Genomic DNA, 72,089 nt, shown 5'->3' with positions numbered 1-72,089 from the left:
TAATAATAATCCATCATATTATAACTTGTAGTCTTTCAACTCACAGTTCAAACAACGAATAACAGTCGTTCCTTGTTTACATATAGAACTTTTAACTGTCTTTTTGTGTTTGAAAAATATTTAGATTCATTACCTTATATACTGTTATGTCGTGATTGAGATTATCTTCCCAACAGTTTGAAATTGGACGTTATGATGCCGATAGAATAGACGCAATTTACGTATTTGTAATTTTTGCCAAACTGTTGATATTGAAGATTAATATCATTTTATAATATTTTGTGCTTTTTACAGAGATATTAGAAAGATGTATATTAAACCTTTTTGTTTTGTCATACCAAGTGTTTTGAAATTACTGAACTTATGAGCACTTCACAATATTCAGCGCTCTTGAAACTTAAGTTTAAGTTTGAATGTCACGCCTTCATGTTACGTCATTCGAATGTAATCGCTGTAACATAGTTTCCTTATATTTAGTACGCAGTTGTCTGTAGATAATATTTACAATATTCAGAAAATGGTCCATACAATGATGATTTCATAACGTAAAAGATTGTCCACATATTTTATATAGTATCAAAATATGTTCCACGTTATGTTGGTTCAAATTGAAGAAGTGCTTACTTCAATGAAATATATAATATTTCTTTACGAAGTATTTTCTAATGTATAATAATTATATATATGATCTTTGTGTTGTGTAAACTTGTCACTCTACTTATGTTAATGTATTTATGTGTGACAAGAAACTGTATATGTTTATGTTATGATATAATAAAATAATATGATTGGAATTGAACTGAATTTATTTATAAAAAAAAACATCCATTAAAAAGTAAATTTTCTAAATTGGCCAGTCTTGAAGGAAATCAATTTATATGTAATATACAAACGGCCTTTATAATTAATAATGAGCGATTGCGTATCAGTTCTTCTACTTTCACGTCTATTATTAAGGAATACTCAAAATTTATTTTTGTAGCTGTTTACGTTAAAATGTTGAATATTGTTACTTTTTAAATGTTAGCGTATGTTAGATATATTCGATTAGGTAAAGTAGATTCTGACATAAATATTTAATAACAATAGCTTGAACAACCAGAGATTGTGAAAATAGTAGCAGAGAATGATAAACTCAGTCTTTTATCCATTTTTGTGTGTCGCTGTTTTTTTTTATGAATAACTTTTACTTAAGTAAATATCTTATAAATCAACAAAAAAAGTTATAGAATATTTAAAATTGATTTCCAATATTTCACAAACAATTACTACATAATTATTGTATATCATCAACTTGCAAATTTCAAACGATGGTTTGACACTCATTAAATAAATTCTTTTAAAATACTATGAAAATCATTGCATTTTAATTACTTGTTTCCCTTTCAATAATTAATTGCAGCAAAAATAATTAAAAATTCTAAGTGTATAAAGTATACTTACCAAATACAAGCTACTCGCGCAGGATATAACTTTGAACTACGGGTACGAGCGGCGATAAGGTATACGACGAGTGTATTTTTTGCATCCTTGTTACGTATGTACGGAAATGTATATTTGGAAGTCACGCATAAGATACGATTATTTTCAGCAAACGAATGTCTTTATTTGTACTATAATGAACAGAAATGTTAAAAAAAAACTTCTCAAGTCATAATGAATGGGACTTTAACTGTTTGTAATACCATTTGACGCTCAGATTCTGTAAACATTTCCAATGAATAGACAAAAATGGATAATCAAATTTGCAAAATTTAGACCGTTATAAAACAATTCATGTGTTTTATACGAGCATATTTCTCCAAATACAAATGGCTGTTGTCCATTGTCATCACTCAGTTTAAAATGCTAACAAGTAGTACATTATTTTTTACCAATTTTTGGCAATGTCCTTCAGTTTGTCTGTTTCACAGGCCTTCGTCTCAGTTTTTTCTTGTCAATAACTTTGCCATGTATGTGTAAATGGATTTTTGAATACCTTGGCAAAAAATTAACTATGTTAAGATGACGCGTATCATATCATGCCATGTTCAAACTAACAGGTAAAAATTTTAAATAATTATTCTTGTCTAGCCAATGCATGGATGGTTGTTCATTATCTCGACACAATTATTCACCGTTCAACAGAACAATGTGTAGCATGCCCAATGTCAATTTTAGAGACTAAAAATTCACGGTAGATTTTCATGTCTGCTTTATTCCATTTGCATGCATGGACTGACATTCAAATAACAAACATTTTACAATACGGCTTATTATACTACTTTCTCAGCACCGTGAGAACACAAATATTTACCGTGCCCTTTCTCTTTTTATACATGGTTAAGTATTCGTAAGGAGTGTGCGTAAGAAGATCAAAATAAGTTTTGTTTTTTCTTTTCGTTTTGTTTCCCCTTTAGCATTAAGTGACTTTTTAATGATTGAAACCCTTGGGCTTATAGTCTTAAATGAAGAGAAATATTTAAACATAGCCTTGCAAAATTTTTAATATGATTCAACTGATGATGCATTTCTTTTTGCAGGTATATGTTTTTCTCAAGGCGCTCGGGTTAAAAATTAAACTTTTTAAACAGTTTGTAATTAAACCGTTTGCACTGTTTGAACAGATATTTTCTCTCAGTCTATAATTTCATTTTTGTGTTTTCTTGTATTCTTCTGAGATCCAGTGTGTTTGAAAGTCATTCCGGTAATTTTTTTCCTTTATCTTATGATATTGTTAAAACTATCCAGCAAAATGTTATATGAATTCAGTATAACAATACGTCACCCTTCAATAGTTGCAAGCAATGCTATACATTACCATTACCATGCAGATGATATTGTGATATATTTGCATAAATGTCATGTACATAAATTGTAAATATTTTATAAAAAAAAAGAATTTCCCTATCATAAACATTTGAATTATTGCATTTATTATTTTCATTGTTGGCTAATTTTCTGGGTAATTTTCTGTAACTCACTTCGTACAGATTTAATGCCTATACTTATATTTGCAAGGTTTTTCATCTAGCATCATGTTGTTGAAATGAAAAAGACTTATGTTACATTATAATGATATAAACATTTATATAGACTAAATTTTACACAGGAAATTTCCTTACAAAAATGAAAATAAAATATATATGATTTAAGTTATCTAAATTTCGAATATGAGGCTGTTTGGGGGACGAAACTGTTAAGCAACTCAATTACAACTCATTTTGTTTCGGCATTATTAGAGTTGTACGAAATAGATGGATCAGATAATTTCAATCGCGATATTGAAAATATCACTACCATAAACTGTATAATATATTATGTACTCTCTCTCTCTCTCTCTCTCTCTCTCTCTCTCTCTCTCTCTCTCCTCCATCTCTAAGTAACATGAATCAAAACAGGAAAACGGTTTTTACGTCGATACATAAAAACGGTAATTCTAAGTGTGGGATATTACGGCTCGTTGTCATTACAAAAGCTTTACTTTGTCAGACAAGTTTTTGAATAACTTTGACGGTGTCAACGGTTAAAGAAAATTTTGATCAGGAAACATTCATAAACTTAGATGAATCGAAACTTTTTATTTTTCATCAAACTCTTACAAAACACTTGGTAGAAACATCGTGTGGAGTTAAAGAAAAAGTGTACACAGGTGTGTTCTTGAGAGGTTAGTGATAACTTCTTTATTATAAAACGCAGATGACATAATATCACTTAGTGTGGAAAAACGCTTCAAACTAATAAATCGTAGATTGTTCATTATATGACGCACTTTAATTCGTCCTTCGTGATTTAAAATGCAATAAAACCTCATATGCATATGCATATATATTGTCACGTAAGCAAAGAACATTTTTTTATCAAAAACACATGACAACTATCCAACTCTGAAATGGTTGAGTGAGACACTTGATGTCCATTGGCACGGGTTTTCACCATAGTGGAATCTAAGTCCTACGCAAGGCAGCCGTGGAGTACCCCCTTATAAAATAAATCTACACCTCGAGCGGGATTCAAACTAAGAACGTTGGCAAGTGATTCGGCTGCGAAAGCCTGTCATCTAAACCTGTTCCATTCAAACTAATAAAACAATATTCTGAATATGAACAGCTACATCTGATTAAACAATACATCTTTGAAAAACATTGTCTTATAGCTTAAATATACTTAAGTTAATTGGCGAGAGTAGACCCTGGAGACTTCTACAAGTTCAGACAAAAATCCAAATCACATGTAAAGGCGGGATATACAATCTGGGTTGATATCAAATCTCAAGTTCCTTAATTTCCAGCTTTTAGTCTGTAACAGAATTGCAATTAAATTACTTATTTCAGAAGGAAATATAACATCGCGTATATCTATTGTGATAGGAGGACATTTTTCAAACGAATAGCTCTGATACCATCGATTTGAAATTGATGATACATTGATTGGATATTCTTTAACTAGTTCTATTCAAGTTTCAAAGTTGTTCCATTTTATTTGAATGCATACAGGGACCTCCAGAGTTAAAAACGAAGTGTTCAAACTATATCTCCTCTTAAACCGACTTTAAAATAATTTCATTAAATCCTTTTAAAATCACTGCCAATAAAGGACATCCTCATTTTTTCCTTATATTTATTTCTTGATCTCATCACGATGATCAAACAACATGTGAATAGCTATCTTTTATCAACGTTTCGGCACTCATGTTCTTTTTTTTTATCTCATCTAAAACTGCTGGTCCAGTTTCAAAAGAAATTAACCGCCAATGATTCTTGGGTGACACTCTACCTAAATCATTGAAATTGACAGTGTTATGATTTGTCACAACAAATTGCCATCATAGGACGCGGTCTCTTTTTCAGATATGAACATAGTAGAAACTTTAAAAAGTCAGAAATTGGTTACCCGTGTGATCTTTTTAATTGTTAATAAACTTGTTTATATTCCCCACCGGAAACCCACCTTGGTGACTCCCTCGGAGGACTGTGAGTAATTTTCAGTTGGAGGATAATGCAAGATACTGAATACGCTCCAGTTCAAGACGCTTCCCTGGTCCTTTAACATACTCATAAACGGGACTCCTACCTCAATGCTTGTAAGTCTATTTGAAGGAACAGGGGTTCTAACTCACGACCCCTGGTTTTGTAGTCAAAAATGTTATTACTGGACCACTTGGGAGATTTTCTATCAAAAGTGTTTACATTATTCTTATATGTCAAAAACATGGTTACCAGAGTTAAACTCCAACGATACTAATCTTAAACAATCGTGATGGTTTTGGCTGTTTAGATTGCTTTTTTGCGAGGGTGGGGTTTAGATAGAGTTTCTTACGTTTCCAACTTTATATTTTTCAACTTTTAGTAATAATCTAAGCAGCTTTACTAAGACCTTGCTTGTGTAGGATATTTAATTCAAATTTAAAGTCTGTATTTTTGAAAGGTAATTTACAATGTCTAATGCTCAAAATAAAGATTTGTTCAACTGTCATGTTTGAAATCTAATTTTGATTTCAATGTGAGGTTTTGTTAATTTGAAGGTTATTCGATAAACGTGCATTTCTCTGCATGTTTAGCAACTGAATATAGTTTAAACATGTTGGAAGGAATTAACAAGTATCAAGTGAGTTATGGCTTAAAACTGATAGTTCCCGAACACCGTCGATGATAAAATTCTATTACGGCATTGTGTTATCTCTGTCTAAGATCTTATTTATGGCATCGCTTGATTTAATATCCCAAATTTCACCACGGATAAACACTTGACAATCTTCTTTAGGAATGTGAAGTATCTGCCATGCTTTCAATGTCACTTTAGATTGAAATTTACAATTGTAATTAAACATTTCAAAAGGAAATATTTCATACAATGCATGAAAATTGCGTGTTCATGTAAAACTACTACATAACGGTGAAAGTAGAGATTTCTAAAGCAATTTAATTCCATAGTAATTTTATATGGTTTTCTTATGTCTTTTAAATGTAAATACAAAATTTGCATTAGAATATTTCACTACTTGACATTTATAACTTGATGACGTTCGTTTTCATGTAAACATCAACCAATTTTCAACAAAAATGCACCCACTATGAAAATAATGGAATAAAGATATTCTTATTAGCTAAAGAATGTAAGAACATTACTTTTGTCAGCTAAAATTATATTTTCGTTACCGTATAATATACACTCTCTATTTTTAAAAGTAAAAATTGCTTCCAAAATTGCGTGAGGTTTAAATTTGTTCCCCCAAAAGGCATCCCTGTGCAGAGTTATTTGTCAAAATATAGCACAATAACATTTTCTTTTATCTTTTTTCTAGCCGCCAAAAATCGGCCATTACTATGGATAATATAAAACTGATGCATGACTCTACCAGGAGTACGTGTGACGATGAATGAAACTAAAGTAATATTAAATTGAATTCTTGTCTGCATGCGAAAAACTAACTATGAAGAGACTTTTATTGCCATGTAGTGTAGTTGTTTCGGATAAAAGAAAATCAAAATAAAATAGAGAAAAGTGGAAACTTCACAGGTCGATCAACACGACAAAAACAAAAATGTTGCAGGCTCGGTTTGATTGAGCTTGTTCATGGGCGATAGTGGAAATGCATGCTACCGTCCACACCCTCTAGCCCCAGGTTGAGCAGAACTCAACATTTAAACATGCTAAAAGTACAAAAAGCAATTTAGAGACATCCGCAGATGTATTCAAACGGCGATGAACATGGAACCTACAATGATACACGTGTTGGGGCGTGTAATTCCATGAAAAGCGGCGTTTGGTCCCCACATAAAGTAAAGGGTTTGTCCCAAACGAGAAAACAATGGGTAGAACTTTACAAACTAGAATTTAGGAAGGGAATCTAAGGTTATGGAGCCTGTGTATCACAGAAACTGTCAAAAGACAAAATTAAAAAGGGGTGATTATACAATACCCAAGGCTATGAAAGCGGGAGTATTGGAACCGCCCAGGCCCAAATGGTCATGTTGAGAAACTAAACAGTACCAATAAATTTAGTTTTAAAAATATAATAATTCCTTCTATCTTTATTTTCTGCTAAGTTTGGTCAATAACATCAATAGTATTTTGGAGATATTTTGGTGGCAAGCAAACGCTTTGCGTGGTTTAATTGTATTTCTAGACTATTATGTTTGGTAAACCAGTATCGTACACGACCCGCCATCCCACTTCTCTCACCTTTTTCATTCATTTATTTCCCTTTTTCATTCATTTATTTTATTTTTCATTCATTTATTTTGCATTTTATGGGAGCCGACTTCGACCAAATTCACACAAACTGCTTTCTAAACTTTTCTAAAGTTTACTTCCTTTTCATTAGCTTAAAGTAAATTTACATCCGCTTCACTGATAAGCGCCTTGTTTTATATGCATATATCATTGAATGTCCTTGTAAACAAATAACGGTTACCGTTTATTTCATCATTCGCTTTGGACCGAAGGATGTCTTCAGGTAATTTTTATATTATGTTTTGCTTATTTAATTTTCTCTTTAAAAATATTTCTCATTACACTTTTTTGTACTCAAAAGATTTCAAATTTGATTTTAGCAGACTTGTTACGTCGTACCTTAATATATTTACAATTTATCATATTCATAATAATTTGTTTTCATGTATTAGTGAAAGGGGCCCAAAATGACCTTTCCGTCAGATTACTAAAGTAATTTTATTCCACCCTCTTATTTTGATAATAGAAGCATACTGATGGACGCACAGACTGAAAAAAATATTTAGACATAATTCTAATACAATTTACTTCAGATTTAAACAGAAAATTTGGGTTAGGTAAAAGTGTAGGGGAATTGTTAACGTTGGTCGAATAATAACAACCTCAGAATAATAGTTTTAGAACAATGGTGTGCAGTTTTACTATGTATTCATTATCTATTATATGAATTATTTATTTCCATCGATCTAATTTTGTGTACCATAAAATCAAATATATTTGAGATATCATTTGTTGATATCATTAAATATATTTTCAGATAACCTAAAATGAATTAATCATATCATTTAAGGGTATTAAAATATTCGTATTTAAGACCAACCTTTTATTTTGTGATGTCCTAAAATGATTTTGTGACATCGTTACATGATTTTACAATTATATATGTATTTTGTGACTTTTTAAAAATAGTGTATTTAATGATATCTCTTATTACAAATAGTTGATATATAAGTGCCTTTTCATATGGAATTTAAAACAATAAATCTACAAACTTATTAAGTATAAAACCCGGAAAAATGTAATATAATATAAATACAAATTGTTTCAGCAATCTGTGTAAAATATTATATTGTAATGTTATGAAATATTACTGTAGAAATTTACACATCGGAGAGCGTTGGCTCAGACGAGACCGGTGAAGGAAGTGCAGCCAGGCCTTTTAAAACGGTGCTTCAGGTAAATAATTATAAAGGTACGCTGTAATCTATAGGCAGACTAATTTCATTTAAATAATACATTAGATAATCGTACAAATATACTGAACAGCAAAAGAAACTATCCAGAAGTATAACTGGGGTATTTCAATAAAAACCATAAATTAATAAATTTGACGTGTTTTTACACCACATTACACTTGAAGAACTTCACGTATTGAATTAAAAAGTCAGTAAAGTCAGTACAGTCAGTTTGCACGAAGTTCTGGCTATATCTTCTGCGCGGCAATTGTATTGAAACATCCCAACTGCGCGCTCGCGCTGAATTTTATTCAGTCGTGCCATACAACCAACAATATATAGGCATAGGAAATAGAGATCAATATAATTGCACCTTTACTAATCCTACCAGGTGTTCTGTATTACAAAAGTGCTTCTATTGCGACATTTTGATACAAGCAAAACTGTATTATCTGCACTATTAGTTACTTACTGGTACTTCATTTTATTATTGGCTTGTTAAAAGTTAACTTTTTACCATGTGCAAGTTGACAGAATCATAGGAACCATGTTTTGAGGTGTAAACCAAACACAAATGAATAAATCCTTAATGTTTTTGTTGTGCAAAAAAGTATGATATTGTGTCTAAAACAGTTTTCATTTTCCATTCAATTGTTTAATTGCAAGGGAAGTAAACTAATAGATATCTAAGTACTAGCCCTAGGCAAGAGTTGTCATTCTTTGTGGATCACAACTTTAACTTAGAAATTAAAACTTCTGTTATTGATATTTACAAAACTATCATAAACTTCACATTTGTGAAATCATTTTTGGTTATTTCAAGGACATGGAAATCAATTTCTAGATTTTATTTAATGTATTTCTATCATTGAACATTTAAGGGTCTATCTCTACAATATATTTTTAGTTTTATTCTGTTTTTCCAGACAGTCAATCATCAGTGTTTCAAATGACAATAAAATTACACAATGAATATCGTTAATTACACGAGCACGTGAATTTTGTGCAAAACGGCTATTGTGGTACTACTGACTTCATGGTTGATTGATTTTTTAAATTTACCATGTGAAGTTCTTCAAGTGTAATGTAATACGAAGAAAGCAAGTCAAATTTATGAAGTTTTTGATTAAACAAAATCCCAGTTATAGATCTGGATAGTTTCTTTTGCTGTTCAGTATATAATTTAAAATAGACTGTATTCAAAGACATATTTCTTCATATGAGTGTGTATAATGTAGACTTGACTTAAATACAAATACGTAAATAGTTCATCGGAGTCTATATTTTCCAAATAGGTTGTACTTTGGGCTAGCCTTTTCCCTACAGTTACAAAATTCATCTGGGATACTTGGATACAGTATTTTTTCAGCGGAGTACAATAAAAATTTATTTTCCACATTTTTCTCTGGATGAGATGAAATCTTTACTTATTTTTATACAACTGTTTTTGAAATGTGGACTTCTTCATTAGCTCGCCAGAACCACAGGTTCAGGCTGAGCTGTTAATATAAAGTGGATGGTGGGGCGTCGATCGTACTTTTTTTCATTTTATTCTCCTAATCAAGTACTTGTTATAATTACACCAAACTTGATCTGCAGTATTTCAACTTGAAATTCCCTCAACTTTGTACAAGTGGTCTTGGTTGACTTCATATAGAGGCCCATCAGAGCTAAATATAGAAAAAAAAAGGTTAAATTTAAATGACTTCTTATAAACCGCTTGATTATATTCACTAAATTAGGTCTGTAGCATTCTCGGAATTTGTTCAAATGGTTCCGTTTGACTGTATTCAAGGACCACAGAAGCTAACATGGGAAAACCTTTCTGTTGCTACTTTCTATGAGCTGTTTGATAGCTCTTTATCAAACTCCAACTAAATTGGTATTTAATATCCTTTGAGATTTCTCAAGATTATTCAATGGTTTCCAATGACTACATTTAGGGGTCGCTCGAGCTAAAAATAGAAAACAGGGGCCTCCGTGGCCGAGTGGTTAGAGTCGTTGACTTCAAACCATTTGCCCCTCATCGATGTGGGTTCGAAACCTCATTTGGGGCGTAGAATTCTTCACGTGAGGAAGCCATCCAGCTGGCTTACGGAAGGTCGGTGGTTCTACCCAGGTGCCCGCTCGTGATGAAATATGCACGGAGGGGCACCTGGGGTCTTCCTCCACCATTAAAGCTGGAAAGTCGCCATATGACCTAAAATTGTGTCGGTGCGACAATAAACCCAACAAAATAAAAATAAATAAATAAAAATAGAAAACAAATAAAAAGTGTCTTCTTCTCTTTCATAGCTGAAAAGATGTTTATCAGCTGGAAAGAACATCATTGTATATATCTTTCTCAAGTTTGTTCAAACATTTCTGTTTGACTTCACTATGAGGCAGCTATACCAAAAACTGAAAACAACTTCAAGCGATTTTGTCTCATGAACCACATATGTTCAACAGACTAGGTTAGAATAGTCTTTGCATGGAACCTTTACAGATTTATTCTGATGATTCAGTTTGATTGCACTAAGTCGCCTGCAGGATTAAAGAAGCAGAAAAAACTTTCTGCGGTTTGTTAAAATTGTTGCACTTGACTGAAAAACTCTTAAAGAAATAAAATAAAAGCGATTTAAGTTCATTAAACTTGATCTGTACCATCCATGGTTGATCAAATTTGCTACGCCCTACTGCACACATGTGCCGTGAGAGCCATAATTAAATAAGACCATAAAATAGCTTTTTACTTTTCATATTTTGTGAATAATAAAAATGTAGTTACTAAGTATAAATCCCTTCTTATATACATTGCACATCATAACATTTGGACAATGGTATCTTGCACGTTACAATTTTTTTCTTAAACCCTGAATATGATGTTATGTAGCTGCACATTTGCACTGAAAACTTACATCTCACGTATTACTTTATGTTATGATAATTGAAGGCTATGAGATATGCTGCTAAAGAACCATTTCCAACAATTTATGTAGATGGAAAAGAAGAAGGAACTGTAAGTAGTATTAACAATTCAATATCACATGTACTTGTTATTTCCATACATCACGTTTTTATTTCGATGTAAATGACATGTGAAACCACGACTTGTAGTCTTGTTTGGCGCCATATAACCTATACTGTGTTGGTGCGCCGTAAAACCCAAATAAATAAATAAATAAATAAATAAATGTAATTGTTATGCCTTGGGCTTTTATAACAATTATATTAAAATTATTGTACAAATTTAACTAAATTATCGAGAAGATCAGACGCATCATGGCAAACGTTAACAACATAGATCAGTAGATGAGAACCATGTTATGAACACATTGCAACCTTGATTGTAGTCCTGACCATTCATTATTGCCTAGTTGTTAATGATGATCATGTTTACGATTTCATAAAAAATACCTTAATTTTCATGTTCATTTGCTAATTTTGTTGAAAAGAATGATTGCATAGTTTATGTGAATACTTTTATTTATCTTAAACTTTCACTACTATCTTACGGAGAAATTATTTCTATCATAAACAGAAGTATGAAGTAGCTGCAAAGGCGCAGATCAAGAAGTGGCAGAAAATCTGGCAGAGGGAGCTGAGTAAACCTACTGACAGTGAAGAAAAAGATGTAAAAATAATACATTAATTAACTAAATGATTTAATATAAGGTTTTAGTAATAATCACTGTCAGGTCCAAACATGCATCTAGTAGACTCTTCATTCACATGTTTTAAAGTAAAATAACAATCACGTGACAATGTTTCTTTACTTTATCAAACAGTGTTCAATTGTAAACCCATTCTAAAACGGAAATTTTAATGTTAACTATTCATGCAAATGTATTACAAATCTACAATAAGTTCCTTTCGAAACATAGACCACAACCAAGCACAATGTATCAGACTCGGTTTGGTTGAGACATGACAGGTAACTATCTCTAGCATCGGCTTTAACAATAGTCTATTGAAATAATATGAATGGACTCAATGATCTTAAAAGATCAGAAAAAATAATCAACATTGAGTTCAAGTGAATGGGCGATCTTTTACGGGTGTTTTGTTATATCTGTAAGAAGATCCTCTTGAAGCATAAAAAATAAACAAGCAAGATAATAACAGACTCGGTTTGACTGATTCTGTTCATGACAGGTAATGAAATGTGCAACACGTGACACTTTGTCACATAATAACATTGGATGGACACTTTATCCTTGATTGTTTTTATGATTCCAACGTCAAAAATACAGAAAATGTATGTCCAATACAGGCTGATGCCCAGCGCAGAGAAAAGAATCTCGAGGAGGCAAAGAAAATTATCATCTCTGAAGATGCTAGTCTTCCAGTTCCTAAGCAAGTAAGTGTCACTAAGAACCACTCCAGTACACCCTGTCAGCTTTCCCGTTGAAGCAAATTAACTACTGTCTACTATTACCCAATCATTTGTTCTTTGTTCCCCTTGAACACATCATGCATTTTTTCTGCAAAACATTTGGAATACTACGAGAATGTAGACGAAACTATGGTACTAAGAAATTAGTTTATTAATATTTTAATTTGTATTACTTGCTAGAAATATGGATGTCATAAATACAGTTAAACATTGGTAATATCTAAGCTTACTGCTGCTATTAAACTATGCATTTGGTCTGGCAGATTAAACTACGAGAATCTGTTAGCTACAGGGATGTTCGCGTAAAGATCTACGGTTGGGTTCACCGTCTCAGAAGACAAGGAAAGAACCTTATGTTTCTCGTGCTTAGGGATGGTACAGGTGTTTTACAATGTGTTCTCACTGATTTACTGGTATGTATCTGATAGACAGGATTGTTCTTTTTTTTTAGCTTACATGTCGGGCTACTTAGATGCTGGCTTTTAAAAGGTAAAATATCAGAAAAATATTAATTCAGTAATATTCAAAGCAAAGCCAGAGAACCATCTTCAAATAAACACGTATTTTTGCGTAAATGATATAACACCTGACATATCCCCAATCCATGACTAAGTTCTATAAAGCTGCATGTGATATGCAGTCAGTACCGGTGACCAACCTTAAAGAACACTTGCTTCAGGAAAGTTGTGTCATTTCCGTTTAAATATATTTATGTTTGCAGTATTCATATATTTTAAAACTGTGTACTAGTTTCTATAGACGACATATTTTCTCTAATTTGAAACACAAAGAAAAACATTTTTAAATCACAAAGGAAAAAAACAGAAAACATCGATATTGATGGGGGAGCATCATGTTTAAAAGTACTAACTGGCATTTATTTCAGTGTCAGACATACGATGCATTGACTCTAGCCACAGAAGCTGCTGTTTGTGTTTATGGTGTCATCAAGACACTACCAGAAGGAAAATCAGTAGGCTCTTTAGACATTCAACTGTTGTTTGATTTTGGTGCTTTCTGCAAGCGCTCTAATTATGTCTCCTTTTTCGAAATACAGATTATGTTATATTGATTTTGAAGAAGGTTTAGCATAAAAAATCAGTATTATGTTGAATGGCTCGTTGGTATAAGATAAAAGTTGTAAAATGATCCTTCGGAAACATAGAATGCAATCTAGCAAAATAATAGCAGACTCAAGTTTGATTTGATTTATTCATGAGAAGTAATTAAATGTTGTTTGAAATGACTCCAGAGCAAAATACTTATTCAAATGCTTGCTTTTGGGGTACAAGAAACCATAACCGTAAAATGTATTTCAGGCACCAGGGGACCATGAAATGACGGTTGATTACTGGGAGCTGATTGGAGCATCGCCTGCAGGAGGGGCTGACAACTTACTAAATGAAGAGGCACATGTAGATGTTCAACTAGACAACAGGCATATGATGATCAGAGGAGAAAACGTATAAAGCTTCGTATAATAAATGTTTTGATCTAACTGCTCATTTCAAACCTTCCTAATGAAAAGACGCATGGGGATGTTCTCTTGAACAGTATTGATAATTTTTAGGTCTTCAAATATTCGATATTTTTCACCCGAATGCTCATTTTATCCCATGAAGAGTTGCGTATTCTTTCTTTGACAATATACATATTATCCTCGAAGGTCTTCATTCCGTTTTGATAATGATTAGAACAGAAATTTAGATCCTTTTTAATGAGGTGGCTCATATCTATAGATTGTTTTGACAAAAAACATAATTTTTAAAGGAAAGCCTTTTATTCTATTGGATAATAGACACAGATATGATTAGAACAAAACAATAAATGCTTAGATGCTCTTTTGAATCTATACAAATATTGAGGTAGTGCATGTACATGTTTATTGGACATTAGACATAATCATGATTAGAACACGTAAAGCTTCATGTATACTGTATTTACATCAAATGTTAATTTGAACTAGAGGTAGAATCCCTACATTCAGTACATTAACTCCCTGAGGCCGACATCGTAACATACCTGCTGCGGCGGGATAAGAATTACCACCTGACGTCGAAGAACATTATCTAACCTTATCATAATCACACTCAGTTGAAATCATGCAGGGAAACATTATTAACTTGGGTGTAAATTAAAATATACTTACAAAATATTCGAAGTTTGAACAAATATTTTTTATATCCAATTTCGTTCGTAGCTTATATCCAAATAGAACAAAATTTTCACTTCGAAATATTCACAGTTTTAACACACCTACTGCGTTTAATAGATATTTGAACATTAAATTCCAATAAGTAGAAATGCATCATTAACAATGAATATTTACATCAGCATTACTCGAAATTTACACCCGTTTTTGTGTGAATATCAATGGTTTATTTTGATGTATAATCTATTTCTAAACATGTACACAAATGTTGTGTATCACGCGCTGAGACAGTTAAGTTGTAATATTTACATCCATCTTTGAATAATTATTAAATTTACAAACATGCGTTTATTTACATATATTTTGTTTGTATTTTATGAAACATGCTTTGTTGTGTTATTTTTTATCCATTTGTATCGTATGTGATGTAAGTGTACCAATATTTCAGCCTTCTAAAACTTAACATTTTCCGACCATTCATTTGTCTGATAATGGAATCGCATCGTCGGAATCATCATCCGACGGAACTGATATTTCAGAATCAGCATGATAATAAATAAATATTTTCTTCATTTTAAGAAAGATCTCTGGTCGACGACATTATTTTACTTTTTTGAAATACAGTATGAACGGAACACAGCGGAGATCGTCTTTTTATTTCATTTACATTACCGCATAGTTACAGACATTTATTTTAACAAGGGTACTAATTATTAGCACAACTAGTAATTATTACATCAAAGAAATAATAGCCAGTATGCAAAGTAATTTTGCTTTTGTCAAGATTATCAAAAATTAACAAGTACTTATCGCAATCATCATGATCTCGGTGCCGCGACTATTCCCGTCAATTGCCGTCCTGGGGAGTCCTGATAACGCGCGTATAGTCGCATATCGACGCTACAGGGGTAGAAAATATAACGCCTATAGTCTAGTGAGTTAAATGTTGAAACATTTCACAGAAGCTTGATGTATACTGATATTAATACTGAAATGAATTTTGCAATTATATCTAACAAAACAAAAATTAAATGTACTAAAAACATGCCGGATAATTAAATGCATTCAGTGAATTGTTTGTTCCTTTATGTTCTGAAAGCTTTTAAGTTGTCAAAAGCAGCATAAGTAGGAACAATTAGTACAATAATGATATTCACAAGTATAAAATCAATATTTGCGAACAAGAGGTAAACATTTCTCATGTTTATTTACCATTTCCGATATAAACTATTTTCACAATTACTTTTAGACATCAAAAGTACTGAAGATGAGGTCTGCTGCTATGCATTGCTTCCGTGAGCATTATTTCAGTCGCGGATACTACGAGGTGACGGCTCCTACACTTGTACAGACACAGGTGGAAGGTGGTTCCACTCTCTTTAAACTCAACTTTTTCAACGAGGAGGTGAGAGGTGGTTTTTGTTTTTGTTTTCCTTTTTGTTGGATTTGCACTCACATCGACACAATTAAGGGTGAAATTGTAGCTTTCCAGATTTAACGGTGGAGGAAGACCCCAAGTACTCTTAACATTATCTCAGGCACGGGTGAGCTACCTGTTTAAAAACGACGATCTTCCGCAAGCCAGCTATAGCTTCCTCATATGAATGATTTTACATCCATAGCCGGGTTTAGAACCACAAGCGGAAAGATATAAAAGAGTCCAGTTTGATGTCTTAACAATTCTTGTCACAGATATGCTATTAAAATAGTGATCCGTTAGCTTGTGTATTTTAACAACTGAATGTCATTATCTTGAAATTTAGTTTTAAATACAGTTCAGCTTGACGTCACAATGTTCAGCATTGACCTAGTCTGACTAAAGTACTTGATCTTCTAAACAAAGATCTGAGGATAACCCATTCCCATTCATCTTTCTGTATATTTGGATTTCCGAAATTGCTATTTTTATTTTCGCAAATCTATTTTTATTTGAACCAGTCAGACGACTCGTTTCAACAAGCATTTGGCGGAACCATCAAAATAGCGTCGAATGTCAAAGTAGAGAAAAATGTGCAGCCAGTCCGGGGCTCGAACCAAGGACCCATCGCTTACAGGGCGAGTGCTCTACCGACTGAGCTAACCGGCTGTCTGACACCTTACGTGACCAAGCCCGTACCGTGACATATGATTTCTCTCAAAACACGAGGGCGTAGTCGCAATGTGGTCGTCATAAGAATTGTAAATATGAAAAACCCAGGCTAAATATAGATGTTTTAAACTTCTACATTCAGTTTCAAAATATTGACAGCAAGGCTCTGTTTGGCTAGCGGAAGGGTAGTCAGAACGAGGCTATCAATACCACGTCTTCAGATCCTAAGCGTAGCGTAATTGGAGATGTACTTTAGTCAGGTTGGAATTGACATGACATGTATTTTAACTACAACCGGTTTTTGAAACGTGATATTTATATATTCGCTCACGAGCGTACCTTTTAAAATCGACACTTAACCTTTCAGGCTTATTTGACTCAGTCTTCACAGCTATATTTGGAGACAGCGCTACCCGCAATGGGCGATGTTTTCTGCATAGCAAGTTCATTTAGAGCGGAACAGTCGAGGACTAGGCGACATTTGGCCGAGTATGTTTGAAATTCATCCTATATCTCTTTTAATGTTTTATATCTATTTGTGCGTTTTGTTTGGTTTTGTAATTGTGTATTTCTATTTATGTTTAGCTGCAAACGTTTTGCTAAGTTATTTGAAAAGCCTTCAAGGAGGGAAAAAGATATTGAGCGAGCAAGAAATAGTAACTTATGAAAATTGATACCACCGTACGACCTTGACACTGAACCGTAATGGCGTTTAGTAAACATCCATGCAAAGTTATTTAAAACATAGAATATATCAAACTGCCAGTAATTATCTTTTTATGTTTGATCCATACAACATTGACTTTGAATCAACACGGCTGGAAGTTTCGTTTTATACTTCGTCCCAAAATGGTTTACATCTGTCCTTGATTTTTAAAAAATCCTTTCAGGGGTTGAAAAGATATGGAGTGGACATGGAACGCTGCATCCTGACATTGAACCAGCATTACTGAAAGTTGCGTTCTGCATTATAGTCTCAATATTGCAAACATGTTGCCAAGTTATTTGAAAATCTTTCAAGAGGTAAAAAGATACATAGCGGACAAGAAAGTCTACCTACATGCGACATTGACCTTGAACCGACCTGACTGAGAGTTATATTCTGTATGTAGTTTCTTCATGACATCTGGTCTCATCGTATGACTTTGAAATTGAAAGGACCTAGCTAAAAGTGGCAAATCTTTGTGTCAAGTAATCTTAAAATCTTTTCAAGGAGTATACAAAGATGACACGATTTTGTGACGGACATACGAACGGATGGGTGGACGACCAAGCCAAACTAAATTTGGCTCTCTCAAATTTGGAGAGGCGTTAATCAATATAAAGTTTATAATTAATGATGACATAGAGAAATTTAACAAATCAGATTAGAGCCACACATCTACATGATATATTACAGATACACCCATATTGAAGCAGAATGTCCGTTCATATCGTTTAATGACCTGCTGGACAGACTTGAAGATCTGGTGTGTGATGTTGTCGACAGAATATTGAAATGCCCGCTGGGCTACATTGTTAATGAACTCAACCCAGTAAGTGTTATTTTATACTGTCTTAAATAATACTACATAAATGTTGATACGTCCTTCAAAGAGTATATACCTATATTTGAATACAATATGTCTCCTTCTGCACTTAAACTTTCGAAGAGGGTGTTTTCTTTAAAATAAGTAAATAACTTAACAAGTTTCATATTGGCTTTTAGGACTTCGATGATTCTTCGGAGAGGTTTTAGGAATACCCGTTTCTTTCTTATTTCTAGGATTTTAAGCCTCCAAAGAGACCTTTTAGAAGAATGGAGTATACAGCCGCTTTGAAATATCTAAAAGAAAATGACATAAAGAAAGATGATGGCTCATTTTACGAATTTGGCGATGTAAATAAGGACATGTTAATAGAGAGGTTAAGATATCAAGATGTGAGCGTGAATAAATAAGTATCTGTTGAAAATTACCCGGAGTTGTCCATTCCATTAGAATCTCGTGGGATGAGGGGTGGGGTAGAAAAAGTAAATATACAATCTGGTCCCAGAATTAAAATAAATACATGTAAATAGTTTTAAACCTCATATATGTCATTTTGTCACATACATATGAAACATGTACAACTAAGTTGTGTGTTGTGAATGTTGACCTATCAGACGCTTATTCAAATAAATGAATTCCTGCACGTATATATAGCAATACAAGTATGAAATCTTCACCTCTCTAATTAACATTAATATAAATATTTGAATTGCGATTTGCACTGATAAAAGTTGTTTTTTTTTAATGTATTTTTTTATTCTTGACTGAACAATGTCTTCTATGTCAGAATCTAAAAATGCCAAATATTAAGTTAACCTTTATTCGTCTTATAATCTATGTACAAATATACTCATATGCCCATGACATTTTGCAGTTTTTGGTAATTGAAGGATCTTTGTTCATACGAAGCTTTGTTTAATCAATGCTAATTTTACAAAAAATTCAAACATAAAACTTTGTATGTTGATATCTTGGCAATGATACAGGTCCAGAAATTGTTTGATAATTTTTAGAAATCAGTATTGATATTATTTTCAGGATATTCCGGAAGCTCCTGAAAGAAAGATGACGGATGCCATCGGTGAGCCAATATTTCTGTGCAAGTTCCCAGCAGAAATAAAATCATTCTATATGCCTAGATGCAAGGATGACAAGAGACTAACAGAATCGGTAATCACGTAATATATAAAAAAAACAGTGATAACACAGCGTTGCTTCCTTGCTATAACATGTACCTCGGAAGTGATTTTGTTTCATCAGCTCAGAAACTCAAGTGGGAATTTTATATTCATAGATTTTAGTTTCAATCACCTCTTTTATAAACATTGACTCAAAAAGCTTCTTCCTTCAAAATATTAGTGAAAACGGGGTCAGGACTTGTTAGCGTTGTCTCTTTTTTATTTTTGTTGTTGGGTTTAACGTCGCACCGGCACAATTATAGGTCATATGGCTACTTACAGCTTTGGTAGTTGAGGAAAACCCCACCTGCCCCCCCCCCCCCCCCCCCAACCCCCGAGCATTATGTCATCACGGGCGGGCATCTTGGTAGAACCACCGACCTCCCGTAAGCCAGCTGGATGGCTTCCTCACCTGAAGATTTCAACGCCCTTTCAACGTTGTATTCTGAGATATGTCTTCAGTTTTATAATCTTATAGTCAGGTTTTCAAATGTTTGAGATAAAAGGTTTTGTAACTTTAAATCTCCTGTATTCTGTTTGTCTTGATGAATGATCACGGCACTTGACGATTTCCCCTAAACTATAGTACGACAGAGATCATGTGCCCAAAAGGCATTCAGTAACTTCATACTGCAAGAAGTATCAGATAGAGTCATAAACACATAAAGATTTAATTTGTACCTGCAACTTTAGAGTATTGGAAAATATTTGAGCAAATGAGAAGTGTTCATTAAACATGTACAATGGAAAAAAGTTTTAGATCCTTCATTCAGTTAGTCTAGTGTATAATCAGATTTTTTTTTGTTCGAATCAACTAGGTGTAACAGTTACGCTACCCCGTTTTCATATTTGATTTAAAATAAGTAAGTATAAAATAACACAGAAAACATCATATAGATGTTTTGTAGGTGGACCTCTTGCTTCCAAATGTTGGTGAGATAGTTGGTGGGTCAATGAGGGTATGGCAGTATGACGAGCTGATGGAGGGTTTCAGTCGGGAGGGCATTGACCCTACAAACTACTACTGGTACACTGATCAGGTGAGATTTGGTTCAAAACTTACTTCAAAGATCAGTCTAAAAAATGTAGCCTTGTCATTGGTCAGTATCAAGAAGGAGTTTTGAGACTGGTAACTATTAAGATTCCAAGTTTGAAGACTAGTCTCCGGATGACACACATTTTCATTGATATATTACTATATCCGGCTCAGAAACCGACCAGATGCTTTTGGGCAGGGAGCCAGACTGGAATATAGGTAATATTTTAGCTGTATGGGTCATTTTACAATCCGAAATACCAAAATATGAAAATTAAAAGTATGAATAGTTTTAATATCTTTTGGGCCCAAGATGCTTTCTACATATGCTACATTAATAATAATGCCCTCGATCATATCACAGATTTCAGTAAGAGCACCTAATTCTGAATAGCCTATAAGGTGTACATATCTATTTTAGACCCCAAATAAAAGCAATGTAAAGGTGTGTACATTTTTGTAGTTTTAAGAAATTGCATACATGTATTTAGGTTATCGTTTACAAAATATACAAAATTGCTGTAGCTTAAAGACCTTAGTAAGAGCACTTCTTTCTATATTGTTTATAACTTTAACATCTGGTTCTTTATTGTTTATAGTGTATAGAGTTCTGTAGTTAAGAGCACTTCATTCTACACAGTTTATAAGGCATATAAAAGCTTTTCGTTTATATCATTTATAACTTATATGTTTCTGTAGTATTTTAAAGTCGTCTCAATAAAAACATTCGTTTCATTGTCGATCATCAGGTTCATATTTATGTTCATAGCCCTTGTTTCTGTATCATATTCAGCTGTTCCATATTCCAAATAAAGAAGGTATCCATAATTTTCGGAGCACTCGTTAATTTTAATATCACTTGTACATTTTAATGGCTTCTGAGAGGTAAATACGATTTCTGTATTATATATTTACAGAGAAAATTTGGAACATGTCCGCATGGTGGGTATGGTCTTGGCCTTGAGAGATTTCTGTGCTGGATCCTCAACAGATACCACATTCGTGAAGTGTGTCTCTACCCGAGATTTGTTGAAAGGTGTAAACCATAAAATGACAGAAACATATAAACAGTTTAACAAAGTGTTCTGTTTTTATTGTCGTGGGACAATTTGAGTTTCCCAGTTCTTTTTTTTTTTCATTAACCGGTAATCTGTCTATAGGCTATGTGCGTCTTTCGATAAGAGGGTCGTAAGGCTGAAAATTTTGCCCATTTTTCTAAATTAAAATGTTTTGCATAGCTTTAACGTTTGTTGAACAAACTATAAAACTGTTATATTTTTCGTTTGATTTGAAATGTTAGCTAATAGATATATTTTTGTTATATTCAAATGAAATTTAGGCCTCAAACTAAAGCAAATTATGGGACGACCATTACAAAGTCGGGACTGGGGCTGAAGGAAAAGTAGATAAATAATTTTGACTGAATATCAAAGTAAATAAATAATCTGCCCCTTTTTTCAGTGTGAACAAATAGATAATCTGGTCCAAATGCCAGTTAGGATAGCCCAAGTTAAAAAATGCTTGCTGCGCCGAAAAGTTATTGTTCCGTAATTATAAAAATAACACTTACAAACAAAATACAATCTGATTTTATAGCAACCAAAGATATCTTATATTCTCCTTATTTGTACCCAGCTTTCTAAAATGTATTAGATTCTTGGCGATTTTCAGACTGTTTATGGTAGGTGATTTGTATACGCAACTGTTGCACATGTGCATATATGTATATTTTTTATTTTTAAATGAATATTCGTTTGCATAAGTATTGAAACACTCTTTAAGACTAGAAAATTAATTCGAATTCTTTAATTTTCCTTAGTTATGAAATATTTAGGCCCAGGTTTCTAAGTAAATGTACTTTTTATGTAAATGGATAATCGAACCTGACCAAAAACTGCTTACAACCCTGATTTTCTGAAGGTTTACTTAATTGCAGAGATATATAATTATATCATTTTTATACATCAGCAGAAAGGCCAGAGAATATAGATTTGAACTTGAAAAAACTTCTGTCACAGATAATCATTTACTGTTAAAACTTAAAGAAAGAAAATCTGCATATTTGTCGTGGATTTAAATATTCCTCATGTTCTTGCTCTGTTCAAAATATTGTTAAACTTATAAAAGCCGTAATATTTGACATTTCATCTAATTTTCCTGTGTCCAAAAAGATAGCAATATAACAGAAATGATTACAATGTACTTTTCTCAGCATTCTTAACTGGTTCAAAAGTAAAAAAAATCAATGGATATACAAAAATCATTTTAGAACTATTTACTGATGTGACTTGGCCAAAGAAATATCACATATAGCTTTTTTGCGAAGCGGAATAAAATTATAAGACATATATGTATGTGTGTTGTTTTCAATTTTCCAACAATAACAACAGGATCAGAAAGATAAAAAAGGAAATTTATTGAAAAATAATTCTTATTGAGATATGTTATGTCTCAGTTTTATGATATAATCTGGAAGAAGATCCTTTGGAAGAATAGAGCGCAAACGAATAAAATAATTGCAGGCTCGGTTTGACTGAGTCTGTCAATGGGTGTAATTGGATGTGCAACACTCCTCACGCCCCCTAGCACTGACTTAAGTGGAACCCTATTATAGCAAAATTTATTGCACTCTATGATCCCAAAGGACTAAATAATATAACAATACTGAGACCAAGTCCGGGGTGACTTTTTACAGCCGACATACGGCACTTAAAGTCTGCTGTTGTGACAGTTCATAAAAGTTGTAGGAAAATCCTTTGGAAGCATAGAACTTAACCAAACACAATTATAGCAGACTCGGTTTAACTGGGTCTGTTCATGAGGGTTAATCGAATGTGCATCACTCCTCATGCCCGATACCGGCTTAAGCGGAACTTCAACAGAGTAAAACTGACGTACCTCACTCCGTGATGCTAAAGGACCAGATAATATAACAAGACCGAGTCGAAGTACGGGGAGACTTTGTACAGCCGCCATACGGCCACTCGCAAGACCATCTAGACACACTCACTCCCAAGCATTCCAGCCAATTCCAACCTCAACTGATTACCACAAGTACTCCTTCTATCCCCGTACCATTATACACTGGAATGCTCTTCCGCCAGATATTGTAAACTTATCCGGTCGCAGTTCAGTCAGGCTGTTAGCCAGATTGAACATGTCTCCCCATAAACCACCTGCTCTACTTTTTTAAACCTGTTTTTAACCAACCTTATTTCTTTGTTTTTAAACCTCTTTATGTTCACATTCTTACGAATATTCTTTTGTCGGCTGACGCGTGCAAGGTCTACGTCCTCGCGAGGGGTTTGACCTAAAAGGAAGATAGATAAAGACTGCTGTTGTGATAGTTAATAAAGATCCTTTGGAAACTAAAAACGCAACCAGACAAAATAATAGCAGACTCGGGTTGACTGAGTCTGTTTTTAGAAAATATATTAAATACAATATTCTTTTATACCGCATTCTCGTATATAAGATGTCTACTACAGCTCACATTCTCGCACTTTGTATACGTAATATTTTCAAACAGCTATTTGTTTAAAAAAATCAAAAGAAATTCAAACTGTCTAGTTATTCATTTATTAAGCGTGTGTCTTTTCCGACCTAATACACAATAATGCCTATATGCACGAACATGTGTATTTCGTGTTTTCATAGATGCAGTGATTTTTTAAATATGAAATTTTGGCATCAGATACCTTTAATCACTATATCTCTACATTTACATATATCCCTGCGTACATATTCCATATTTACTGACAACCCTTTATTAAGAGTGTTTTATCTCCTTTAAGAAATGATTGTTGCCTTTCAAACGTATTTTGATGTATATGATGTTGTGCTACATCGCTGTAGACTTTGATAAAATACATTATTAAAAGCCTTTTTATTTATAATTACTGAGGACAAATGCACGCGGAATATATGTTATTACAAAAGTTGTAAATCCTAATGCGTTTTAAACAAATATCGATGAGTGTGTTTCTGTAAAACCATTCAATCTGATCCAGCCGTTTCAATATTTTTTTTCAGAATACAAACTTGTTTAGTATTAAAACTTGATATAGAACAAAGACAATGAATTATTATATACTTTCGTGCATTCTAATTATAAAAGAACAAAACAAACGGCAAAATGATTTTCTTTTCACATTTGAAAACAAACAAAGTTAGCTTATAAGTCTGAAATGACCACATATAACAGTTACATCTGTTTAGCTATTTATTATATGCCTATATAAATTCTGTCAAAAATACGGCTTGTATTTTACAAGTAAATACGAACAGGCAGAAAAGTCCGCATTGTACCTTTTGTATTGCATGTTGCCTGACCTGACACAGTTCTATAAATATTGCACACAAAAACTACACTCAGATCTATCTTAACAACGCTAAACAATTAAAACAATGAAGATTTCGTTCGATAACAAAACGCAACCTGCAAAACGACAAACAAAAAGATTGAGGTATATAATAAAAAGGTCATTATAACAGCAGTTAGATTTAGGATTTTGTATTCGGCTCTCGTAGATTTGCTTGGTAGGATCACATTCGACGCTTGCGTCTCGTGTGATATGACCTGGCAAAATCCACTCGAGCCGAATACAGCATCCCAGATCAGGCTATTATTATAATAACCCTATTATAGGATACAGCTTTACTACTCTACAATTAAAATTAACTGCATTATATAAAAGGGGTATGTAATTATGAGTAACAGTAATTCTACCTGTGCTGCAGAAAACCTTGCTCACGCTGATGCTGTTTCTAACCCTTATTCGCGAGAGTTATGATTTTGTTTGTTCTCACATTTTCGATGAAATTTGAATCCTTTCAAAATTTGGGAAAAAAGTTTTTGAAGGAACTGGCATGTGTATTTTGTAAAGAAAAGGAATAATGAAGGAGTAAAACGCCTGAGACTCTTTAGATGATTAACAAAATCAACATTCTAGGCCGACGTTTAGATATATTCACTATCTGTTTTCACTTCTTTTTGTTCAATGTCACATATCATATCAAATTCTGTATTCATACAGACTTGAAAAAAATCATCATAGCTTTGAATGTGTAGTTGTTTAGGTAACTGTGTGCTATATTGTCGAAAACTGGATATGGTTTTCTGGGAGAATCTGGTCTTACAATATAAATGTTTTGCAACTAGACTCTCCCACAGTCTAAAAATGAATTTCGTGACTGATACGAGTCACCATTTTGAAAATAAAAGGCGCTTCTGATTAGATGTTTGCAGCTAGCGTACCAAGTTAACTACGTCATTGTTTTACATAAAAATACATCTAGAGCTATGTATTGACGTTAATGCAGTTCTTTAAATACACGTATAAAATAGTTCTGAATATTAATTATGACGTTTATAAACATAAAATCATAACTACTGAAATAATGCATTTTCCCGCACAATTTCGAACTTAATGTTTTTGCTGGGCGAAATAGCACGGAAAAAAACACACACAAATATATCCATAAACCCTGACTGACCTTTTTAAAAAAAAAAATAACAGATTGTTACCAGTTCCACGGCCGCGAGAAAAAATATTCATACATAGATCTAGATCTAGCAAACCAAATAGCACCATATCTCTACCAAAAACGATTAAATTTTATCACAACTAATGGCAGATTAATAAAAACTTCATAAGCCTGTTGTTATCTATAGCAAATTATGACGAGGGCAATATAGGTATATGCAGAGTTGTGCACTTTGGTCTGTTTGCCACCAGAAGATATTGGTGCGTAACTATCGCTGTTTGTTTGAATAACAGGCATGCGCAGTGTAACAGTCTATGCAACTATTTTGAGTAAAAGATAAAAGTTCACAGAATAAAATCCTTCTTTATTTAATATAACGGCCATTGCAGAAATGATTTACTTATCTTATTTAGAGAAAATCTTTTTTTTTTTTTCATAGACATACTTTTCATGGAAGTTCTATCCCAGTTACAAGAGATATAAGAAAGAAAATAGGAGATTGAATAGTTTCTAGTTAAATGTCGGTCATTGCATGGTGGTCTGTGAACCAAAAAGAGACGCATACCGCATTATTTCCACATGTTAAACTTCTACTTTCGATTTTTTGTACAAATGTACACAGCTTGCGATCGTTGAAAGGAACTATGCGCATGAAACCTTTCGCATTTCATATATAATGCATCCTAGCACTTAAAAGGCATGCTTTAAGTAACCGTTCTACACCAAAATGCACAAAAAGTGGAAAAATTTTGGATCTATTTACTAGGGGCTTATTTCGATTATATCTTTAGGACATATTTTTGACCGAAGTACTTACCTTTTTGTAACTGGTTTTATTTCCTTAGTCAAAAAGGAAGTTGTTTTAGGCTGGTGCGCCAGCCTGTATTAACGAAACAAGAATAAATATCAAACAGGGAAAAGGCAGCCTCTCTAAACCGCAACGCATAGCACGCAAGCGTGCACGCGATCAACACACACACTCACACATAGACAAAGCAAACACACGATGACGAAACGAGCAAAGAAAGTAATGCAGTGGGGAACCGCCTTGGAATGGTCAGTGGCAAAAACACCACAGGGACACTTAAACCCGTTTAACCCGCACCTAACCTCATTCTTATCCCACCATGTTCTAAATATTATGCCGGACAAAATTACGAAAATGCTGCAAAATCTACAGTCTCAAGGTATAAGACACTTACATTTCAAATAGTTCACCGATTTTTTCACAATATTTTGTTAAACATATACATTTTTTTGTATTTTTAAACTTTACTGTTTTAATGAATTTCTTCCAACAAAAGTGTAATATTCAATTTTAATTTATTCAAAATTATTTGAAAGTTTAAAAAGACATGTCAAATATCACTACGCATTTGGGACGTCAGTCAAACCATGAACCTGCATCTTTCATAAACATTCATAGACCTTCTTTCCACTTCCAGTCGTCGGTGAAAGCGTAGTTAAAGCAAAATGAAAACAATACCACAGTCAACCCCTGCGCATGAATATTGTCAAACAATTTCTTTAATGTAAAGGGAAACCATTCCACAGGAGATTTACACTTTCTATGGCCCATTTGTACGATTGTGACAAAACCCGTATTGCTAATACTAGTATACTTTTGTTCAGAGTACGTAGGAAAAACTTAATGAAACTTGAAAAATTGGGCAGTCATTTTTGTATAGTTTAATTTGTATATATGTTAAAGAAAGAACGCAGGACCAAATCCCGGTCCAGGTATGGGAAATATTTTTAATGCTCCTGAGTGTCTTCCGTCCCATATTAAGAGGTCAGTACTCTTCTCTTCACAGAAAAGTGGGCTGTACGTTTATCGGTGCTATACACTGATCACATTAAAGAATCAAGAGGTAAATTCGATAAGAGACAGGCCAGGCTGGAGTGTATCGCACCCGGATCCCTTACATTTAAATGTGTCTCTCCTGTGCCTGACAGATAGCTGCAAGTAAGACTCAATCGCTCCCATTCATAATCACTGATGATTCCTCAAAAGATATAGATCTAAGTAGGAAAAAAATGTACAAGGTTGCACCTAGAATAGTGTATGCAACTTTTAATCATAGAAATACGTTGAATGTAACATGAAAGATCACAGAAGTTATAACCTCTTCAAGAAAGTCTAGGTTAGGCCCACTTTAAAGTAAACAGATATTAAATAGGAAAATGACATGGAAAAAGTGGTATTTGCATACTCTGTGGAGCATTTTTCAATTATTTCATTGTATTCGTGTTTTTTTTTTCTGAAATCATATGACAGATCTATACTTGAAATTTTAGCTACATTTTCAAAATGAAGTAAATGTATTACAGAATTTAGAAACTTAGGTCATACACAACCACAACAATTTGGGGTCTCATTTTGAGGTGATTTTACTGTGTGCTTGTTTAACTGAAAGTCTTTTCACATTTTTTCTCATTTTTTTTTTATTGAGAACTGAAAGTAATCTTCATGCAAATATAATTAACAGATGCTCAAAATTGGTCCGAATGTGTGTTGCAGATATAAGAGGTTTCTCAATTTTATAGAGAACAAAGACCTGAGCACTATTTTAGTGTATACATGCCTTAGCACAATATACGGCAAAGCACGGAACATTACTAGTTTTAGCATAGGTTAGTTTGTATCCAAAATGGCCGCTGCCAGGACGGATGCCACGTCCGAAACGGATTTTGAAAAGATTCAGAACCTTACAGACGTAACAGAGATGCAAAAAGCTCTCGAAAAATTAAACAGTGAAGAGGTATTCATATGACCGATGTGTTGTCAACCGTATCTGCATATCTGAACTTAGTTACGGAAGTAAAATTACACCTCTAATTCGGTGTCCAGACACCGTAAATTACTGGAATCTGGACATAACTATTTTCGGATAGGCATGGAAATTGGATATCATTAGGGGTGTTTAATCAGTCCATTTTCATGACCGATTATCGAAAATAATTGGACTGAATTTTTCAGTCAATTTTCACTTAATATGAAATTAGGTGCTACCTAAAAGGCAGAGCTCCCTTAATAAAATCACCAGTGCCCCTTAAAAATTAAAGGAGTGGCGTTGGAATTGTCTTGAATTATGGATTCGTTTAGGAAGTTTATGTTCTATTAGATCTATTAAAATTATAAGTATTAATGATAATTCATGATTTCTGAATGCATGTTTTCGACTGCATCAAATTTAATTCTTGACATGTGAAATACTCGAAAGATATTCTGTATATAATTAAAAGAAAGTTCGATATAGATTAAAATCTGCACCAAGATAAAGAGAAAAACACGTATTTGAATAATTTCTGTTATTCTTATTAAAACGTACTGCATCAACAATTTTACATAAATTATTATCATACTGGAAACCAGTCACAAATGATAACCCCTTCAAATTGAAAAGCTTCAAACCTAACAGAATCTCATTAGTCCAATAGCCAAAGGAATTCTGTATCTTTGCTTGTGAATGTTTGGCAATGAGGACTTAATGTAAAATGTTTCAATTCCAAAGTAATTAAAAAATAGAATTTACGTAATACTGGAAATGACTATTGTAATTCTTTTAAATGTCATTATTGTCAAATTTTGGTTCTTTCTGAAAGGAAGAATGATTGTGTCCAGCGTTCAGTCAAAAATACTGCTATAATAGACGTCTGGTATGGGAAAATTACAATCATTTACATGACTTTGAACCCAAAAGACTAGCAATTTTTAAAAATTAATGATCAGAATTTTACCTAGAGAAAAACAGTGTTTGCCGAAATACTCGAAAACCCCTGTTTATTTATTGAACTTCTAAGTTAACATTTCTATGGCTTTTTTATGGTTAATCTTTTATCACTACAGAAAAGGGATGATAGCAAGACCCTTTTTGATGTTTATTGATAATTCATCGCCAAAAATTTTAGTTTTTTTATTTTTTTTTTATTTTTTTTTTTTTTTTTTTTTTTTTGGATAAACTCTGGTCAGTGATTTTAAAGCTAACGGAGGAAATATATGCGAACGGGGAAAAGAGCATTATTTGCTTTTCAATGCCTGTATATTTTGATCCTAAAGTTTTTTTTTTTTTAAGTTATGTCTACTGACTACTGCACATGCACTACATTGGAACCTGACATCAAAACTAAACACTTGTTAAATTTCACATGAATGACTTTAGTTATACAATATTTTTAAAAGTCATAATAATAAAAAAAAACTGAAATAAAAAAGGAATTGAAAAAAATCTGGTGCAGATGAGGTTCGAACTCACGACCTCTGGTGTACAACGCGAACTCGCTAACCACTACACCACTGTGGAGCTATGACGTCATCTGGACAAACATAAGTATATATAATAAAGTCTGGTAATGGCAGCGTGACAAAAGTCGTTTCAAAATGAAAATATTGTATTTTATTTCTTTTTTCTTCGTAGAAAATGTATTTAGCACTATTTTTTTTATTATCAAATGCGTATTTACATTTTTATTCAATATGCAAAGCAGTAAGCGAGACGCTTTTATCAACCGTAAATAGTAAGCGTCTACTGACGTCTTTACTGATTAATTACTATGTGCATAGTGCACATGAAAAAATCCGAACAACACCGATTCCAAAAAGTACCACGAATTTTCAACTTGATAGTATACACAGTAAGATCTCTCTATTCGTTTTCTTGTTCATACGTCTAACCGTAATGCGACGCTGTCGGCGCCGCTTCGCGGCGCCGGTAGCTCTGCTATTAATAGAATTTTTTTTGTTATAACGTTAATTGAAAGGAAGTGTCGAGCCGTCCGGTAGTGATTTCCCGATTGTCACGGACAGTCGAAAAATCGTCTTTTTTTTCAGGTTGGCAACAATCAATTGTGTGTTAGGCAATCGATTGTCAGATTATAATATTTTTTCCGTGTATTAATTTTCCTATCCTGGAAGGCCCGATTCAGACGACGGGAGTTGTTCCGCCATTTTGATCAATTAATTAAAAGTTTGAGATTTTACACAGGGAGTCTATGATAAAGTCCGAGTAAAATGTAATCAATACCCAAGTGAAATAAGTATCATTCCGCAATGTTTTGGACATGTTAAAATTATGAATTGACTTGTCACACTTCGTTAGAATCAATAATTTGACTGATCGTAAGATGATATCATTCTGTCAACTGGAATTGCCTATATGTCAAAATCATAAATTTATTACAATCAAAATTTCTTAAACAATTATACAAACAAATATTTATTTTAGTTTCAATCTTTTGTCACTGCATAATCTTTTTAATCTGCCTCGAGGATAAAACTATCTACACTGACACTTCACAAGTCAAATGGAAAGAGCATAATAAATGTGTCACAATATTGTAAACAAAATTTTCTTACCCTAAAAATTTGTAAAAGTTAAACATCCTGTTAATCCAATGACCATAACTAGCGAAAGAAATTCATAAATATTTTAAATACACACATCACAATGAGATGCAACCACTTCTACCTGTCAATCAAAATTCTTAAACTTCAAAGGGAAACACACAGACAGTGTACCGCTTTGATCTTTGACATGAATGGGCTGCTGGTGTGTGATATCTCTGCAAGTGGTTTGACATTAGGCACAGTTTTAAAAAAAATAAGTTGACTCCATAGTAGTATTATATAATTCCTGGGGATACATGTATAAAAAAATTATGTGCCAACAGCTTTTGTGTGTGTGTGTTTTTTTTTGGGGGGGCGGGGTTTGTCTTCTTTTTTGCCTTTCTAATTACTCCAGGTAAAATCAATGTTTCTAAAACTTTGGACATTTTTTCTATAAATATTTTATTTTGAAATTGGGTCGTTGGACAGTACAAAAAATTGATTATTTTTTTGTGTCCCAACACTTGGGGAAAATAGATCTAGAAAATATAAATATGAAATAGAATTCACAGATCACTGTTCCTGTTTTGGAAATATCTTCTCTTAAAGATTTTTTTGAGATATTTTGCTGATTTTGGCTATTTTTAAGTAGAAACAGCTCTAAAACAAGCATTGCGACCTATGAATTTTATTTCATATTTCCAGTTCAATCATTATCATGAGTTCATAATCTCAGTATACCAAGTTTGAAGATAATTATTAGTTCAAAACTTGTGACAGGCTAGGCGTCCGGTTACCGGATGGCTAGACACTTCCTACTTAAAAATTCATGCACTGTAACGATTATAGTCCAAATATTAGGATGTTTTTGACAGCCTGATAACTTTTGACTGTCGCTGTCCTGTCATGTCTAGACTTATTCTGCATATTTATGTTTACTTAGTAAATCCCCAATGAAATCCGTTGGGAACGTTTTCTGGTACATGTACAATGTATTTGTAACCACAGGTGACAGTAACGTACCTAGGACACAGTATGGGTCCATGAGCAATATACACTTAAATATATTACAGTTATAATGTTTTCTCAGAAAAAAATGCCAAAAAGTCATTTTGAATTTTTTTTGCCCCAGTGACAATGAGCCATTAGAAAAGTGTTTATGAGCATTTTGACATGTGCATTGCATCCAGGTCCGTATTTTTTTTTCATAAGAATATTTCTTCATCAATGATTGGCTGTCTTCGTAAGTACATTTTTGCTACTGTAATGTAACTGACCTGGTTGCTTACCTGACCTAGTCCAACTAATTTGACGCAATTGACGGAAATTTTGAGTTATTTTTCTTATGGGCAATATCTCCACTGGCATCAAACACTCAAAAGACCAAAATAGTGGAGGAAATTTCCAGTGAAATTGTCATCACTGCCGATTTGTGTTTAAATGCTGATTTTGTTGCGAAATTGAGATAAATTGAAATAAAACTTATATGTATCAAAAGGGGATTCATTTCCTCATTGATTTATGTAATAACTATCAAATAATTTCCAAACTTACGATTTTTTCCGGTGATTTATAACGATGTATGTAATGTACTCTACATGATTAACGTTTACCGCATCTACAAGGCAGTTTGCGCAAGCGTTAAAACCAATAACTTTACATGACTGTGTACTGCGATTTATCCAACATTATTTTGGTCCTTCAAAGTTTTGACGGTTAGATTGCCCGCTACAAATATAAATCAGTCTTGACCGTGGAATTATTTTGACTATACAGTCTATACCTGACCAGTCTTGAATTGCAACTTCATGAGAAACTGATAATGTCATGCAAAGTTTGTGGCACATGGTTAATTTTGAAAAGCAATATTACTGTAAAAGCAGAAATTTTCGCGAGGGTTTAATTTTCGCTATATTCTCGAAGCCTTACATCTGGCGAAAATTATTCCTCGCGTAAATATTCACCATCAGTATAATTCAAATTCAAGTAGGATACTACTTTTACAATTTCGCGAATATTAAACCTCTCGAACATACTCAAAATTTTAAATTCGCGAAATTTTGACCCAGCGAAAATATGTGCTTCTACAGTAACATTTTTTTATAATTAAGAATTAATTAGAATAATAAATATAAGCATTTGGGGTTCCTACAACATAGTCATCATCCACAGTCAAAACTGGAAAGTGAGCCCGCCCGCTTAGCTCAGTAGGTAGAGCGTCGGTCTACGGATCGCGGGGTCGCGAGTTCGATCCTCGGGCAGGGCGTGTGTTCTCCGTGACTATTTGATAAACGACATTGTGTCTGAAATCATTAGTCCTCCACCTCTGATTCATGTGGGGAAGTTGGCAGTTACTTGCGGAGAACAGGTTTGTACTGGTACAGAATCCAGGAACACTGGTTAGGTTAACTGCCCGCCGTTACATAACTGAAATACTGTTGAAAAACGGCGTTAAACCCAAAACAAACAAACAAACAAAACTGGAAAGTCCCTTTATGTCAGACTCTTATATTAATTGAATTGGTGTGAAGCTAAACCCAACAAAATTTAAAGTATTTGTTCTCTCCCCTCACCTGTCCAAAAAAATTCTGTTAATTACTACAGCTTGCACCCATATTCTTATTACAGGATTTCATGAATGAGGATTTAAGCAGTCTGCTAGAAAGACAAGCCAACTTGGAAGACAAGATGCTCACGCTCCACAGAACACTGTAAGTCTATTCCAAACACTTTAGTATGTGACTTAAAACCAAACAAAACAACTGATAAATTTTCTTTTCAGTCTTTTGTTAAGTAGAATGTTACAACTGAAGGTCTAAAGAAGTCATTGCAAACTGCTGCCTATAAGACTGTACCATTTGTTTGAAATTTGACAGTATATATGCATTCATGTAAAAACTCTGATGTTTCAAGAAGGTAAAGCAGTTGTTCAGGATAAAAAAAGAAATCCGTGCAGGCTTACTGGGAAATCATTAATATTTGTAGGGGACTAATTTTCATGGTATGTCAATCGGTGAAATTAATTTGCAACGAGGAAGTGAAATTTCCATGCGTTTTATCTTTAAAAGTTGAAGTCTGCAAATCCATACCCCTACAAAATAGCTGTTTTTGGTGAAACCAGGAAATTTTATACCCACAAATTTAAATGGTTTCACAGTATACAGACACCTCTGATTGATGCCTAAGCTATAGCATAACATACATAATCTAGGTGAATAATCAGTCATAGACATATTAAAGTTTTAAACCAAAATGCAAATAACATTTGTTCATAATTATGATAGAGATTAAGATAACGGGTTGGACTTTATGGCTGCTTTCCAAAGAACAATTAAATTTCGTTACATGAAAAAAATTTCTGCTTGAACAAGATCAAATAATTTTGTTTTCAGTATTAAAGCCTTGAAAATTGTTAAAATCGGCATGCCTTCAAAGATCTTGTTGGGAAATACCACAGAACCACTAGGTTTTGGTACTCCATGAAAAATAAGCAATTACAAAGTAACAAAATGGAGTTTTAATAGATATTACAATAATTGCTATTTGCATAGTCTGAAACCATAAATAAAAGATTTAAATGCTTGCAATTTCATGGAAGGTAACTTTAAATGCTGTTTCAGACCAAACCTTCAGATGTTACAGACCGATTCCAAACAATTGTCCAGCATGGTTTCCTTCACATCAACATTGGCTGAAAATGTCAGCAGTAAAGTCAGACAGTTAGATCTTGCCAAGGTGGGTTTCTACATATGTTTCTAAATAGAAGATGCCATTTTGACAATTGCAATGCTAAGGATGTTGCAAACAATGCCGATTGCAATACTAATGATGTTGCAAAATATGACGATTGCAATACTAATGATGTTGCAAAAAATGATGATTGTATTGCTAATAATGTTGCAAAAAAAAATGATGATTGTATTGCTAATGATGTTGCAAAAAATGATGATTGCATTGCTAATGATGTTGCAAAAAATGATGATTGTATTGCTAATGATGTTGTAAAAAAAATGATGATTGTATTGCTAATGATGTTGCAAAAAATGATGGTTGCATTGCTAATGATGTTGCAAAAAAAATGATGATTGTATTGATAATGATGTTGCAAAAATGATGATTGTATTGCTAATGATGTTGTAAAAAAAATGATGATTGTATTGCTAATGATGTTGCAAAAATGATGGTTGCATTGCTAATGATGTTGCAAAAAAAATGATGATTGTATTGATAATGATGTTGCAAAAATGATGATTGTATTGCTAATGATGTTGCAAAAAAGAGATGATTGTATTGCTAATGATGTTGCAAAAAATGATGATTGTATTGCTAATGATGTTGCAAAAAATGATGTTTGCATTGCTAATGATGTTGCAAAAAATGATGATTGTATTGCTAATGATGTTGCAAAAAAATGATTATTGTCTTGCTAATGATGTTGCAAAAATGATGGTTGCATTGCTAAGGATGTTGCAAAAAATGATGATTGTATTGCTAATGATGTTGCAAAAAAGAGATGATTGTATTGCTAATGATGTTGCAAAAATGATGATTGCATTGCTAATGATGTTGCAAAAAAGAGATGATTGTATTGCTAATGGTGTTGCAAAAAAATGACAATTGCATTGCTAAAATTAAATTTTTTTTAAAAGTTTTACAAGTCATTTTGGTTGTAAGTGCAGTAAGCTAACAGTTTTATGTATTTGTAAGGTATCTTTATTTAGCTGACAAAAAAACCTGTATTTAACATTAGGTATGTGGGCTTAGTTAATATTAACATTTTAAAGGCTCTTAAAACGTTAAAAACTTGGTGGAAACTCATTTTTCGGATAGCATTAATATAGTTAGACTAGTGGCTCCTATTTTCACCAGTTGTTACCTCTATATCAATGCTATAGCTTGACAGTTGGTGCGACTAGAATGGCTGTATGACTATCAGTGTATTTAATAACACATATGATATAACTGCAGAATCGTGTGACAGCTTGCATACAGAGAGTGGAAGACATTCTAGATTTGAAATACTGCACAGATGGTGTTCAGCAAGCATTACAAAATGAAGATTATGAAAAGGTAATTGGATTTTATATAATTTTAGAATGCTGCATTTGTTAATTGTTGAATATTATAATTAGGCCGATTTGATATAATTTCAGTTGTTTTTTTAAAGATTGGTCAAATTTGAGGATAATTTGGTCATGATTAATAATTAGCCAAATTTTGCATCTCTAAAATTTTGCATCACTTATGAAAGAAGATAATTGCTTATATCAAAGTTAGACAAAAAACTAATAGTTTTAAAAAACTGTAATACTAAAGTACATCAAAAGGTAAGTATTAAACAAGGTGAAATATGACTGCTGTCTTAGGTAAAAACATATAAAATTGACTGCCAAAATATTCTGTAGTACTACAGTATCAAGAAATTTTACTGTTTTTTTCATTTGGTGTTTTAGGCAGCAGGTCATATCCACAGATTCAGGAGTTTAGATGAAAATGTTCTACGGATGAGTGAAATAGCCGGTGAAGGTAAGGTCTATATAGTAGAAAGCAATGTTTCATGTCACATTTTCTTTTAGTGAGACCCATGGAAAGGGATTTTTGAAAGATTTTCCCTGTTCAGTGTTGGAATAGCTTGATTTCTAATTTTCTCCTAGCGAGTTTTTCCTATTTGCGACCATCTGCCAGAATTTTACTGGTGCACGAACAGACTCTTTTACCTTACTTTATTACAGATTTTACTGCAAAAGATTCAGTGTTACAGATTTAATCAGTGTAATTACTCGAGTTCATGGTGTATTGTCTGTTTTTAAATAACATACTACCTACTAAGTCAGTAGTTTTAGGAACTTAAGGAGCTTTTACACAAAGAATTTAGGATCATTAATGTTTTATCTTGTGATGTCTTGATGAATGCAGGTATAATAGATTGCCACTTACCTTGAAAAGTCAGGGGGAAATGATTTTTTATCAAGGTCAGGGAAATATTGATAATGGTCAGTGAAAAATGAAATTTTAGAAAAGTCTGGGAAAACTCAGGAAAAAATGAAATTCTGGGTCGATTTTTAAAATGTTCAGTGGCTATGGCAGTCTTCAAGCACTTAGCAGTATATATACGTATTTCCAAACACATTTTGGTGTAATTGTGTATAAACATAATTTAAATGTGTTTGAATCAATTTCACTTTTATGTTAACTTTGAAATTTTTGTATTTGTTAATGAAAGTTTGTTATATCTGAAGCAAAATAAATATAAAAGCGTGGATTGGACGGCTGTAGGGGAGGAAGAGGCCAAAATAATATGGTGTTACTGGTCAGTGAAAAGTACGGTTTAGTCAGGGAAAAGTCAGTGAAAAGTCAGGGAATTTCATTTTCTCAGTGGCAACCCTGTATAATATGTACAATTTAATTTTGTAAGAGAAAGTAATTCCATATAGTCTATTGACTGCTGACTGATAAAGTTTATAAAAACTCATCTTTTATGATAGGTTAATATGGACGTTCACTACCTTAAATATTTGGATTTCTTTTGATCAGGCATGTCTAGCAGCTCATTAGATATTTCCTTCAAGCTTCTACACGAGTCGGAGGAGAAATTACGAGTAATTGTAAACTCAAAGTTCGATGCATCCGTTCACTCTCGAGATGTGGCATCCATTGAGAGATTCTTTAAGATATTTCCACTACTGGGACTGTATGAGGACGGCTTAACAAAGTTCGGAAAATACCTAGCAGCAAAGGTAAGATATGTTTGGCACCTTAGGATGTTTGGGTTTTGAGATTTTACGTAATTTTAGTAATAATAGTAATACAAATCTGGTATAATAATATGAGCCATGCCATGGGAAAACCAACATAGTGGCTTTGTGACCAGCATGGATCCAGACCAGCCTGCGCATCCACGCAGTCTGGTCAGGATCCATGCTGTTCGCTAACAGTTTCTCTAATTCCAATAGGCTTTGAAAGCGAACAGCATGGATCCTGACCAGACTTCGCGGATGCGCAGGCTGGTCTGGATCCATGCTGGTCGCAAAGCCACTCTGTTGGTTTTCCCATGGCACGGCTCAATTATAATAATAAAAGTCTAGATTACTTTGTCAAAGCCTAGAAAAGCTTGGTTAACATTCCAAACGCTACATTTTCTGTTAGATTTACATATCTATTATCAGAATATTTGTCTTGATAAAATTTAGATCAAGGTAAGATCTAGTCGAGGTAAACAATGGCCTTATGATATACATAATCTACCTGTTGTTATAAATGTATTTCAGCTATCAGAAGATGCAGACAAGAGTTTAAAGTTGGCGTTACATGGAGTAGATCCAGACGATAGACGCTCAAGTGTTATATTTGCAGATACCATAACAAAACTCTTTGAAGATATTGCAAGAATTGTTGAAATTCATCAACCGCTTGTGGAAACCTATTATGGTAAATATTACTCCCTAAAGACCATCTGTCTGTAGACCATCTGGACAACTCATCAGACTTCATTTTTGGTAAATGATTGGTTCCAAGGCTGTCAAATAATAATTGCCTATGGTCAGTAGTTGACCCCTGTAGTTTTTTCGATTACTTCGGTCAAAGGTCAAAATCACAACATACTTCAGACATAAAATTACTCAGGTACCTCTGACATTGTCATCATGGGGCACTAATGTGTTTTACAAATGGCTCTTGTTTGATTATAAGGCAGGTTTTGGTTCGTTTTCATACTGAGAAAAGTACATGTATAGGAAAGATGTAATGTGCATTTGAAATTTGAAACAAAAACAAGACTTGCTTAATCTCTTATTATGCTGTGCTCTGAAAAAAAGTGGGGATTTTGAATCCCCCAGTTTCCTTACCAGCACCTCAATGGGTTTGAAACCTTACTTGGATACAAAATGCTTCCATGTGAGGAGAAGCTATCCTGGCTTGCTGAAGGTTGGTGGTTCGATTTAGGGGACCTTCCCATGCCTAACATAATGCCAGGAGGGACTTCTGGGTTTTTTTCCTACTTAATGAAAGCTTGAAAATAACCTGATGTGGCTTTAAAACAAGCAATGCAAAGTGCACAATTTAGTAAAAACAAAGCACTGTATGTTACAGGTGCCGGAAGACTAATTATGTTGGTGAGCATTTTACAGAAAGAATGTGATAGGCAGACCAGAAGATTAGTGAAAGAATTTAGAAACAAAAGAGATTTTGATCTGCGGGTATGTTTGTTTCTTTCTTCAGCATACATTTATCTTAAAAACATGATTATAGTATTGTAGTAACAATCTGTCATAAGTTGATGAGCTTGTAAAATGAGTTTCGATACCCTCTTTGTACACACCTTGCAAAAATTGGCTTATATGCTATATGTACTGTACTAAAGCTGTGACATGCAGTTAAATTTGGTTCATTGATGCATAAATCCATTGAATAAATCTTGTTATGGTAGATGTAGATTATCAGAACAGTTGGACCTGTATCAGAAAGACACTGTTAAGCAGAAAGACTATATTTCATTTCTTATTTGCAGCTTCAGCAAGTGCAACAAAGCTTGATGTTCCATAAACAACCTAATGCTGAAAAGTAAGGTATTTTATTATGTCGGTAAAAAAAAACATAGAAAAAAATGCATTTTTGCTTCAATATTGTGTACTGTAATAGTTTGATTTACTTGACATTAACTTAAGCGGTTTTGACGGAAATGGCTACTTTTGTAGGTACAGAAATTAACAGCTTCCAGATGATAATTGTAGCATAAATGAGAATTTTATTTGTTTGTAGGAATTTGTGGCATGTAAGCTCCCTGTGAGTCATTACTAGTATTTTATAGAGTTTACTTCAAATGCCAAATTTTAAGACTGTTGTCACTATCAAGATTACGTTTTTGTTAGTAAGACAACCAGTTGGCTCAGGGAAAGTACTTTATTCTACTCTTTTGTTGACATTTGTGTCTTAAAATAATGCCCAGAGATGCACATTTGATCTAAATTCTGTTGATTTGACTTAAAACCAAACAGAAAATTCCAAGTTATAGATTGCTGTGTGACAAAAAAATATATGATTTTATACAGGTACTGACCAGTGAGCCATAGTGAGCTATATTCACAGGCAGAAATTCATATTGACCTATGCTTGAATGATTATACTCTGGACCAGTGAGATACTCCTTACACAGGTTATATAATAAATAAGAGATCTAACAGTTTAAAGTGTTTTGTATGTTTCAGACCAGATTCGAAGGACCTGGATGTTTTATTATCAGAGGTGGTCTTACTAAACACAAGAGCAGAGTTGTATCTCAGATTTGTTAGAAGGAGATTGATGGTAAGTCACACTTAAGTACTTCTAAAAACTTATAATGTAATTGCACTTAAGAAATATTACATAGCAGAAGTGTGTGTTTAACTAGTTAAAACACGATGAAGCGGATATACATCCTGCATAATCATTATGCAGTGCATATAACTCATTCCTAAAACTAAATATTGTTTAAATTAATTTAAAACAAACTTTTGTTTTTATATCATTTTGATTCTATTATATCTTATTTGTAAAAAATATATGAGCCGTGCCATGAGAAAACCAACATAGTGGGTTTGCGACCAGCATGGATCCAGACCAGCCTGCGCATCCGCGCAGTCTGATCAGGATCCATGCTGTTCGCGAATGGTTTCTCTAATAATAATAGTCTTTGAAAGCGAACAGCATGGATCCTGACCAGTCTGCGCAGATGCACAGGCTGGTCTGGATCCATGCTGGTCGCAAAGCCACTATGTTGGTTTTCCCATGGCACGGCTCATATATCAAATGGTGGTAGTATTTCTTTATCCCTGTAAGTAGGTAAGCATGACGTCAACTTACCGATAGTGTACATTAATAAAAGTAAAAATGAATTGTCATATAAGAAAAAATAAATTAACTGTACTTTCAGTTAAATTATAATGCTGTTTAAATCTTGCCCTGCTAAATTTTTATAATGAACTTGTCCATCTTTTCAATTTGGACAGTACTATTGACTGTTAAAAGGGATGCTTACCAAATAGATGCTGACTGAGTGGCGAACAGTGCAGATCTTGATCAGACTGCATGGATGCACAGGCTGATCAAGATCTACACTGGTCACAAAGGCAGAATTACTCGCCGCCAGCAGGGTAAAGGTTAAATAGTAGAATTTTAACTTTCAGTTGCATGCACGTGTAATGTGTTTTGTATTTGTTTCTTTTGTGACAGGGAGATTTTGAATCAGCATTCCAAGACTCCGAAACAAGAGCAGGTAGTATTTTATTAACCAGGTTTTCGTTGAAAACCTGAGTTATTAGATTGGGGTATGTCGTTGGTCGGGCGGGCGGATGGGCGGCGGCGTCAAACTGGTGTTTCCGGCCAATAACTTTTGTTTCGGTAAAGATATTTGAATAAAACTTGGTATGTATGTAGCTTATAACAAGACAAAGGCTGGGATTGATTTTGGGGTTTCTGGGGTCAAGGTCAAGGTCACTGTTACTTAAAATAGAAAAAGGGTTTCCGGTCAATAACTTAACTTAGGAATGAGCTATCATGATGAAACTTGGTATATAGAAAACTTAAAGTTGTAGCTTGGGATTGATTTTGGGGTTTCTGGGATCAAGGTCAAGGTCATTGTTACTAAAAATAGGGTTAGGTTAGGTTAGGGTTAGGGTTAGCATATCTTCTACATGCATGGAGGGATTTTGATGAAAGTTGGCACAATTGTTCACCATCATGAGACGGAGTGTCATGCGCAAGAACCAGGTCCCTAGGTCTAAGGTCAAGGTCACACTTAGAGGTCAAAGGATACAAGAATGAAAACCTTGTCCGGAGCATATCTTCTTCATGCATAGAGGGATTTTGATGTAACTTGGCACAATTATACACCATCATGAGACGAAGTGTCTTGCGCAGTTCCCTTCTTTAGAATTACTTCCCTTTGTTGTTACTATAAATAGCTTATATTGTAACTTTTTCATTACTAGATGTAGGGAAATATCGAGACCACTTTTCTGTAGTACAACATGCATGTTACATCCAATTTTGAGGTGTATTTTGACCAGTCTCTACCTGGTAAGGATTTCTGTGTGGACTTACAATTTTTTTTTTTTTTTTTTTTTTTTTTTTTTTTTTTTTTTTTTAAAGATTAACTTCCCTTAGTTGTTACTATAAATAACTTATATTGTAACTTTTTTATAATTGACCATAGGGAAAAACCAAGACCACTTTTCTGTGGTACAACATAGTTGTTACTTTCTAATTTTAGGTGTATTTTAAGGTATCTCTACCTGGTAAGGAGTTTTTTTGTGGACTTAGAAAAACAAAAGAATTACATTGATTACTAAACAACCACAATATTAAAATTACATCTGCAAATACAGGTGCTAGAGTAAAGAAATTTGCTGTGACGGGCGTATATTGTGACATTCTGGCACTCTTGTTTATTCTTATGAAAAGTGTTGAAAACCTGGTTTCGTGGCATTGCCGCGTTTCTTGTTTCTGTATTCAGTAATCAAACCAACATTAGCGTGTGTCAGGTGGTTATGGTTTAAGATTTCGAACTACTTGTTTCATATTGCTGTGGGTTCAAATTCCACACAGTGTGTAAATTCTTTCATGTGAGGAAGCTCTCGAGTTAACTGAAGTTTGGCAAGTGTTCCTGACACAACCCTAGGAGTGTACCTTAGGTCCTGCTCCACCATTTAAGAAGGGAAGTTGCCATATAACATAAATTGTCTATGTGTGACTTAAAACAAAACAACTTGTTCTGTACAAGATGTTTTTTGAAAAATATTTTTGATCACCTGATATACGTTGTTATATCGAAGTTGCTGTGAAAAATACCCTGAACTTGGCAGAGGGCAATAATCCATATAGTGGAACGTTGCCAGTTGAATTTTGAACCAGGAAGGAAATTTTCAAAATTGCTTTACAAGCTTACCAATTTACATAGATCAATTAAATGTGTCAAAATATGTTTGTAATTGCATCTTCTAGAGAACCATATGTCAGTTATTTACCTACCCATTCAAAAATTACTAATCTTAAAAAGTTACTCTTGATTCCTCTCTGATTACTAAGTTGCAACTTTAATTATCAAAATGTATTTAGCTAGTGATATTTGGTTACAATTCTCCAACATTTGTAAATTTCCAGATTTTTTCCTTTCAGTTTAATATGATGTCATGGAAACTTGAATTATGTGAAAAGAAATGAGGTGCCTTTATTAAAAGCTGTTATGTTATTCCTTTACCATTATCAAATGTTACAAGACACTTTAATTCATGTGTTGATTCTTTCATTGGTAGAGAAAGAGAAAGAGGTAGACAAATTTATACAAGATTGTGATACAAGTAGAATAATGATGGATTTGATAGGGAACTATATCACGATGGAGGAATACTTCATGAGAGAAATGGTGCTCAAGGTATTTCACTTGACTATTCATATACTGTATACTAGGGAATTTTAGGGGAGTATTTTGGAAAAGAGCTACTGCCCAACTCAAAACACGCTGGAATATTAGCAAACATGTTGAAAAAAAGTAATTATGAATTTACAGTCCTGTGAAATCATTAATTTCCTTTTGGGACTAATTCCTACAAGGCTCAGATTTCTGTTTTGGAATAAAGTTGAGCATTTGTTTAGTATGTTTAAAGTTTTGCTGATATCATTGAAAGTTTATTTGCAATATTTTATCTTGTTTATTTCGAAAAAAATATCAACTCTTTTTACATAAAGAGTTGCAAGAATATGCTTTACCTAAGAAGTTTCATTTAGGACCAGGACATTATTTCTAAATGTATTATTTACAGGCAGTTGCCATGGATTCTATAGATACAGGGACACCAACATCTAGTATGGTAGATGATTCCTTCTTTATAGTGAAAAAATGTGTAAGGTAAGTTATGATATAGACTGAATGAGACCTTTAGTGGACAGATCGGAAAATTCAAGAATGATGAGTCTCGGTTCATATTATTAGTTAAGAGATTAAAAACTGGTCCCTGATCACTTGCTCCTTACCGCTGTGGGTTAAAGTTTCAAACAACTGGTCCCTGATCACTTGCTGCTCACCGCTGTAGGTTAAATTTTCGAACAACCGGTCCCTGAACACTTGCTCTTCACCGCTATGGGTTAAATTTCAAACAACTGGTCCCTGATCACTTGCTCCTCACCGCTGTGGGCTAAAGTTTCGAACAACTGGTCCCTGATCACTTGCTGCTCACCGCTGTAGGTTAAAGTTTCGAACAACCGGTCCTTGATCACTTGCTCTTCACCGCTATGGGTTAAATTTCAAACAACTGGTCCCTGATCACTTGCTTCTCACCGCTGTGGGTTAAAGTTTCGAACAACTGGTCCCTGATCACTTTCTCCTCACCGCTGTGGGTTAAAGTTTTGAACAACTGGTCCCTGATCACTTGCTCCTCACCGCTGTGGGTTAAAGTTTCGAACAACTGGTCCCTGATCACTTGCTCCTCACCGCTGTGGGTTAAAGTTTTGAACAACTGGTCCCTGATCACTTGCTCCTCACCGCTATGGGTTAAAGTTTCGAACAACTGGTCCCTGATCACTTTCTCCTCACCGCTGTGGGTTAAAAAGCCTTGTTTAGGATGCCGAATTCTTTCATGTAAAGAAGCCATCTAGCTGCTTTGTGGAAGTTTGGTGGTTCTACGAAGGTGCCTGCTTATGCATATAGGTATGCAGAGAGGCACCTAAGGCCTTCCGCTACCATCAGAAGCTGGAAAAAATTATCATAATTATGACCTATAATTTTATTAGTGAAACGTTAAATCCAGCAGTAAATAAGTGAAAATTAAATAAGGATTTATTGTTTTAAAGAATATAAGAAGTAATATTCTATTGTAGTTAGAACATACTAGACAGAAAAGAAGTAAATGGTGAGTTGTCCTTGACTCAGCAAATATCAGTGACATTGGTGAGATCAAACTTGCACTTAACAATTTGTCAGAAACATTTTAACTGGCATCACATTAGATAATAGATATACATACTACAGTCCGTATGTATTAAATTGTAGTATTTCATCTTTATATTTAGGTACTTTTTACCCGTAAGTACCAGACTAAAATAATTAAATGTTTTATACATTAATTTCAAGTAATAACATGAACTTTTACAGACGTGCCATGTCCAGTTCAAGTGTTGACGGTGTGTGTGCAATGTTAAATCATGCATGTACAATATTGGAACAAGATTTCAGAGAAGTACTATATTCAAGAGTACGGGCTGGGTTCCCATCAGGGTTTGATCTGACACAAGCTTACAACATGGTTATACAGCAAGGGAAATCAACAGATACAGAAAAAGCAAAAACTCAGTTCATAGTAAGTGTTTATATACAAAACAAAATTATATTTATACACGTTTTTATATAGAATACTCTTTATTTGTATATGCTGATTTAAGGTAAAGGTCCTCAACTTAGAAACATTTTACCGTCACCTCTGTGGGTTCAGGCTTTCCTCAGGTCGTTGTGTGAGGAAGTCATCCAGCTGGCTTATGGAAGGTCCTACTAAGGTGTGGGCCTGTGTCTGAAATAATGTCTTCCACCTAGTTAAAAGTTTGAAAGTTATTCTGTTACCTAAATTTTGTAACTGAAAACTGGGGTAATTCTGCCATTTGCGGCCTCAGCTACTGTGAAATCATTTAATTTCGTGGGCACGAAATTTCGTGGTTTTGGTCAAAACGGCAATTTCGTGGGGATATGAATTCGTGGATTTCAACTTTTGAACATAAAATGAATGGGAATTTTACTTGTTCGTTGGGATTAAATTTCGTGGATTGACTCAACCACGAAATCCACGAAAATTAGTCCCCCACGAATATTAATGATTTTACAGTAATTGCTACGTATATTATATTTTTCATGCCATGGTAAAATCTGTTTCATTATGCATAAATTTACACACTCGGTGTACAGTTTTATTGTTCTACTTCATCATCTTATGTAAGCATTGCCATAATATGATTTACTAGTAAATGCAGTGAAAAAATCTTGAATTGTTTTAACAAGGGATTCATTCTATGTTTACAGACTACATTGAACAATGCTGAAGTGAGTTGTGACTACTGTAAGCAACTGAAGGCAAACCTAGAGGTAACTATAACAATGTTGGTAGAGTTCCAGATCTCTGGTCAAAGCATTTTGTGGATGTAGATGAATATAGAAACTGGAAAATAGCTTCTGAAGTTTTTTGCATATTCAGACTGTATAATGAATATTATATTTGTCCGGTTTATGTTTCATTAAAGGAATTATTTAGTCATTTTGAAGATAGAGAGATCACTAGGTGTTTTTTATTTCCATTCTTGACCTTCTATTAAATGTTAATGAGATGAAAATTACAAGATGCATGCTAAATGTTACAAATTTTTTCTACCCAGACGTGCTCTTGATACCAGTAAATGGTTTTGCAAAACTTACACATTTCTTTACCTTAAAAGTACTAATTTCACAATGACTGGACACTTGTGTGCTTCATTAATTTCTGTTTCTGTCTAAATACAGGACGAGGTGTCAAAACTATACACACAGTGCACAGAACAAAGTAAAGCTAAATTAGAGGTAAGCTACTGTTAAAGCACATATTTTCGCTTGGTCAGAAGTTCGCGAATTTGAAAATTTGAGTATGTTCGTGAGGTTTAATATTCGCGAAATTGTAAAAATTGTATCCTACTCGAATTTGAATTATACTAATGGTGAATATTTATGTGAGGATTAATTTTCTTGAGATGTAAGACCTCGTGAATATAGCGAAAATTAGACCCTCGCGAAAATTTCTGCATTTACAGTAGTTCTCGAAAGTCAAGGCTGTAGTTAGCATTGTTTCTGGAAAGTAGGATGATCAATATGCATTATTTTTTCCTCTCCTAAATGTATAAAATACCAGTAAGTCACATCGTCATCTGTCAAATCATTGAGAGCACACATCTCACCAGGGAATCAAACTCGCAGCCTGCTTTTCTGTTGATAGTTCAGTGCTTAACCATCCAAGCTAACTGGATAGCCAAATGTCAGCATGAAAAAAAAAACAAAAGCATTTATGGAAGATTGATAGATCTTAGAAGACTAGATTTTGGATACTTCACTAGATTCAGTGCTAAATCATAAATGTACAAATGTCTGCAAAAGTGTAGTTTTAATTATTGTAGTTTCTAGTTGTAAAATAGCTGTATAGGTATTGAATATTGCATATTAATTGCAGCATGTTTATGATAAACCTTAATTGAGCCGTGCCATGGGAAAACCAACATAGTGGCTTTGCGACCAGCATGGATCCAGACCAGCCTGCGCTTCCGCGCAGTCTGGTCAGGATCCATGCTGTTCGCTAACAGTTTCTCTAATAGCAATAGGCTTTGAAAGCGAACAGCATGGATCCAGACCAGACTGTGCGGATGCGCAGGCTGGTCTGGATCCATGCAGGTCGCAAAACCACTATGTTGGTTTTCTCATGGTACAGCTCAATTATCTCCACAGTTGATGTGTAATGTCTATGTAATTCCTAATCTTACCTGGATTCCCACCAATAATTTGTGTATTTTCAGAGTTGTTTAACTGACATTGGAGCATCAGCGACAAGGTTTAAAGATGTTGTTGAGTTTGGCTTTACACAACTAACCACAGCTGTGATAAAACCGAGATTAAAACCTCAAATTGATATCTTCCTTTCTACTACTCATAATATGAGTGATGTAAGTTTTGTTTTGAATTATTACATTAAACTGCTTGTAGAAAAGATCAGATTTGGTTTATTTTGGAAGTACCTCCTTACAAACTGCAGATATTTTGCTTCATGTCAGGTCAAAGTCCACTGTTAGTTCATCAGTATAAACAAAGAAACAAGTAATACTCTTTTAGTGGTGTATGCTCTCTAGGGGCCATTGTGCAAAGTCAGTACTTTTAATTAAATAATATCATTATATTATTTATTATCATTATTATTATACCAGGTTTATATAGTGCCCTTTTTTGCGATAAACACGCTCAAAGGTGCTTTATATATAGCAAACGCAGCCACACAGGGCGTAAAATTCATCCTCTACTGGTACAGACACAGTTAAGCTAAGTTAGCCTAGCTCTTTGCGAATAGACAGTCTGATTCTTTAATGTGCCTGATATATAGCACCAATACACGCAAAGCCATCTTTCCTGGGAAGAACCAGTGCAGGCCTCTTAGTGAGGCAGGAGACACTCAAGAGCATCTCAGAAATTTCCAGCGCCTGTGATGGAGTCCACTTTCAGGAGTTGAGAATTATTACAGTAGCGTTATATAACATTATAACTAATGTATCCAACAAATGTTCAATCAGCAGCGACTGTATTATGCGATTGTACTATTTCAGGATGAATACACCAATTTTGAGGCCAATGATCCATGGGTCCAGAATTTTATTGTTTCATTAGATAGCATGCTTGGCAATTTTAAGGTATGTATTACCATTTCTTTATCAAAAAGAGGAGTTAAACCAACATTTCACTACATTTATGTATAGAGTTCACTGGCATTTGTGGGAAAAAAAACTAATTTATATGGATTTAGCTGACTGAAAAAGATTTTACGAAGCATTTGTTTACTTGTGTTATTTTATACATTGTTTTAAAACAATAACATTTGTTTCTTATGAAACTATTCTATGCAAAATTAATGTAGATAAATTTGAACATTAACACAACTTGTGTAATAAGGTAGTGCACCCATATTGACAATCAGCAGTTCCTTTACTACCATATGTCATTTTGGCAGTGTAGCTAACAGCTAACACAGGCACACATTCTCCCTGACACAGCTGGAGAAAGCCAATATGGCCTACAAAGATATGTAGTCAGATGGCGATCGTCATTTGCCATTATAGGTCTACTAAAAGAGACTTGCTTTGTAAATTGTTTTGCAGACATATTGAAATATTCTATATTTGATGTAGGAATCTCTAACTGGCAACAATTATGAAAGGTTTGTGAGTTTGGTCACTGGGGAAATTACAACATCACTGGAAAAATCAGTTCTGAAATCTACTTTTAATAGGGTAAGTATATAATATGGCAACAATAGAAACTACTTATTCACAAGTAACCTTAAGCATTGCAATATTTTTCATCCTTTTGAAAATTGAGTCGTATTATACAAGATGATTTTAAAGACTGATACAACTGTGTTAACAAAGTATAGCAAAAGTCACTTTTGATCATTATATGATGTCCTTAGATATTCTGAAACAACTTATGAAACAAGTTCAGACTTCAGTGGTTTATACAAGTTGAAAGATCATTGTCAGAATGGTCAAGAGTAGCCAGTGTGATTCCCTCATGGGGATGAGTTCAAAACTGAATCAAGAGGTCACAAGTTCTGTCTGCTAGTGCAGCATATGTTCTGTTTGATGATTTAACATGTGACATGTTGTCTGAAGGTTTTTGTCATCATCGTCTGAGTATTGTGGAGAAATTGGCAATTTCTTGCATAGAACAATTCAGTATTTTTACAAAATTAAGGAACACTTGTAAGGTTAAATAACTACTGTTGAATATTTGAAATACAGTTGAAAAATTGCTTTAAACCTAGTTGAACAAACATTTTTATGTGTATTTTTAAGATGGCTGTAAATTGGCTTACACATGTAGCGAGCGGCTGTACATACTAGGTCATTCCTTGAAGTGGTGAGAAATATTTTTTAGACATTTGACATTTACAAGTTGATTTTAAATGATTTTTATTTTTCAGTTGGGCGGTTTACAGTTTGACAAAGAGTTACGAGTGTTGGTGGGATATTTAACATCAGTCACAACTTGGACAATTCGAGACAAATTTGCTAGACTCACGCAAATGGCAACAGTTCTAAATTTAGAAAAGGTATGTTCACCACATTTATGATTGGTGTATATTTTAGAGGGTTTTATATACCTGAGCCGGTGTCAGCCTTTTTAGTCTTGCTGATATGATTATTTTAATTGAAACTGGGTATTTATAATAATTTTATTTATATTATGTTTGGAATACGGGCCATTTTTGTATGGTTAAATATTCTGTTGTAGCATCCTTCGGCTGTACTATGAAATTGCTTGTTCATATCAACCTGAGAATGCCAGAGTCACATACAGAGAGTATATAATCAGGTTGAAAAGGCAGATTGTCATTCCAGGTCCACTACCTTCACTCAAGAAGTGTAGTAAATTTAAAAGCATAAAGTCTTTGTAGTGCACATATGTCTGTTGTTTATCAAATAGCAGTGTAGTAGAATGGCATCATTTTGCTATCTTAGTATGTTGGGTGTCAGACTTGTCCATGGGACTGTCGATATAAAAGGATCTAAAATACACTTCTCTTCCAGAACAAATCTCAGTCTGATTTAGAAAATTGACAGTTATGTGCAAGTAATATATTGTAATATATGATGTTTAATGGAAAATTATTTTATGTGTAAACAGGTAGATGAATTACTAGATTATTGGGGACCTAACTCGGGACCACTGACATGGAGACTCACACCATCAGAGGTTAGGCAGGTGCTCTCATTGAGGTAATTACAGTTTTGCCATGTAAGATAAAAATTTCTTGTCTGCCTAGCCAGGAAAGATTAGGTTATCGGGGTTGAAGAGCTCCTTATCTTTTCCCTACGGACACATTGATGTCAAAACTTGACGTTGTATTATGACGACATCTAGTGTATGAGCGATTTTTAATTTATAATACTTTTGAAATTGTTGCAGTGACAATAGGCAAGAAAATACCGGTAATAAAGCATGTCTGCCTGACAAAGGCAAGTGTTTTCCCAGTCCTGTCTTACATTGACAGTCTTATAAGATCCTTATAATCTTTCATTTGTGACCACCAGATCTTACATTTTCACATGTGAAAATTACATTTACACGTGAAAATATTGCATGCATCTGATATTTCCTCTATTAATCATACCCCAAGGTACAAAGTATATTGGGGACTGTATTGGAGTGGCACATGTCTGTCCTGGTCAGTCTGTCTGTAATTCGTGTTTGCCCCATGTATTATTCACAGCTGGGAAGACTTTTATAAAACTTACATAAACAGGTTATTTTGGAATATCGAAAACAAACAATTAACATGTTGAAACGTTTTATTTTATTTAAAGGCCTATAAAATATGAAAATGCTTACAAGGGCCATGTTACATAAGCTCATCCTATGGCACATACATAAGTACAAAGAAACTATTTCTGCCTTACAGAATAGACTTCAGGACAGAAGAAATCAAAAGACTGAAATTGTGATAACTGGTTTATACGGAGTAATGCAGTATTCTGTGCCGAAATCCATTCCTTATGTTCACATGTGGACCAATCATTGGTGTCCTCTGTATACAGTCAGTGGGAACCAGCTCGACCAAAATGCTACAGTTACAGTTGAAGAGCCCAGGACCCAAGATGACCTAGGTTGGACAACTTAGGTTTTTTGGACGGTTTCATGTTGTACATGATTAAATTAAATGAGCTTGTGCAAATGCATAAATTCATAATATCTGGTTTAGTTTTAAGATCTGTGTGAAAGTGAAAATATATTTTAGCAAATGAAATTTGCCTAATGATAGTCCCAGTGGAATTGATAGTCGAGGAATTCTGTCATTTTTTATGTGTCATATAGACTTAAGCATAGATGGGTATAACAGATGTTAACAGAGCATTGCAGTGTGATGTTTTAGGCTCAAATGGTATAAAACAGAGCTTTGAAGACCATTCTGAAGACACAATGATCTGATTGGCTGAATCTAAGCTCAATTTTGAAACTGACCAATAGCATGGTGACATTTTCAGACTGGTCTTCAAACTCAAGTTTTTTTTTACTGTAGAGTCAGGTGTTCCATTTAAATGCTTGTGTCACACGTAATATTTTATTATTGTCTATATCTTTTATTATTGTCTATATCTGTGATTAGTATGCGTTTATGTTATCAGTGTGGGATCTTTGATTTAAATTCTGTTAAATGCAAAGTTACTAAAAAGTATTATCATACCCTCAGATACAAAGTATATTGGAGCTGTATTGGAGTCACATGCATCCGTTTGTGTCTGCTCCAAATCCTCTAAACCTCTTGAATAATTTCTATAAAACAAGCATCAGCAGTATACTTCATCAAGACCATGTACAGAGCGCACTGCCCAGGTCACACTTGGACTTCAGATTTCATGTCAGCTCCATCTATTTCAGGTTGAGGTCAAAAAGCTTTATTTTGTGTCTGCTCCATGTCTTCTAAACTACTGGAATGATTTTCATAAAACAAGAATATTATGCCAAAAAGGGCAACAGTGTTTAGCCAACTATTTGTTGACATGCAGCCCATATGACTCAAACATTACAGTCAGTTAAAAATAAAAGCTCCCTACTAGTCAAGAGTTACAGCACTAACAAGATCAGAAATCAGACTTTGGACCCTTAATGTCAAATTATTCTTGCCAAATATAAACAAGATTATGCTGTGTATATCAAAGTTACTGTTCCGGACAAAATTGGATACACATACTAAAGCTAATACAGCCATTTTGAGGACTGTGATGAGCTCAAAGCGAGCGGGTTTGACAACTAGCATCAATGTTTACTTACAAGATGACAAGCAAAATGCTTACCTTACCTGTAAGAAAGCATTTCGTCATGTCAGTGCAGTAACTCAATAAGTGCATATATATTCTATAAGCACTTATTGAGTTATTGCGCTGACATGACGATTTGTGGTATTAATCACCTTCAAAGATACTGCTTGTTTTATTAAGTATACTTAGTTATTCATATTTTGGGCATTGATATTGTATCATATTATCAAAAATAAGTTTATCAGGATCCACTTCACCAAGAAAATATGTATTGCAGTTACTGTAAGCAACAACACTAACATAGTAATTTACCTTTGTCAAATACACTTGTGTTATTTCATTATAAGCTGTATGGAAGACTAGTATTGGCAAGAAATTACAAATTGAATGCTTACTGCATAACCTTTCAATGTAAGTATACTTTTAAAGTTTAGGCAACAATTCGATTCTATTTTCACCATGTTTACACTTATGTTCTGTATGTTGTATAATAAAAATTGAATGTAAAAATGAAAGGAAGAAATATTACTAGTTTATTTAGCTGTTGAAAAAGAAATTTTACATATCATAATTTTTCTTTAGATGCTATTTACCCATGCTTCAGTACTTTGTTATAAACTGGGATTATTTTGTAAGTGCTTAGTGCTTTTGTGTTAACTGATAGGATAGGAAAATTAATGTAATAAAATTACATATTTATACTTTAGAAACATAGTTTAACATTCTATAAGGGTGAAACATAAGGTGCAATTTTTACAATATAAGTAATTGATTTTCCATTTTTTACTGAAGAGCTCAATGCTGAGCTATTTGATACACCTCGTTCCTTTACCAATCTTCATGAAACATAAGGTATTAGACTTGTAGGGATACTTAGCAATGTGCGAGCAATTATGTATTCTGCAGAATGATGTCAATATAGTGCAGTGTGCACACATCTGCCCATAAAAAACGGAGGAACCAAAGTTGCAAATGGAGAATATGCCGATTGTCATTGCAAGTCCACTACCTTAAACAGAATGTATATAGTCACAGACCTTGGACTATTTAAAGAATGGGCCAGAGTGCTCAAATGTCACATGAGTTATGGCTCTTGAATTAATCAGAAATTCCTTATTTCACAATAACACATCGGGTAACAGATTTCTTAAGCAGTCTTCATGCAACTAACAAAGAATTCTTGATTATTTGACGAGTTTGATAATAAGCAAACATCTATTTAAATGTTTCTTTTCCGCTGAAATATCAAGCCATCTATGACCGTGATATTTCGGAAAACTGCAGCTTTGACCTCATTTGTTATCATATCCTTCTACAACTAAGAATATCATAATGGGCGTAAATAATTAGCCTGAAAGATTTGAAGAAGAAAAAAAATGAGCCAAAAATATACCCATTAAATTCCCCATGTAGAAAAAAAACACATTCTTTGCCTCAAAATCTATGTTATTCTGCTAGTAACACAGAAATTTATGAAATAGTTGTTTGTCAAATTATCAAGTGGATAATAGTTTTTGATCACTAAAACAAAATATGTTATGGAATGTGGAAATTCTAACCATTATTAAGAATAATATCTTCCAAAGTGGATGAAAATTTTATTTTTCATATCTTATTTTCAGGCTGTTTGGTATTACTTAATATGGGCAGATTCTAATTAGCCAAACTTAATTGTTTTAGCATTTAAAGTCTTTGTTTAAAGACTGGTTTGTTTCATTTTGTTGTTAATGATGAAGAGATATATTGATGCTTTCAATTGCATGTCATTGGAATATGTAATATTTTATAATATACTCGTGTACATATAATTAACATTTTATTTTGTGAAACAGAATGTATGTAAATAATTTATGCAATGGGAAATCATGAATGGGGGTTATTTATTATATAAAAAAGAGAAGAATAAAAAACATTAAAATGCCGTATGTTGGCTCGAAATGATATTTTGTTGACTTTTTTCTTGGTTTATGCAATGTTGATAAATTTTTATGGGAGGGAGAGCATATAGTGATACTCCTGTCCGTGGGTGGGTGTCCATCTATTCATTAGTCCATATGTGCATAAAACCTTGTCATCTCTGTAACTTTGTCATGTATTTTTGGATTTTCAATAACTTGTTTGAAATAAACACCAGACAACATGTCTTGTGCAACATAAAAACCCCTTAGATTAATGGTCAAATTCACACTTGGAGATCAAAGATTGAAGGTCATTTTCCTTGTTTGCTCTTTAACTTTCTGCTTTAACTGCTTGGTTACTCAAATAACCACCATAACAATATGACATGTTGTGCACTAATCTAGACCCTTGACTCAAATGGTCACACCTAGAGATCAGAGATTACAGGCCAGTTATCTTGTCTACATTTTTAGCTCATCTGATTTTTTGAAAAAAAATGATGGGTTATTACCATAGCTCATCTGATTTTTTGAAAACAAATGATGGGTTATTACCGTAGCTCATCTGATTTTTTGAAGAAAAAAAAGAGTTACTGTCCTCACTTGATCGGCGTTGGCATTAGCATTGCCTGGTTAAGTTTTATGTTTAAGTCAGATTTTCTCCTAAACTATCAAAGCTATTGCTTTGAAACTTGCAACACTTGTTCATCATCAATAGCTGACCCTGTACAGCAAGAAACATAACTCCATCCTGCTTTTTGCAAGAATTATGGCCCCTTTTGGACTTAGAAAATCAGATTTCTTGGTTAAGTTTTATGTTTTGGTCAACTTTTCTCCTAAACTATAAAAGCTATTGCTTTAAAACTTGCAACTCTTGTTCACCATCAATAGCTGACCCTGTACAGCAAGAAACATAACTCCATCCTGCTTTTTGCAAGAATTATGGCCCCTTTTGGACTTAGAAAATCTGATTTCTTGGTTAAGTTTTATGTTTAGGTCAACTTTTCTCCTAAACTATCAAAGCTATTGCTTTGAAACTTGCAACACTTGTTCACCATCAATAGCTGACCCTGTACAGCAAGAAACATAACTCCATCCTGCTTTTTGCAAGAATTATGGCTCCTTTTGGACTTAGAAAATCCGATTTCTTGGTTAAGTTTTATGTTTTGGTCAATTTTTCTCCTAAACTATCAAAGCTATTGCTTTGAAACTTGTAACTCTTGTTCACCATCATAAGCTGACTCTGTACAGTAAGAAACATCCATCCTGCTTTTTGCAAGAATTATGGCCTCTTTTGGACATAAAAAATATCAGATTTCTTGGTTAAGTTTTGTTTAGGTAAACTTTTCTCCTAAACTATCAAAGCTATTGCTTTGAAACTTGTAACACTTGTTCACATTCGTAAGCTGACTCTGTACAGCAAGAAACATAACTCTGTCCTGTTTTTAGCTCACCAGAGCCAAAGGCTCAGGGTGAGCTATTCTGATCACTCACTGTCCGGCGTCTGTCGTCAGTAAACTTACTTTAAATGACATCTCCTCATAAACCGCTAAGCCAATTTCATCCAAACTTCACAGGATTGTTCCTTGGGTGAAGCTCTACAAAAATTATTCAAAGAATTGAATTCCATGCAGAACTCTGGTTGCCATGGCAACCGAAAGGAAAAACTTTAAAAATCTTCTTCTCAAAAACCAGAAGCCCTAGAGCTTAGATATTTGGTGTGAAGCATTGCCTAGTAAACCTCTACCAAGTCTGTTCAAATCATGACCCCGGGGTCAAAATTGACCCCACTCCAGGGGTCACTTGATTTTACATAGGAAAATCTTAAAAAAACCTTCTCAAAAACCAGAAGCCCTAGAGCTTAGATATTTGACATGTAGCATTGCCTAGTGGACCTCTACTAAAGTTGTTCAAATCATAACCCAGTCCCAGGGGTCACTTGATTTTACATAGATTTCTATAGGAAAATCTTCAAAATTTTTAAAAAAATAAACCAGAAGGCCTAGAGCTTAGATATTTGACATGTAGCATTGCCTAGTGGACCTCTACAAAATGTGTTCAAATTATGACCCCCTGGGTCAAAATTGACCCCGCCCCAGGGGTCATTTGATTTTACATAGGAAAATCTTCAAAAAATTTCTAAAAATAAACCAGAAGGCCTAGAGCTTAGATATTTGACATGTAGCATTGCCTAGTAGACTTCTACAAAATTTGTTCAAATCATGACCCCGCGGGATCAAATTGACCCCGCCCCATGGGGTTACTTGATTGTACATAGAAAAATATACAAAATTTTTTAAAAATATGGAAGCAGAAGGCCTAGATCTTAGATATTTGATATGTAGCAAATTTGTCTAGTAGACTTCTACAAAATTTGTTCAAATCGTAACCCCCGGGGTCAAATTGACCCCGCCTCATGGGGTTACTGGATTCTACACAGAAAAATCTTCAAAATTTTCTAAAAATAAACCAGAAGGCCTAGAGCTTAGATATTTGACATGTAGCATTGCCTAATGGACCTCTACAAAATTTGTTCAAATCTTGAACCCCCAGGATCAAATTGAACCAGCCCCAGGGGTTACTTGATTGTACATAGGGAAATCTTCATAAATTTGCTAAAAATAAACCAGAAGGCCTAGATCTTAGATATTTGATATGTAACATTGCCTAGTAGACTTCTACAAACTTTTTTCAAATCATGACCCCCAGGGTAAAATTGGCCCTGCCCCAGGGGTTACTTGATTGTACATTGGAAAATCTTCCAAAAAAATTCTAAAAATCATCAGTTTGACATTTGAAACATGTAGCTCATATTTCTCAGGTGAGCGATTCAGGGTCATCATGACCCTCTTGTACATAGATATGACCATGTGATCGTTCTTTATACAAAACTGAAATATTGCTCAATACCATGACATTTGATAAACAAGCAGCTAACACCTGACGGTGTTTCGGCCGAGTTTTCCAAATTAGGGGATAACAAGTTAAAGTTCTACTAAAGGCATACAATAAATAACCCCCAAATTAATAAGCACTTAATCGAAGGAAAGGGGAAGTAAATGGACAGGGAGAAAATGAAATTAAAGAAATAAAAAACTTTATGTGTTAAGTATACCTTGTTACAAAGCAGTCCATATTACTTTGTAAATTGGTGTAAAAAAAACGAAGTAAGGAAAACACCATTTATATCCCTGTGACCTTGACTGTTGATCCCGAAATCAATAGGGGTCATGTACACACCTATGAAGTTTCAAGGTCCTACGTGAAATATTTGTCCATATATTGAATGAACAAAAAGGTTAACAAACAAGAGGGTCATGATGACCCTGGATCGCTCACCTGAGTAATATGAGCTACATGTTTCAAATGTCACTGATGATAAAATATTAAGAAAGTCAGTAGGTCATATTCATGGTCAATGAAATTCAGTTCTACGATTTGTGTGCAAAACTGTGTATGTCATCAAAATTTCAAGGCTTATCTTGAACAAGAGGGCCATGAAGGCCCTGTATCGCTCACCTGACCTCTTGACCCAAATATCATCAAGATTAACATTCTGACCAAGTTTCATTAAGATATGGCCATAAATTTGGCCTATAAAGTGTAAACTAGCTTTTCCTTTGATTTGACCTGGTGACCTACTTTTTGACCCGACATGACCCAGCTTCAAACTGGACCTTGAGATCATCAAGATTACCATTCTGACCAAGTTTCATGAAGATACAGTTATAAATTTGGCCTCTACAGTTTTAACAAGCTTTTCCTTTGATTTGACTCGGTGACCTAGTTTTTGACCCCACCTGACGCAGATTTGAACATGACCTATAGATCATCAAGATTAACATTCTGACCAAGTTTCATCAAGATATGTTCATAAATGAGGCCTCTGCAGTGTAAGCTAGCTTTTCCTTTGATTTGACCTGGTGACCTAGTTTTTGATCCTACTTGACCCAGATTCAAACTGGACCTTGAGATCATCAAGATTACCATTCTGACCAAGTTTCATGAAGATACAGTCATAAATGTTGCCTCTAGAATGTTAACAAGCTTTTCCTTTAATTTGACCTGGTGACCTAGTTTTTGACCCAAGATGACCCAATATCAAACTCGTCCAACACTTTATTGAGGGTAACATTCTGACCAAGATTCATTAAGATTGGGCCCAAATTGTGACCTCTAGAATGTTAACAAGCTTTTCCTTTGATTTGACCTGGTGACCTAGTTTTTGACCCCAGATGACCCAATATTGAACTCGTCCAAGATTTTATTGAGGGTTACATTCTGACCAAGCTTCGTTAAGATTTGGCCAAAAATATGACCTCTAGAGTGTTAACAAGCTTTTCCTTTGATTTGACCTGGTGACCTAGTTTTTGAACCCAGATGACCCAGTATCGAACTCGTCCAAGATTTTATTGAGGGTAACATTCTGACCAAGTTTCATTAAGATTGGCTCAAGATTGTGACCTCTAGAGTGTTAACAGTCAAATTGTTGACGACGACGACGACGGACACAGGGTGATCATAAAAGCTCACCTTTGAGCACTTCGTGCTCAGGTGAGCTAAAAACAAGAAAGTAGGTCAGTAGGTCAAGGTCACAGTCAAGTGACATCATATTACTTGGGGTCATCAGGTAATTATAATTAAACAGTCTTGAAAATAGGATCAGATGACTTTTTAAGTATTTTTCCTGTATAACTCACATAATAACTAAGTGACCCCAGTGCAGGGCCTCTTTTAAACCCAGGGGCATAATTTGAACAATTTTGGTAGAGGACTACTAGATAATGCATCATACCAAATACCAAAAGCCTAGGTCGTATGGTTTCAGACAAGAAGATTTTTAAAGCGTTTTCCTATATATGTCTATATAAAACTTGGGACCCTCATGGATATGTCGTCCCTTGCCAGAGACATGTCTACATTTATCACCTCAGAAATAATTGATCACCTTAGAGAGATATCGTTACTCCAAAGATATGTCGTCAACTGTCAGAGATATATCGCCACTTAAGAAATATGTCGTCACCTGTCAGAGATTTGTCGCCAATCATCACCTCAGAGTTTAGCTATATCGTCACCCGTCAGAGATGTATCGTCACCTGCCAGAGATAAGTCGTCACCTCAGAGATATATATATCGTCACCAGTTAGAGATATGTCGTCAATACAGAGATAATTTGTCACCTTAGGGAGATAACGTCACCTCACAGGTATGTCGTCTCCTGTCAGAGATATATCAGATCAGAGTTATATCTTCTCCAAAGATATATCGTAACTTCAGAGATATATCGTCACTTCTATGAAAGAAAAAGATGAAGTGCTTCTTAAGATAGTGGACCCACGATTACAGTCGTCAACGTATTCTCTGTTTCGGCATTCCCCGGTTGTTAGGAAAACGTAAATTTATGTGAGCCGTGCCATGGGAAAACCAACATAGTGGCTTTGCGACCAGCATGGATCCAGACCAGCCTGCGCATCCGTTTTCTCATGACACGGCTCATGTTATTACCAATGGATGACGAAATATCATACGAGAAAACGTAACCGCGCGGAAAGTGTGGATTGTTATAACGGGCCCACTACCTTAATATCGATGCAAGGGGCCTCCGTGGTTAAGGTTGCTGACTTCGAATCACTCGCCCCTCGATCCTTACACGGGCGTTGAATTCTTCGCGTGACTGGCTAACGGAAGTTCGGTGGTTCTACCAAGGTGCCTGCCCGTGATGAAATAATGCACGGAGGGGAACCTGGGATCTTCCTGGAAAGTCGCCGAATGACCTATAGTTCCAAGGGACAGGACGTGAAGTGGTTACACACTTACTTCAAGCGAGCGAAATGGTTGCAAACTTACAAAATGGCGGATATTTGCTAAAATTATCGTATGTTCGTTTGTTTTTTCATCAGGTAAATGGGTTTCTATCATGTCTATAGTATTTTGAACTCTACTTGATATCAGTTCTTTGTCTACGTCACATTCGGCTTTGCTTTTCAGCGTCGTAGATTTTGAATTGTCGAAGTTATTGAAGAAATAAAATGGTCATGTCCATGTTTTGATATTTGAACGGGCTCGTTTCTTGCCGATTGTTTCATTATTGTGATGAAATAGCCTGTTCTGGAGTCCTTAAACGAGACAAAACAACTAATTGTGAAGAATTTCATAAAAGTGTGGTTCTGCATGTTTCAAAGATGATTCTATACCCAAATAAATCTTATAAGAGCTCTTTATATTTCAAGCAATTTCAGAAGCAAAATAGTTTCCAACTCTCGAGACATGTTGATTGTTTTACTTGTACAGAATTTTTCTTGATCAGCCTTGTACATTTTGTGCAGCATCACGTGGCCCTTTGATGTTTTAAAATAATAATTTGTTTTTATAAAAAAAACTTGTCATATTTTCAAGAAACTTGGTACAAATGTAGTGAGTATTGCGCGACTTACAATTGAATGCACCGACTTAATTGAACTCTATAAAAACGATCTGTGTGGGCAAGAACCTGTAAAGCTTTCGTTTTATTTGACAAATGAAGACATGTTAAGTTCAGATGATTATATTTCTATCTAAATAACTATTCTTGTAACTCATTTATATACAAAGCTTCTTTGTAGATTAACACTGGACAAAGTAAATGTAATTATAGTTCAAACATCTTTTTTAACCAATGACAAGCGAAGGATTTTCAAAAAAGTAACCAACTTATTTTCAAATTATTTCATAACGAAAAAAATGAGTCACTTAATCACGAAGTGGTTTAAAATTAATGGGAATTCATAGACACGCCTACTTTGAATCAACAACATTCAAGGAGGCGGAACAACTGCCAAATACAGGGACTGCAAATAAAATTAAAATGACCTTTTAATAAACATGTACCCCCTCGATCATGAGTGACTGAGAAAAGCGCGGTTTAGTTTACTTGAGAGGGGGATTTTTGTTGTTCCAACCTTTCAATAAAATGAAACAGGTTGTTTTAACTATAAGTTGGTTATAGATCATTTACTGACATTCGAATGCATAAATTTTTGCTTTCAGTACGCTACGCTCTGTTTAGGCAAACTTAATTTCATTGGAAAGTCAATCAATGGTCTATAACCTATACTAATTGTTGATTCTATTACGCATTAAAGTCATTGTTTACAATGAATGCAAAAGATGGTTGGCTTTCAAAATCTTGATATCATATTCTTGATAGATAATTTATATAAATGATTGTTAATCAAAGGTATGTCATAGAAAGAGTACGGGTGAATGAGAACAATAAGGTTACTCCGAGAAGGCGGAGCCTTATTTATGGACGTTTTGTTTTGTACCAGGGTCCCACATATCGATTGGCATGTTCAGTGATCGTACTGTTGCTTCTAAGCCTACTGACATGTTTAATGACTAGAACGGTGTTTCTAAGACCCGCCCTTCTATTGTGGTGAGTGCAGTTCATTGTTGTCCGTGTTGCATTTCAGTAAGGTGAATGGATTTTCTAGAAATCGATGAAAGCGATTGGAAACGGCAAGTGAAATGGAATTTAGCCACGTTTTTGACGTGGATGACTTTTTGCTCTCACAAATTCCAAGGCCCGAGAGTGTACATGTTGAGTACAGAGCGGACAAGGACAGTCAATACCTTTTGGAGCTTTGACTTGGAGTTGTTATAAAATGACACTGAAAACGTAACAGAGGAGCCGCGGCCGCAGTCTAAACCTGAAGTTGAACCAAAGTCTGAATCCCGGTAGCCCAAGCCTGTTGCTGGGACCGAGATAGAAAACTTGCTGAGTTACAATAAAAACAAAAATACGTTTGTTTAACGCGTGGCGCGAGTGTCGTGAGGAAAATGTGAGCATGCTTTTGGATATGGATCACGAACAGTTGGATGAAGAGAAACTTTGGAATAAAGATGTTTTTATTGGTAATAATAGCACTGAAACATTGAAGTCAACAGATTTCTTTTACTGTTGTAAATTGTTTAGATTGAGAGGTTTTGACGAACACCGATCATTGCAATATGAACAATTCAAAGTAGGGCAAGATGAGAGGGGTAAATGGATGGAATTACGGGCAAATTATCGGAAACGCATTCTGGTGGTCTGCGTTCTGTTAGACGGGACAGTGAACTAGTCTTTGTGAGTAAGTGAGTTGGGTTTTACGGCGAATCGACACAAAATGGTAGTTTTTGTTAAAAGGAACAATGGGTATACAGCTACATGTAGTTACATGCGTCTTTAAATATATTCATCAATAAATTTGTTTCGTAAGATTCTGCAGTTGATCGGCTCATTTCCCCTTTTAAGCCAATAAATGCAGAATCGGTTTGATTCAAGCAGTTTTCTTACAAACCACATTCCACAGCTTGGCCAACCATTACTTATAGCTGGGTCTTTTTATTAGATAACCACCTTTGCTTTCAGAGGACTTAACGTTGGTTGCTTGTGTCGGAACAAAACTATTGTAAGAAGAACAGGAAATTATCAAATCAGAACACAATTATGCAATATTTTGTTAAATAAAATTGGGTTTTTTTTTTTTTTTTTTTTTTTTTGTTTTGTTTTTTTTTTCAGTTTATTGCCAGAAATCAAACTTCATTCACAATATATAACGTAGCTGTTATAGTTACAAATAAACCAATGGCGACACAAAGCTATTTTGATGTTCAACACTTTTTCTGTCGTCTGTGAGATTTACAAATAAAACAATAGCGACGCAAAGCTAATTAGAAGTTCAGCACGTTCTTCTTTTGGCTGTTAAACTTATAAATAAAACAATAGCTACACAAAGCTATTTAGAAGTTCAGCACGTTTTTCCTTTGGCTGTTAGACTAACAAAAAATGCAATAGCACGCTTTTTTCTCTTAGCTGTCAGACTTACAAATAAAGCAATAGCGACACAAAGCTATTTAGAAGTTCAGCATGTTTTTTTCCTCTTTGCTGTTACACTTACAAATAAATCAATGGCGACACGAAGTTATTTAGAAGTTCAGCACTTTTTACTCTTGGCCGTTAGACTTACAAATAAATCAATAGCGATACAAAGCTTTTTAGAAGTTAAGCAAGTCTTCTCTTGTTATACATAAATTCTATGAAATCTTCAAGCTACTTTTTTCTAAATATTTTGTCACAGCTCTTATGTTTCCTTAAAAGGGGAAACAACTCTTTTCTTAAAAGCGCTGTTGAGCCAGAAGTAGAAGTAGGGATTGGCACAATTGTTGATCAAATATATTCTTATCAATAAAAATATAGTTATACTTCTGGTTGGATTGTTTCTAAAATCTGTTGATGTTAAAACAATAGCTGCTAAGATGGAATAATCGTAGACACAAGAAATACTACTGTTACAAGAAACATTAACTTAGTTGTCCGCGCAGCTCTAACATAGTGGTTTCCAACCGGAAATGGCACAGCTTCTATGCCATGACTTCCGGTAGCCATGGTTGTCGTACTTGTCGGATTTATTCTCATTTTAAAATTCGACCTTAAGATGATAAAAATACGTGCATAGCAATAAAATGTCACAATGCTACACAAAGTGATTATTCCGAAGAGTAATACATATAAAATTAATTGAAGTTCTTTTTTAGAAGGATCATTAATGCATTGACCTATTTTATTGTTCCTATTACTGAAAGCTGCTTAAGCCCCTAAAATAATTGAAAACCCATACGCAGCAATACTACTGTAAAACGCCTTGCGTGGAGTAAAGAACTGAAAAATGTATTTTGTTTTCCACAGCCTATCCACTGGAATATACATGCATGTAAATATAATGATCGAGAGTGTGAAGTGGCTAATAAAATCCGGTTGCTGATCCAATACTCGGCCACCACTTTGTTATGATCATAACGTACAGGGGTATACAACTAGAGATCGCAAAAAAGTCACTGTGACAGCCGTTGGCTTGCACTAATATAACGATCACGTTCCCAGGTAATCCGGTAAAGAAAATGGGCTGAGTTTTTACTTATTTTTTTCAAATTTAGCTGGAAACAACAAATGAGACAGGAGCACACACATGTACTCTTCCTGTCACAAACACTTGTTTGATGCAATTTCTTGCTATTAATGTAAACACTTTTGTAGAGTTAGATGAGGGACTGCTGATTTTGTAGAATTTCGATTGAAATTGTAGATTTTTTTGTATAAAACGTCCCCTAATTACGTTTCCATAACAGCGTAAGTATTACAGTATCAAACAACAACTATTTCCTCGTTATCGGTGAATTCTCATTGCAGGTTTATGAAATAATCGACCAAAAATGATTCCAACGCAGGGGCGGTGGATACAGTTGCAACGCATTAGACAAGAAAAAATAGTCAAGATTTCTTGTTTGAATATTGTAAACTAAACAAAGAAACAGATTACAAACTTCTAACAAAAGACAATCAGGAAACTATGATACTTCTAAAAGGCTAGAACATCAATTACCTCTCAAAAAGGACACAGTGCTATTAAATCAAACATCAGAAATCTTGGGTTTTGATTTAGTTTTGAGATGGTACATCATTTCTTTCCTTTTTCTTTCGAAATATTTTTAACAGTCTCATTTACTGTAAATATGGGATATTACTCTATTTATACAATCGCAAAAATTACAATGAAAATATCACTTTCAGTAAATATGTAATAAACTAGATTCATAAAAAGCCAGGAAAGGAAACAGAAACAGGAAAGCAATTGACAATAGTTTCGACTACTGACTGGCAAGCCTTTCAATAAGTGTTTCATTACCTGACATCAAGTATTAACTTTATCAGTAATCCAGATCATCGGGTAAGCTTCGTGTTTGCGTAAATACTCAATACCAAGTAAAACGTATCAAAACTTATATGTAGAATCAACATTCCGATGCATGCGTGTCCCCGCAGAATTTAACAGTTACCGATAGCAGTGCCGGTGTAACATTAAATTTTGACCCCATTGAAAATTGACCCCATGGGTCATTTTTCAACGTTGAGAGTTGACCCTGCCAACATTTCAACATTAAATTTTGATAAAAAAAGTCGTTGAGACCTGATCAGTCGTAAACTTTTGATCAGTAATGGGGTCATTTTTTAACGGTTAGTTTTTAAGTTAAACGTCGATAATCGTCTGTTCGTAGTAGAGAAACACACTGGAAAGAACCAGAAACTGTCGCAGGCTTGCTGGATAGCTTCTTTAAAAAATAATTTCACAAGGCCGAGTCCGGACTCAAACTGACAGCTTTGCCGAGGTAGGCGAGATCATCTATATGTTTGACAGGGAACTGTTAACGAAAGTTTAAGACAATGATTTTCGACAGGTGGTTGGGTGGGGGCACATCGAGACTTCCACACAGGGAGCACCTTTCCCGATCATAACAAGATATTTATAAGGGATATGTCTGTGAATTATAGTGATATCTCTGTAACACAAAGAGATATGTTTTTTACGTTGTAAAGATATGTCTTTTTGCGTCCTTATGCCAGGTTCGAAATATTTTTATCTCATAATTAGGATTTCATTTTACAAATTTGTATAATCTACTGTTTTAATTCATTTACTATAGAATGTACAAAAATAGCTTTTAGATATAGCCTCTTATAATTCTGTATAAAACGACCACATGCTTTGAATGGTTTTATATGGTGTGTATAAATTACTACAACTTTACTTGTACCCGTTAAGAAGATCTTTCCCGTTTGATGCTTTGCCCGCGTTTCAATTTTAACAACTTCAAACAAAAACAGCGATAGTTTGATATTGCCACAATATATACGTCGCAGTTACTCTTGTAGGCCAATAGAAAAATTAGTTGTGTTTTAATTTATGTGTTGGTTTCTAATCATATTCAACAGTTCTATTTGAACTAAAATTAACATTATGCAGGGGGTGGACGTGTTTTGCATTTTGCTGCTTTTTAGGCGAGGAAAATGCTGTTTGCAGTTCAAAAATGGCGTTATTTGTTTACCATTTGACCTAACAGAGGACACATTTTGCAGTGGTAAGTGTGTTTATAATATACAAAATTTCAAACGATAACACCCAGTCGGTGGCCATATAATTTATCTTCACTCGGCTTTTAGTCTTACATGTTTATCGTTGTTTGTTAAAAAGTTATTGAAGGTACAGTGCCAGTTTATAGTGATGAAAAAATCGTAGCCGTGCATGAAAAAGTAATTTCTGTACAAAACGAACTCTTTACGGGATGTTTATTGATTTGTACATATACATAAATTTATACTGTAATTTAAGTTTTTTATCTGCTACTTCTAAAACCTTCTATTGCAAAAATATTTTGGTACAAGCAACATTTTGTTGTTTGATGTTGTACACACGACAATTTTGTTGTTTGATTGTTCTACCAAGATTTCAATCCAATATAAAGATTGGCAACTAAAAATATTTACAAGTGATATATATATATATATACCAGAAATATATATGTGTTTTCCTACAATATATGTACAATTAACAACATAAAAATGTCAGTTTATAAAAGTTTTCAGATGGAACAGCTGTTTAATTTCATTCTAATTATATCACTTATATTATTCATTGTTTGTGCATTAATAACATATCTTCATAATGGTATAATGAAACATATACTTTCTTTCGCGTTTTTGTGCGGAACCTACATAAGTCGTGTGGTCCTACCTAGGGACACTTATTTGCCTGTAAATGACACTGATGCGTTCAATCATTTTAGATCTTACTATGTAGCCAACATGCAACATTGCATTCTTCTTCTTCTTTCTTCTCATTATTTTTATTGTTATTATATGATTTTCATTATTAGATTAGTAGATTTACTCAGCACCCGTCCATTATGAAGAATTTTACATAAAGTGGCAGGCACTCCGGGTGCCAAATTCATCCTCTTTCAGTACAGACACAAAGCGATCTGACGAACGACAAAGCGGAGAAAGTCCCAGTAATAGAAAGAGAGAAACCGTTTAGAAACAGGCATTTCTGGCTTACTGAACTTAGCTCTTTTTAATCATTAATGTGCTTAGTATATAAAATCAATCAAATGGCGACAAGGCGGACATGGGGGGGGGGGGGGGGGGGGGGGGGGGAGAGAGGGAGGGAAAGTAACTCTTCATGGAAAATAAAACCAAGGTCGGTAAGAGAGACCTCCTCTTAATTTTGCAAATGGCGACAAGGCGGGTAGGGGAAGTAACTCTTCATGGAAATAAACCAAGATCGGTTAGAGTGTCCTCCCCTTATCTTTGCAAATGGCGTCAAGGCGGGTAGGGGAAGTAACTCTTAATGGAAAAAACCCAAGTCGGTTAGAGTGACCTCCCCCAAATTTTTGCAAATGGCGTCAAGGCGGGTAGGGAAGTTACTCTTAATGGAAAAAAGCCAAGGTCGGTTAGAGTGACCTCCCCTTAATTTTGCAAATGACGTCAAGGCGGGTAGGGGAAGTAACTCTTAATGGAAACAAGAGGGCCAAGATGGCCATAGGTCGCTCACCTAAGAAACACACCATAACAGTGTAAAACATGTTTGACCTAGTGATTTCATGGAAACAAATATTCTGACCAATTTTCATTAAGATTGGACCAAAAAATTGGTCTCTTGCGATAAAACAAGCATTTTCTTAGATATGACCTAGTTTTTGACCCTAGATGACCCATGTTCAAACTCGACCTAGATTTTATCAAGGCAATCATTCTGACCAAAATTCATGAAGATCAATTGAAAAATACAGCCTCTATCACATACACAGGTTTTTTCTTTGATTTGACCAAGTGACCTAGTTTTTGACCTCAGATGACCCATATTCATATTCGACCTAGATTTCATTAAGGCAATCATCCTGATCAAATTTCATAAAAATCAATTGAAAAAAAAACAGTCTCTATCACATACACAAGATTTTTCTTTAATTTGACCTAGTGACCTAGTTTTTGACCTCAGATAACCCATATTCAAACTCAACCTAGATTTCATCAAGGCCATCACTCTGAAAGATCAATTGAAAACTACATCCTCTATTGCATACACAATGTTTTTATTCTTTTGACCTAGTGACCTATTTTTTGAACCCAGGACCCATTTTCAACCGGCCTAATTTATAAAGGGTAATCATTCTGGCTAAATTCTGAAACTTTTAAAAAATACAGCCTCTATCGCATACAAAAGGGGTTTTTCCCTTGATTTGATCTGTGACCTTTTTTTGATCCAAAGACCCGTTTTCGAACTCGACCTAGATTCCAAAAAGGGGCCATCTTCGACCAAATTTATGAAGATAAAATTGAAAAGTACCGCCCATCGCATACACAGGTTTTCTTTGATTTGACCTAGTGACCTAGTTTTGACCCGGTATCCATTTCGAACTCGGCCTAGATTTTAAGGCAACATTCGCCCAAATTTTTCAGAAGATCATTGAAAAATAAGCCCTATCGCTAAAAAGTTTTTCCTTGTTTCCTATGCCTATTTTTAAAACCGGATGACCCATTTTTCGAACTCGGCCCCTAGATTTTCATCAAGGTTATCATACGACCAAAATTTCCTAAGAAAATTGAAAAATACAGCCAAATCCAAACAAAATTTTTTTTTGATTTGACCCGTACCGTTTCTACCCGAGTGACCCATTTTAAAACTCGGCCAGCCTCACAAGGCAACATTCGACCAATATTCAGAAATAAATTTGAAAAATACAGCCCTATCGCAAACCAAGGTTTTTTTTTTGATTTGCCCAAGTGACCTAGTTTTGACCCAGATACCCTTTTTCGAACTCGCCTAATTTCATCAAGGTCATCATTCTGACAATATTCATGAAGTTTAAATTTAAAAAATACAGCCTCATCGCATATACAAGCTAAATTTTACAGACAGACGACAGACGAGGGCCCGACTGACGATCAAAAAAAATCACCCAGCATTGCTCAGGTAGAAAAAAGCCAAGGTGGTTAGGGCCGCCATTTAAAAATTGCAAATAGCGTTAAGGGGGATAGGAGAATAACTTTTAATGGAAAAAGTCAAGGTCGGTTAGAGGACCCCCCTTAATTTGCAAATGGCTCAAGGCGGGTGGGGGAATAACCTTTTTGGGAAAAAAAACATCATAGGGCCCCCCCTTAAATTTTTGAAAATGGCATCAAGGGGGGTTGGGGAAGTAACTTTTTAATGAAAAACAAAGGGGGTTAGAGAAACACCCCCCTTAATTTCAAAAATGGGTCAAGGCTGGTGGGGGAAGAAACCCTTTTAATGGAAAAAAACGTTGGTAGTGACCTCCCCTAATTTTTGCAAAGGGCGAAAGGCGGAGGGAAGTAACTCTTAATGAAAAAAACAAAAAGGTCGTTGGGCCTCCCCTTAATTTTGCAAAGGCGTCAAGGGGGGTAGGAAAGAAACCTTATGAAAAACAACCAAGGTGGGTTACAGTACCTCCCCAAATTTTCAAATGGCGTCAAGGCGGTAGGGGAATAACTCTAATGGAAAAAACCCAAAGGGTTTGGGTTTAGGGCCCCCCTTTAAATTTTGAAAATGCGTAAAGGCGAGTGGGGGAAGTAACTCTTAATGGAAAAGTAAGGGGCGGTTAGAGTGACCCCCCCTTAAATTTTTTGAAAATGGTCAAGGGGGGTACGGAAGTAACTCTTATAAAAAAAAAACATTGGTTAGAGTGACCTCCCCTTTAAAATTTTGCAAATGGGCGTCAAGGCGGGTGGGGGAAGTAACTCTTTTTGGAAAAAAAACCAAAAGTCATTAGTGCCTCCACTTAATTTTTGCAAAGGGCAAAAGGGCGGGGGGGAAAGTAACTCTTAAGGGAAAAAAAAGGCCGGTTAGGGTAACCCCCCCTTAAATTTTTACAAATGGCGTCAAGGCTTGTGGAGAAGTAACTCTAAGGAAAAAAAATACTTTGGGTTTGGTGACCCCCCAAAAATTTTGCAAATGGCATCAATGCGGTGGGGGAAATAACTCTTAAAAAAAAACCCCAAAGGTGGGGTTAGTGCCCCCCTTTATTTTAAAAAGGGGCGAGGCGGGTAGGGAAGTAACTCTTAAGAAAAAAAAAAGGGTTTTTAGAGTGACCTCCCTTAAATTTTTGTAAAGGCGCAAGGCGGGCGGGGAATGAACTCTTATGAAAAAAACCAAAGGTCGAAGTGCCCCCCCTTTAAATTTTTGAAAATGGCGTCAAGGCGGGTGGGGGAAGTAACTTTAAGGAAAAAAAAACTAAGGCGGTAAAATGACCCCCCCTTCTTGCAAATGGCGTCAAGGCGGGGGGGAAGAAAATTTTAAGGGAAAAAAAAACCAAAGGTCGGAAGAGTATCCCCCTTTAAACTTTGAAAATGGCGCAAGGGGGGTGGGGGAAGTAACCAAAATAAAAAAACCAAGGACGGTTAATGCCTCCCCTTTTATTTCGCAAATGGCGTCAAGACGATGGGAAGTAACTCTTAATGAAAAAAACCCAAGGTGGGTTGAGGCCCTCCCCTTAATTTTGCAAAGGGCCGTCAAGCGAGTAGGGAATAACTCAAAATGAAAAAAAAACAAGATTGGTTAAGGCCCTCCCTTTAAATTTTGGGCAAAGGCTCAAGGGCGGGTATGGAAGTAACCCTTAATGAAAAAAACCCAAAGGTGGGTTTATACCCCCCCTTATTTTGCAAAGGGCGACAAGGCGTGTGGGGGAATAACTCTTAGGGAAAAAACCCAAGGGTGGGTTTTAGTGACCCCCCCTTAATTTTGCAAATGGCGTAAAGGCACTAGGGGAAGAACTCAAAGGGAAAAAACAAAGTCGGTTAAGTGACCTCCCTTAAACTTTGCAATGGCGTCAAGGGGGTGGGGGAAGTAACTCTTAATGGAAAAAAACCAAGTGGGTTTATGACCTCCTTTAAATTTTGAAAATGGCGTAAAGGGGGGTAGGGAAGTAACTCTAAGGGAAAAAAAAACCAAAGGGTCGGTTAGAGTGACCCCCCTTTAATCTTGCAAAGGCGTCAGGCGATGGGGAAAAGTAAGTCTAAGGGGAAAAAATCCAAGGTATTTAAGTCCCTTTAATTTTTTTCAAATGGCGCAAGGGGGGATAGGGGAAAAAACTTTATAAAAAAAAGGGGGGGTTGAGTGACCCCCCCCTTTAATTTTTGGGCAAATGGCACAAGGCGGTACGGAAATAACTCTTAATGGAAAAAACCAAAGGTGGG

The 72,089-nt window shown here is 34.6% G+C and overlaps 3 protein-coding genes across 4 annotated transcripts in view; 2 read left to right on the top strand and 1 right to left on the bottom strand.

Moving 5' to 3' along the window:
- Positions 1-1,597, bottom strand: part of LOC123548881 (isoaspartyl peptidase/L-asparaginase-like) — a 15,167-nt gene extending 13,570 nt beyond the window's left edge. Inside the window, exon 1 of one of the 2 annotated variants that reach the window (XM_053545903.1) lies at positions 1,444-1,597. The gene's annotated coding sequence lies outside the window, so the exon portion shown is untranslated. Of the gene's footprint in view, positions 354-1,443 lie in introns of those variants that run through there. The other variant, XM_045336503.2, reaches the window with a different exon arrangement.
- Positions 1,598-7,361: 5,764 nt separating this feature from the next.
- Positions 7,362-23,102, top strand: LOC123548878 (asparagine--tRNA ligase, cytoplasmic-like). The gene is made up of 15 exons (XM_045336498.2): positions 7,362-7,438; positions 8,312-8,391; positions 11,326-11,391; positions 11,914-12,006; positions 12,646-12,732; positions 13,032-13,181; positions 13,655-13,741; positions 14,088-14,231; positions 16,170-16,325; positions 17,377-17,498; positions 18,409-18,544; positions 18,775-18,888; positions 19,577-19,708; positions 20,625-20,756; positions 21,670-23,102. The coding sequence occupies exons 1-15, from the start codon at positions 7,429-7,431 to the stop codon at positions 21,799-21,801; spliced, it is 1,641 nt and encodes a 546-aa protein (XP_045192433.2). The 5' UTR covers positions 7,362-7,428; the 3' UTR covers positions 21,802-23,102.
- A 5,758-nt stretch (positions 23,103-28,860) lies between these two features.
- On the top strand, positions 28,861-52,442 carry LOC123548884 (conserved oligomeric Golgi complex subunit 4-like). Its single transcript, XM_053545902.1, has 22 exons — positions 28,861-29,001; positions 34,194-34,276; positions 35,186-35,300; positions 36,534-36,635; positions 37,019-37,091; positions 38,100-38,302; positions 38,834-38,993; positions 39,654-39,760; positions 40,072-40,124; positions 40,769-40,865; positions 41,772-41,814; positions 43,853-43,971; positions 44,360-44,445; positions 45,688-45,892; positions 46,603-46,665; positions 47,077-47,133; positions 48,114-48,260; positions 48,912-48,995; positions 49,491-49,592; positions 50,285-50,413; positions 50,989-51,080; positions 51,764-52,442. The coding sequence occupies exons 1-22, from the start codon at positions 28,891-28,893 to the stop codon at positions 51,804-51,806; spliced, it is 2,274 nt and encodes a 757-aa protein (XP_053401877.1). The 5' UTR covers positions 28,861-28,890; the 3' UTR covers positions 51,807-52,442.
- The last annotated feature ends 19,647 nt before the right edge of the window (positions 52,443-72,089 follow it).

The sequence above is a fragment of the Mercenaria mercenaria genome, chromosome 6, assembly GCF_021730395.1.
Source record: "Mercenaria mercenaria strain notata chromosome 6, MADL_Memer_1, whole genome shotgun sequence".
Taxonomy (NCBI): domain Eukaryota; kingdom Metazoa; phylum Mollusca; class Bivalvia; order Venerida; family Veneridae; genus Mercenaria; species Mercenaria mercenaria.
This window is presented reverse-complemented; position numbering and strand designations above follow the sequence as displayed.

Excerpts from the sequence above, each read along its gene's own strand:
- LOC123548878 (XM_045336498.2), top strand. Across the intron at positions 13,182-13,654 it reads GTGTTCTCACTGATTTACTG|TGTCAGACATACGATGCATT; the intron begins GTATGTATCTGA and ends CATTTATTTCAG. Across the intron at positions 18,889-19,576 it reads CATTTTACGAATTTGGCGAT|GATATTCCGGAAGCTCCTGA; the intron begins GTAAATAAGGAC and ends TATTATTTTCAG.
- LOC123548884 (XM_053545902.1), top strand. The coding sequence starts at position 28,891 with ATGGCCGCTGCCAGGACGGATGCCACGTCCGAAACGGATTTTGAAAAG. Across the intron at positions 38,994-39,653 it reads GCTTGTGGAAACCTATTATG|GTGCCGGAAGACTAATTATG; the intron begins GTAAATATTACT and ends TGTATGTTACAG. Across the intron at positions 51,081-51,763 it reads AGGCAGGTGCTCTCATTGAG|AATAGACTTCAGGACAGAAG; the intron begins GTAATTACAGTT and ends TCTGCCTTACAG.